This window comes from Phodopus roborovskii, unplaced genomic scaffold, assembly GCF_943737965.1.
Source record: "Phodopus roborovskii unplaced genomic scaffold, PHOROB, whole genome shotgun sequence".
In the NCBI taxonomy this organism is placed as follows: domain Eukaryota; kingdom Metazoa; phylum Chordata; class Mammalia; order Rodentia; family Cricetidae; genus Phodopus; species Phodopus roborovskii.
The window spans coordinates 26,365,812-26,426,759 of record NW_026126540.1 but is presented as its reverse complement, the minus strand read 5'-3'; the positions used below and the strand labels follow the sequence as shown (position 1 = coordinate 26,426,759).

The 60,948-nt window shown below is 45.9% G+C and overlaps 3 protein-coding genes across 16 annotated transcripts in view; 1 reads left to right on the top strand and 2 right to left on the bottom strand.

The window, feature by feature from the left end:
- The first annotated feature begins 8,332 nt into the window (after positions 1–8,332).
- Positions 8,333–16,991, top strand: Znf687 (zinc finger protein 687). 6 transcript variants are annotated; one of them, XM_051199421.1, is made up of 10 exons: positions 8,874–8,967; positions 10,895–11,059; positions 11,593–13,721; positions 13,866–14,044; positions 14,369–14,545; positions 14,636–14,798; positions 14,935–15,264; positions 15,344–15,456; positions 15,651–15,795; positions 15,906–16,991. In XM_051199421.1, exons 3-10 carry the CDS (start codon positions 11,610–11,612, stop codon positions 16,398–16,400), a joined length of 3,714 nt encoding a protein of 1,237 aa, XP_051055378.1. In that variant the 5' UTR covers positions 8,874–8,967; positions 10,895–11,059; positions 11,593–11,609; the 3' UTR covers positions 16,401–16,991. The 6 variants fall into 6 exon arrangements, with proteins under 6 accessions (XP_051055376.1, XP_051055373.1, XP_051055374.1 ...); XM_051199418.1 differs by lacking the exon at positions 10,895–11,059 and adding an exon at positions 10,157–10,252 and having other exon boundaries at positions 8,877–8,967; XM_051199419.1 differs by lacking the exons at positions 8,874–8,967; positions 10,895–11,059 and adding an exon at positions 8,333–8,476.
- A 209-nt stretch (positions 16,992–17,200) lies between these two features.
- On the bottom strand, positions 17,201–49,929 carry Pi4kb (phosphatidylinositol 4-kinase beta). 4 transcript variants are annotated; one of them, XM_051199422.1, is made up of 13 exons: positions 49,780–49,929; positions 40,806–41,742; positions 36,304–36,348; positions 32,241–32,468; positions 31,207–31,434; positions 28,821–28,930; positions 28,072–28,176; positions 27,774–27,897; positions 25,420–25,685; positions 19,382–19,514; positions 19,021–19,141; positions 18,414–18,476; positions 17,201–18,078 (listed from the first exon to the last, which is right to left on the bottom strand). In XM_051199422.1, the coding sequence occupies exons 2-13, from the start codon at positions 41,712–41,714 to the stop codon at positions 17,897–17,899; spliced, it is 2,514 nt and encodes an 837-aa protein (XP_051055379.1). In that variant the 5' UTR covers positions 41,715–41,742; positions 49,780–49,929; the 3' UTR covers positions 17,201–17,896. The 4 variants fall into 4 exon arrangements, with proteins under 4 accessions (XP_051055379.1, XP_051055381.1, XP_051055380.1 ...); XM_051199424.1 differs by lacking the exon at positions 18,414–18,476; XM_051199423.1 differs by lacking the exon at positions 36,304–36,348.
- Positions 49,930–60,067: 10,138 nt separating this feature from the next.
- The window catches only part of Rfx5 (regulatory factor X5), a 7,269-nt gene continuing 6,388 nt past the window's right edge, over positions 60,068–60,948 (bottom strand). For all 6 annotated transcript variants that reach the window (XM_051199430.1, XM_051199428.1, XM_051199426.1 and 3 more), the window contains one exon: positions 60,068–60,948. This exon is cut by the window's right edge and continues 2,145 nt beyond it. The gene's annotated coding sequence lies outside the window, so the exon portion shown is untranslated.

Sequence of the window (60,948 nt, the reverse complement as noted above, 5' to 3'; positions counted from 1 at the left end):
CTCAGTCCTGTCCCTCTGTCAGGTGGTGATCGTTACCAATCCCAGCACTCCCTCCTGTGGGTGTCAACATGGCAGGGGCAGGAGGGCTTAACTAAGAACACAAACCATCACCAGTGTGTTCTTGCTAAGCCGTGGAGCAGATCCTTTACCATATGGAGTGCAAACATCTCCACAGTACAGATAGAAAAGTGCTCCTGTCTGTCCCTTCTGTCCCAGATTACCATCTTTTTCTGAGAGATAGTCTGGCCTCAAATTCTCAGTGTCCTCCTGCTTCAGTCTGTTGCTAGAATTATAGGTACAAGCCACCATGCCCAATGATTTCTTTCCTTCCTTCTTAAATTAAAAACAAAAACAATTAATTAAAATTTAATTACATCATTCCCTCCTTCCTCCAACCTCCCCCATATCTGTTTCAAATTCATGCAACCTGCTGGGTCTGTGTAGTGTTTCTTGTATGCATATTTTTTAGTGCTGACCACTGGTATTGAATAACTATTTTTAGGGGGCTCATTTCATCGCTGGTAACTCTCCATGTAGGGGTGAGGCTCAATGACATTCTGCTAGGCCTGTTGTCCTAGCAACTGGTGGTTTGTTCAGGTCCTGTTTAAGCAGCCATACTGCTGAGATCTCATGGGTGCAACTTTCCTGTCACATCTAGAAGACAGTCTTGTAGTAGCCCTCCTGGTCCCCTGACTTTCCCAGTCCTTCTGCCCTCTTCTGAGATGCTCCCTTAGCTTACATACAGGGTTATGTGGTAGATTTACTTATTTATTCTGGTACTGGTAATTGAACCCGAGGCTTTGGGAATGCCAGGGAAGCACTCACTCTAGTAGCTGAGCTGTGTCCCCAGCCCTTTAATGTGGATGATCCCAATGTTCTTTCGAATGAACAATCCCATCTGCTGGTTTCTCAGCCCTTTGGTTTCCGCTTAGTTCATTCCTCTCCTGAATTTTTCTAGGTTTTCTCTCCTCCAGTGTCTAGATTTTCCTTCATCCTCACTTAGAGGATGACTTTGTTCCTCCTCCTTATGTTTGCACACATGGGGTGAGGTGGGGGAGGTCACGAGCATATAGCTGTGTATTCTTCCTCCTCTTCTTTGTGATGCTTGGTTCCAAACTCTAAGTAAGCACTCTACCACAAACTATACTCCCAACCCTGTTGTCTTAAACCACTGAGACAATCAAAGCAAACTTGATTGCATGTCTGTCTGTAATTTCTGCGTTTATCAGGCAGAGGTGGGGAGGATCACAAGTTCAAGGCCAACTTGGAGTTCATAGAGGCAGGAACCTGTCTCAACCCCCCAACACACACACACACACACACACACACACACACACACACACCACACCAAACACACACACATACCACACCAAACACACACACACACACCACACCAAACACACACACACACACACCACACCAAACACACACACACCACACTACACCAAACACACACACACCACACCACACCAAACACACACACACACCACACCAAACACACACACCACACCACACCAAACACACACACACACACCACACCAAACACACACACACCACACCAAACACACACACCACAACACACCAAACACACACACACACACACACACACACACCCCAAACACACACACACAGCACACACACAGGAACTTGTCTCAACCCCCCCCATACACACACCCACACACCCACACACACAAATGGCAAACTAGGGGCTGGAGTGATGGCTCAGCAGTTACAGGCTGGTCTTTCAGAGTAACTGGGTCCTATACCCAGTACCTGGTGACTCACAACCACCTATAACTCCAGTCCCAGGGAATCTGGTGCCCTTTCCTGGTCTCCAGTGGCATTGCATGCATGTGTAGCACAGACATGCAGTACATGTAGCACATGCAGGAGAAACACCCATATATACAAAATATTAAAACAAGGCCGGGCATTGGTGGCACATGCCTTTAATCCCAGCACTCGGGAGGCAGAGCAGGTGGCTCTCTGTGAATTCGAGGCCAGCCTGGTATACAGAGCTAGTTCCAGGACAGGCTCCAAAGCAATACAGAGAAACCCTGTCTCAAAAAACAAAACAGAAATATATATTTACACACACACACACACACACACACACACACACCACACACACACCACACCACACACACACACTTAAATGGTGGGCTGGAGAGATAGCTCAGAAGTTAAGGACACTGGCTGCTCTTCCATAGGTCCTGAATTCAGGTGGCTCAAAACCATCTGTAATGAGATCTGGTGCCCTCTTCTGGTATGGATGAAAACAAAGTACTCACATACATAAAATAAACAAATAAATAAAAATAAATATTAAAAAAAACCAAAATGAAATGAAAAAAAGTCTTTCTGGTGCAGTTGACAGTGCTTACTGCTTTTTTCTCCAGAGGACCTGTGTTTGGCGTCCATCTCACAGCTGCCTGAAACTCCAGCTCTGGGGATTCTAGCATTTTCTTCTGGCCTCAGGGGGTACTCTTACACACAGTACAGTCTCAGACACTGCAAACAGTCCCATACCTCTAAAAGCTGCTTCTTCATCATTCTGTCTCCTTTGGGTACCTGTGCTCTCCACTGAGATGGTTGCCTAGGCAATGTTCTCATTTGGTGTCTCCCTCCTCCAGTGTGTGTGTGTGTGTGTGTGTGTGTGTGTGTGCTCGCACGCAGCAGAGCACACCCTGTGGGATCACAGGGTTCAGCAGAGCTATCTTGACAGCCTTTTTTCCATTTGTTTTGTTTTGTTTTGAGGCAGGGCTTCACTATGTAGATCAGGCTAGCATGGCCTCACAAATACTGGGATTGAAGGGTTATGCTACCATGTTCCAAATCCCTCTTCCACCCCCCACCCTCAGGGCTGGGCTTTTTATGTGTGCAGCCCTGCCTATCCTGGAACTCACTTTGTAGACTAGGCTGGACTTGAACTCAAAGACTCAGCTGCCTGTCTCCCAAATGCTGGGATCAAAGTTGAGCGCCACCACTGCCTTGCCCCTTCCACTCTATTTTTTTTCCTTTATTTTACATACCGACCTTTCTCCTCCCTCTTCTACCCCCAATCCCCCACCCTCCAGCCATTTGCCCCTCTCCCCATCCACCACTCTTCCTCTGTCTCCATTCAGAAAGGGACAGGCCTCCCATGGCCTTGCACATAGCATGGCACATCAAGATGAGGCAGGACCAAGCTCCTCTCCCATATAAGGGCTGGGCAAGGTAATCCCCTCCTCCATTCTTATGAACTGATACTATGCAAGCTTTTGTCCCTGTTAATGTACCATGTCTGTCCTCATCAAGGCCACTGAAGACTTCTATTTTGTTTTAGCCCATAGGGTCAATTCTCATCCTATTAATGTGAGTGGCGTCTATCAGTGTACCACTCTCCTTCCCTCCTATGGACAGGGACTTTGGTTTTTAAACTTTCAGAATCCTCTTGGTTCCCTCCTTGCTCTTCCTCGGTGTCCTGGAAAGCTTGGAGTTCCCCTGGAGGACCCATGGACTATTCCCTCCTTTCAATCTTCACCTTAGGTCCTCTTCAGTATTGTCTTCATCTTCTGAGACAAGGTCTAATGTAACCCAGGCTGTCCTGGCAACTCATTTCTGATCCTCCTGCAGCCTCCTTCCCTGCACTGGGAAAGTAGGCATCTATTACTATATTTAGCTCCCACTGCTTCTTGTGGTGCAGGAGAATTGAAGTCAGGGCCTTACACATGCTCAGGAGAGCTCCACTGCCGAGCTACATCCCCAGATCAGTCTAGCTGTGTGTGTTTCTTTAAAATTTATTATTAGCTTTGAGTGTTTTGTCTGAATGTATGTATGTGTACTGTGTGTGTGTCTGGTGCATGAGGTCAAAAGAGGGTTCTGGATCCCTTGGAATTGGAATTACACAATTGTGAGCCGCCATGTGGGTGCTGGGAACCAAACCTAGGTCCTCTACAAAAGCAGCAAGTGCTCTTAACCACTGAGCCATCTCTCCAGCTCTTTTTAAACTTAAGAGGCAGGGTCTCACGGGATAGTCCAGGCTAAACTAAACCTTGCGATCTTCCTTCCTCAGCCTTTCCAGTGTGGGGCACAGGTGTGTGACACCACATTCATCTTTTCTTTTTAGTTTTCTCAGGCAGGGTTTCTCTGTGTAGCCCTAGCCATCCTGGAACTCTTTGTAGATCCACCCGCCTCTGCCTCCTGAGTGCTGGTATTAAATGCATGTGCTACCACATCTGGCTAGCAGGAAAGACCCTTTAAACAGCCTTCAGATCCCCCATGACCAGACTCATCCCGCTTATCTGCTGACCCCTCTGCTTCACACTCCCACCTAAGAACCTTCTATATCTCCTTCCTGGAATGTTCTTGACCCAGATAGTTGCAGAGTTAGTTGGCTCTTCTGGGACCATTTAATTGCAATCTTATCAGAAAAGCCTTTACTCATTTATCCAATCCAGAACTACAACCCTCACACACTTCCTGGCTTCTTTCCATGCTTTGAAATTTTGAATTAAAAAATGTCCCTGATTTTAATTTTTAAAAAATACTTTATTGAGACAGGGTTTCTCTGTGTAGCCCTGACCATCCTGGAACTTGCTCTGTAGGCCAGGCTGGCTTTGAACTCAAGAGTTTCTTCTGCCTTTGCTTCTGGGATTAAAGGTGTGTACCACTACTACACAGCTGAAATTTTGTTTTTGCTTTTAAATATACTTTAGAGATGCTTATAGAAAAATTAGGCAAAAAATACAGATAGTGCTGGTATATTCCTTCTTATCATTTCCTCAATTTCCCTTATTATCTTGAATCATTGTGTATTTCTTTCAACTGATCAACCATATTGATGCATTATTATTATAATAAATCATTTATTATAGTATGTTCATTGGTGTTTTACCTGCATGAATGTCTGTGTCAAGGTGTCAGATCCCCTGGAACAGGAGTGGCAGACAATTGTGAGCTGTCATGTGGGTGCAGGGAATTGAACCCTGGTCCTCTGGAAGATTAGCCAGTATTCTTAACTGCTGATCCATTTCTCCTGCCCCATATATCAATGCATTATTATTAACTAGAATTAACTCATTAATTTATATTAAGCTTCACCTGTGGATTTTGACAAATGCAGAATGTCATGTGTCTATCATTGTAGTGTTTTACCTAGAAGTTTGAGTGCTATAAAGTCCCCTGTGCACTATCTGGTCATCTGTCCCTCCACCTAAGCCCATGGCAATCACTGATTTATTGCTGTCCCTGTTGTTTTGCCTTGTCTAGAGCTCATATAGTTTGAACTATACAGTAGGTACCTTCAGATTGGCTCAATTATTAATGACAATATGCATTTAAAGGAAACTCATGAATGTCCACTGCTTTGACACCCACCCCTTCTTCTAACAAATATAATTTCTAATATGATTCTATCTGTTTTACTTATTATTTTAGTGATAGGACCTCACTATGTTGACCAGGCTGGACAGCTGGGTTCAAATGAGCCTGCTTGTCTCAGCCTTTGAAGTAGTTGAGAGCTCAGATTTGTAAGAATGCCCAGGTTATACTAGGGGCTCTATATTTTTCTTTCATTTTATGTTTATGGAGGTTTGTCTGCACCCCTGGGTTTGGAGTTATAGATGGTTGTGAGCTTCCATGAGGATGCTGGGAACTGAACTTGGTCCTCTGTAAAAGCAGCCAGTGCTCTCAACTGCTGAGCTGTCTCTCCAGCTCCAACACACCAGAGACCCTTCTCTACCATGTTCACTGCTTTATCTCTAGTGCCCTCCAGGGACTCTTGTCTGTTGTGTTCACTGTTATAGCTCTAGTGCCCTAAATAGTGTTTAACTCACAAATGGCCCTTATGACATATTAGCTAAATTAAAACATTTTCTCCTATTTCTCTCTTATTTTGGTCACAGGGTCTCATGTAAGTCTCAGGCACTTGAACATTTGATTCCCCACTTGATAGAGGTGTTTTGGAGGTTCAGGAAGTGTGGTCTTACTGATGTCCCTGGGGGTAGGATTTAGGGTTTAAAGACTCATACCATTCCCAGTTCCCTCTCTGCTTCCTGCCTGTGGATCAAGATGTAAGCTCTCAGTTTCTGTTCCTGCCTTCTATGCCTGCCACTTGCTGCTGTCATATGCTAACACTCTGGAACTGTAAGCCCAAACCAACCATGGTGTTTTACCACAGCAACAGAAAGTAACTAATACAGCCTGGGAGTTGCTATGTAGCCTTGAACCCCTGCTCCTCCTACCTCCACCTTCCAGGCATTGGGATTACAAGATTTCTACCACTACACCTAGTTTGAAAAGTATTTCCTAAACACATGACTAATACACCTACTTGAAGAACAAACTTCTAAATCAGAATTCTCTTGATAATGGAATCTGTAATTCAGCGTTTACCTTTCTGGGCTCTTGAAATTTCAGTTCCACTGCTTTTGGCTTTGTGTAAGAGAATTAATTTAGCCTGTCTGTGTTTGTTTCCCTCTCAATAAAATGGACGTAATAGTACTTTCCTCTAGAGTTGGGGTAAGGATTAGATGAGTTGACATAAAATTCTAATTATAATACATGTATGTGAGTAGTAATTACTAAACCTATAGGGAGACCCAGAGGAGAATGTGGGAATGGAATGGAAGGATGGTTGGCTACGTCCAGAAGGGACTTTTTTTCCTGTTGGACTCAAGAGTTTCATGCATTCCAGGTTGGCATCAGACTCCCTAAGTAGGTAACCAAAGCTATCTTTGAATGTGACCCTCCTGCCTCCATCTCCCAAGTGCTGGGATTATAAGCATGAGCCACCATCCCAGGTTTATAAAATACAAGCACTTTGTATTTATAAAACGCCAACTAAGCCACATCCTTAGCTCTCCATTAAAGAACTCTCAATTAGTTATTCAGAGAGGGGAATACTGTGAGCTGTGGCGCCTGCAGAGAAAGATGACAGGTGAGTGGAGGCTGCATTCATCTGCTTGTTATCATTTTATAAATAGTACTTCTGCATTCTAAGCCTTTCATTCTTGCAAAACTAATCTTGGCAGGTGGATATTATAATTTCCATTTTACTCATGAGACAATAGGTTTGGGGATGTAGAACGACTTGCCTATTGCCATCATGTGGAATGTAGCGGTTCCAAGATTTCCATCTAGAAGCTGGAATTCATACTTCGTCGTTGTAGCCTTAATAGTCACAAGGAGATCCAAAGGCACGTAATAGTCTCCTTTTAAAAGCTTTACCAAACTTTGGGCCTGGTGGCGCAGCAGTGTATCCCCAGTTACTAGGCAGGCAGGACAACGTTGGTGAGAAGCCTATCTCCAAAACTGAGAGACGGTATAGATTCAGCGTTAGTGCATTTGCCTAGCATGTGCGACTCTTCAGGTTCATTCCTCGGAATCGCTAAAACAAACAAACAAAAAAATTGACACGTTTCTAAGTCGGTGGGTTGCTTGCTTGGAATGGGTGAAGATGTGGGTTAAAATAATACACAATCTTAAAAAAAAAAAACTCTTGTCGCCTGGAACGGCTGTGTTCGCGGTGGGCGGTGGCGGCGCGTAGCCAGGCTATAGTGTGCGCCAGGTGGCACGCGGGGCTTGCAGATGGATGCTGCGAAAGCGTGCAGATGGGAGAGTGTCAAGGCAATTCATTTCCCCAGCAACTCCACCCTTTTCCCCGCCTCCAGGGGGCGGGGCGGCAAAGCGCGGGAAAGCTCAACCTTAACAGGAACGCCAGCTCGTGCCGGGGGCGGGGAAAAAGAGCTCTCTTAAATGGGCTACAGCTCTGGGCTCCCTCCTTCTCTCGTCTGAGAGGCCTATCAGCATACTACCTTAAGCTCTTTGGCTGTGGCCCAGGCCACGCCAGCACTCCCAACGTCACCTCCCCCACTTCCGGTCCGCAGCGCGTTCTCAGGTCCCAGGTCCCGGGTTCCGGTTTCTTCTACACTCCGAATCCCACGGCCTGTCCGGCTCTCCCGCAGGGAGAGGAGCTGTGCTGTGCTGTGCGTGGTGTCAACGCCCAGAGGCTGACCCACACGAGGACCGCATCCACCCGGATAATAAAGCAATTTGGCCACTGCGAGGATCGCTAGGGAAGGGTCACCCCGATGACGTAATGTTTGGGGGTGGCGCCCCACTTTGTGAACCCTACACCTCATCCTCGCGGTCGCGGCTTAGCCTGAGGAGTCGGCACGAACACTTAAAACACCCAGGTTCCACACGGAGCTGACGAGATTCCCTTCGGCGCGCCGCCACGCAGCTGGAGTTCCTAAGTTTGCACACATGCGGCACAGGGTCCAGCTTCGAGCGACCGGCCAATAGAGAGGGGACCGCCACGCTTCTGGGCTAGTCACCGCTCGCGTCCCGAAGCGGAGACGAAGGCAGGCTTCTTGCTTAAGCGACAGCGGCGGTGGCCAATGGCTGCCGAGCTACGCAGATGGGGCAGGTGGACTCCGGAGCAGCCAATGAGGAGAGGCCTCTCCGCAGGACTCGGGCCCTTCGTCCAATCACGGTGAGAAGACTATGAAGGGCCAGTTCCGAGCTGGGTACGGAGGGCCAACCCCGTGCGGGGCTGGGTGGGGCTCAGAGCTGATGGACAGGGCCATTGGCCAATGGCGAGTATGAAAGCGGGCAGCCCGGTCCAGGAGCGCGGAGGGAGCTGAGGGAGAGGGGAGGCCGAAGCGGAGAGAAGCAGGAAGTAGTGGCGGCCGCGGGGAGGGCGGCGGCGACGGGAGCAGCGGTGGCGGCTGGAACCGGGTGGAGGCCGCGGGGTCTCAGCCCGCACTAGGATCGGAACAAGTAAGCGTGCTCGCTGCAAATACCCGCCCTTGGCTCCGCCCCCCGGGGGGGCGGGTAAATGCCCCTGCCCCTCCCCCACTTGGTCAACTACCCCCTTCTCCGCGCCGCCCCCTGGGGCGGCTGCTTGCCTGACGGGGTCGCAGCCTGCCTCCTCGAGGACCGCTGTGGAAACTCAAGTCTGTTGAAAGCACTGCCCCTAGCCTGGTAACGTGGGAGGGGGGTCCGGGACCCCTAAGTCCTGGCTCTCCTAGACCGAGAGGCAATCGGAGTGCGGCCGGGGGACTGGAGGCTGCGGGATGTCGCGACCTAAAATGGTGTCCGTGCCGGGCGGTGGGGGCGGGGGAGTTGGGCCCAGCCACAGCGGAGTCTACATCCCGACCGGGTGCGGGTCAGCGTCCGGGCCCCTGCAGGACTCAAGCTGGCGCCCCGAGCCCGCTGCGCGCCTTGCAGTCACTCGGGTCTCGAGGGGGTTTCTGAGGGTCGGAGCCCGGGCAGACTGCGCGGTGCGCAGAGGGGAAGGGGACCAGGTTGGAGTTGGGTATGACCTGGTTGCAGAGCTTAGAGTCATTCAGGGACCGCCCCCTCTTGTGTCTCCACTCCCCTCGTGCCACTCCCCACTGCCGGGGAGTCCTGGCCCCCGATGTGCAGCGCCGCAGATCCAACAGGCCTGGCCTGGCCAAGGCCCTGCCCTGAGTTCTTAGCCCATGAAAGTGAAAGAAGCACCTCTCGCCTCAGTTTACCCTCCGGTTCTTTTTTTTTTTTTAAATGTACTTCTCGTCCCCCTACCTGAAACCCCGGGCTTGCTTCCCGCGCCAGTTACTGGCAGATGGCAGGCACTTAATGCAGCCCGCTGCCCAGCTTGGCCGCAACCTAATCGCCCCCGGCCAGGCTCTGGCCCCTTGGCTTTGCTCTACGCAGCAGGCCTTGGGCAAAGGGCAGTGGAGCCCCCACCCTACCCGGGTCTGTTCACCCCCTTCTTGTTAAGCCCCTTCTTTTTGCTTTTGGGGAGCAGAGGGAAAGGGGGTAGGGAGATGGAGCTCCAGAGGCCTGGCAGCCGAGTGGAGGATCTTCATCCGCGCCAAGCCTCTATGCTTGGCCCCTATCTGCTCCAGGTGGCTATCGGATGACCTCCAAGTCACTTGCACGCCCGAGGGAGGTGGTTGGGAGCGGCCAATTCGCAGATGTTTCCTAAGTCCCCATTGGTTTGTACTTCACCGACCCACTCTGCTGGGAGCTTGAATGGGGAAGGTAGCCCAGGTCTCCCGACCTTAGCCAGCCGAATTGAAGAGGGACCTAAGCAATTCATCTGGGCAGAACTACGGGTTTTGTTAAACCCAGAATGTGCAGAATTAAGAGGGTAAAGTGCAAGGAGGACTCCCCTTTCTTCCTCTAGTTGGTACCCTTGCCCCCCACCCCCACCTTGGTCCGTGCAATGCCAGCCGCCACCTGCTGGGACTATCTCCAGTTACAGTCTGAAGGCTGGAAAGAGGTGAGAGAATTGGCCCTGGGAAATGGCTTGCATCCTGGGCAGGGAACATGTAAAGGGGAGCGAATTTGTCCTTTTCCCATTGCTTCTTCCTACAGAAACACTTATGGTTAAGAACTGATGGAGATTAGAGCTTGGGTCTCCACAGTCTCTGAGCTGGCCTTGTTGCTTTAGTGACACATAAGTCTTGTGGGACTTATTCCCTCTCCCCCCCATCCCTTCTGAGCCTGGTTAAGGTTGTGGGAGACTTCCTAGGCTACTGTTGCCCAAGAAGTTGTAGTTTGAGTTAGGAGGTAGACTAAGTAGAAATGACAGTGGGAAGGATGAGCTTTTCCCCATTGTGGCAGCTGTGTGGATCAGCTTTTACCCTGGAGTTTTAACCCTGGGAGAGCAAGGTGGAGAGAGAGGAGGGAAGACACTCTGGGGAAGGCAGGTGAGCAAGCAGCAGGTGTTTGTGCCAGCAGGACTCAGCTGGGGCCCTTGTGGCTATGTCTCTCCCTTTCCTTGCCTCTTTCTATGTCTTATTCTTTATCCCTTGAATCTGTTTGTCCCTGCTGACCATGCTAGAGCTCCAGGTGCCAGGAATGGCTCCAGATCTTTCACACATGACTTTAGATGGCCTCTGACTCTTATCTCTGACCCTAGCTCTAGGTGGCCCAGTGTATATTCCTTCCCAGTGCAACCAGCTTCTCCTTTACCTCACATGTCCTTAATTTGGCCCAGCTGCAATAATAAATTCTATCCTGGATTGGATGTTTCTAGAAGAACTTTGATAAATGAACTACTTTTTCCCTCTTTGAAACAGCAAAAGTAAGGCAATGAAGTAACTTACTTGAAAAGCAGTGATTAATGCTGAAGGTAGAACAGTTTAAATCTTAGCTTTAATCTCTGCTCCTTTGTCTAATGGCCTTTCAGATCTCTGGACCCCCAATTCATATTCCATGGAGAATATGAATCGGTCCATGCTGACACAAATAGTCCCAGACCCTAGAGCATTGTGTCAGTCGCCCTTAATGTTTCTGTTGGTAAACTGGGTCTGTGCCTGATCTGGTTTCATCTGAGATGCTCTCTAAGAACCTTTAACTCTTATTACTCTGTGTTTCTGACAATCTCTTTCTGGTTTTCTCTTCATTTTTAGACTGGCATAACCTGATGTTTTCCCACTAACCTGATTTTAGGGTTTGGCACACTGAATACCTCAAATAACTCTTTAGGATTCACCATTCAATATGGTGGAGATTACCAAGTTGGAGGGGATCAATACAGAATTACTGAGAGGGGAAGGTCCAAGGTCTCTTTCAGATGCCCCAGTTTCTCCTCACTCTTACTGTTTTTTTTGTTAGGTCTGGGACCTGTCGCTATGGGGGACATGAAAACCCCTGATTTTGATGACCTCCTTGCTGCTTTTGATATCCCTGACATTGATGCAAATGAAGCTATTCACTCTGGGCCAGAAGAAAACGAGGGGCCGGGAGGCCAAGGGAAGCCAGAGCCCAGTGTAGGAGGTAATTCTGAAGACAGAGCAGCAACAGCAACTACTGAGGATGACCCTGAGAGTCCAGCTGAAGCGTCTGAACATGGCCTTCCTCAACCACCAGATACTTCCACAGTCAGCGTCATTGTCAAGAACACTGTGTGTCCAGAGCAGTCTGAGACCCTGACTGGAAATTCGGGAGAAGAAGAGACCAAGGCTGGGGGTGTAACTAAGGAAGGACCTGTGGGGTCTTGTCTGATGCAAAATGGATTTGGGGGTCCTGAGTCATCCCTCTCAGAAACCCCCCATTCTCCAGCTCCTGTCAAGGGGGATGCCTGGAAAGAAAAAGCTATGGAAGGCAAAACACCCTTGGACCTCTTTGCTCATTTTGGGTCTGAACCAGGGGACCACCCAGATACCTTACCTCCTGAACCTACTCCTCCTCAGGATGGTGACATGATCCCACCTCCTTTCTCCACTCCCTTTGAGCTGGCCCCAGAAAATGGCTCAACCCTGCTGCCTCCTGGTTCTCTCCTGCCAGAAGGGGCCTTGAAGCAGGAAAACTGCAGCCCCCCCCATTCCCAGGGCCTAACTCAGAGAAGCTCAGGTTCCAGTCCAGAGGCGGCAGGCATTCCCGCCAGTGCCTCACCTACCCAGGTGGCTGGGATGTCCTTCAAGCAGTCTCCAGGTCACCAGAGCCCTCCTGCTTCCCCTGAGAAGGCATCCAGCTGTAAACCTCTGAAGGAAGAAGATGAGGGGACAGTGGACAAGTCTCCCCCAAGGAGTCCCCAGAGCCCCTCTAGTGGAGCTGAGGCTGCAGACGAGGACAGCAATGATTCACCAACCTCCTCCAGCTCTTCTAGGCCCCTCAAGGTGCGGATCAAGACTATTAAAACATCCTGTGGGAATATCACAAGAACTGTAACCAGGGTTCCCTCAGAACCTGATCCCCCCGCCCCTTTACCTGAGGGAGCTTTCCTGGCTGAGGCTAGCTTCCTGAAACTATCTCCTGTAGCTCCAACCCCTGAGGGTCCAAAGGTGGTGAGTGTCCAACTGGGTGATGGTACAAGGCTGAAGGGTACAGTGTTACCTGTGGCTACCATCCAGAATGCTAGCACTGCCATGTTAATGGCAGCTAGTGTTGCCCGCAAGGCTGTGGTTCTACCAGGGGGGAATGCCACCAGCCCTAAGACTGTGACGAAGAGTGTGTTAGGTCTGGTACCCCAAACCCTGCCCAAGGCCGAAGTACGAACAGGGTTAGGTCTTGGGGGACAGAAGGTAAATGGTGCCTCAGTGGTGATGGTACAGCCTTCTAAGTCTGTGACTGGGCCAGGCACAACAGCTGGATCAGTGATCTCTCGGACCCAGTCTAGCCTGGTAGAGGCCTTCAACAAGATCCTCAACAGCAAGAATCTGCTGCCTGCTTATAGACCGAACCTCAGTCCACCAGCTGAGGCTGGGCTGGCCCTGCCTCCAACAGGCTACCGCTGCCTTGAGTGTGGGGATGCCTTCTCTCTGGAGAAGAGCCTGGCACGGCACTATGATCGCAGAAGCATGCGTATAGAAGTCACCTGTAACCACTGTGCCCGTCGCCTGGTCTTCTTCAACAAGTGTAGTCTACTCCTGCATGCCCGTGAGCACAAGGACAAGGGGCTTGTCATGCAATGCTCACATTTGGTCATGAGGCCTGTAGCCCTTGACCAGATGGTGGGGCAGCCAGACATCACCCCCCTGCTGCCTGTGGCTGTCCCACCTGTTCCTGGACCTCTGGCTTTGCCTGTTTTGGGCAAGGGGGAGGGGACTGTGTCCTCTACTATTACTGCAGTTGCCACTGAAGCCCCTGTGCTACCACTCCCAACAGAGCCCCCCGCCCCCCCTTCTGCCTCTGTTTACACATGCTTTCGATGTCTGGAGTGCAAGGAGCAGTGCCGGGACAAGGCTGGCATGGCAGCCCACTTCCAACAGCTGGGCCCTCCTGCGCTTGGGTCTGCCAGCAATGTGAGTTGTCTTTCATTTCTCTTGGGGAAGGGACAACCAGACACTATGGATGTAAAGTCCAGGAAGGTACTGGGAGCTTGCTTAGGCAAAGTAATGGGGTAAGAGCACCCCTCATCAACTTAACCTTGTTTAACCTCCTGACAGGTGTGCCCATCCTGCCCTATGATGCTCCCCAATCGTTGCAGCTTCAGTGCCCACCAGCGCACACATAAGAACCGACCCCCACATGTCTGTCCTGAGTGTGGGGGCAACTTTCTACAAGCCAATTTTCAGACCCATCTTCGAGAGGCCTGTCTGCATTTCTCTCGCCGTGTAGGATACAGGTGCCTCATACTCATCTCCCCATAGAACTTCAGGATCTCTTTGTTAGCAGCAACCTTGTAGATGGCTTCTCAAGGAGAGCCATCATTTTTCTTGTCCCTCTCAGCTCTATTTGTGTTGACACATGTCATACCCTGCCCTCAAGTCATGTACGGTGAGAGCAGTGGAGAGCAGGGCTCCTGGTGGGACTGCAGCTCTGCCTCCTCAGATAGCCTCACTTATGCGCCTTTGCTGATTTCCTGTTGGAAGTCACCTTCTTCTCAAGAGTAAGTGGGGTGCTGGAGATGCCCCTACCTCACTGCGGTACCTCCCACTTCCTTTCCTAGGTGCCCTAGCTGTGCGGTGGTGTTCGGGGGTATAAACTCCATCAAGTCCCACATACAGGCATCACACTGCGAAGTTTTCCACAAGTGCCCCATCTGCCCCATGGCCTTCAAGTCTGCACCCAGCGCCCATGCCCACCTCTACTCCCAGCATCCCAGCTTCCTCACCCAGCAAGCCAAGTGAGACCTGGGGAGGGAGCAAAGGAAGGGGTGGGGTGCAGGGTGGGGCTTTGTGTCCTGTCATGATGCTTACCCTGACCTTCTCCACAGGCTGATCTATAAGTGTGCCATGTGCGACACAGTCTTCACTCACAAACCACTCCTCTCCTCACACTTCGACCAGCACTTGTTACCCCAGCGTGTCAGTGTCTTTAAGTGTCCATCTTGTCCTCTGCTTTTTGCCCAAAAAAGGACCATGCTGGAACATCTCAAGGTACGGGAGGAGGAAAGAGCTAGGGAGTGGGAACTTAGCTGTGTTGACCTGAATAGTCTGGCTGTGGGGAGCAGGGGGAAGTGAGGACTTTGGCAAACCCAGGCTCTCCTCCACTCCTCTTGTCTTGCTCTTATAGAACACTCATCAGTCCGGACGCTTGGGAGAGGAGGCAGTTGGGAAAGGGGCTGGAGGTGCCCTTCTGACCCCCAAGACTGAGCCTGAGGAGCTGGCTGTGTCTCAGGCAGAGGCAGCCCCTGCTACTGAGGAATCTTCCTCATCCTCCGAAGAGGAGCTGCCCAGCTCCCCTGAGCCTCCCCGCCCAACCAAACGACCCCGACGGGACCTGGGAAGCAAAGGCATCAAAGGTGGGGGTGGGGGGCCTGGGGGCTGGACCTGTGGCCTCTGTCATTCCTGGTTTCCTGAGCGCGAAGATTATGTGACTCACATGAAGAAGGAACATGGCAAGGTGAGCTAGGCTTCCTCTGGGAAAGGTAGGCTGGAGTGTTGACCTGTGTGACTGAAACTTCCCACTCCTTGCTCTCTAGTCAGTGAAAAAGTTTCCCTGTCGCCTGTGTGAGCGCTCCTTCTGCTCTGCCCCCAGCCTGAGGCGCCATGTCAGGGTCAACCATGAGGGAATCAAGAGAGTTTACCCATGCAGGTAACCCTGACTCATTCATTCCCTCTTCCTACCTGCTAGATGACCCTTACTCCCAGAGTACCTGTTACCTGCCTCCTGCTTGAGGGATCCAAAAGTTGAAGCCTCCCTCTGCTCTGGCAGCCCTTCCTTCTCTCAGGATCTGTGGGCCTTGGTCTTTTCCTCTGGTGCCACCCTGCCCACTTTACCTCTGTTAGGTATTGCACAGAGGGAAAGCGGACCTTCAGTAGTCGCCTGATCCTGGAGAAGCATGTCCAAGTCCGCCATGGCTTGCCCCTTGGGACCCAGGCCCCTTCTGGCAGAGGAGGCACTCTGGTCCGAGGCTCTGGTGGCAGAGCCCAGGTAAGAAGAAGCCCTCCTTTCGTTATGTCATGGGAGCGAGAAACTAGTGAGTCCCTGGTCTCAGGAAGCCAGGGTGATGGTGAGGCCCAGTTTCTTCCACTTTTCTCCAGGGGCCAGGACGGAAACGCCGCCAGTCTTCTGACTCATGCAGTGAGGAGCCTGACAGCACAACACCACCAGCCAAGTCCCTGAGGGGTGGCCCTGGGTCAGGAGGTCACGGTCCTCTTCGCTATAGGAGCAGTGGCTCAGCGGAACAGAGCATTGTGGCGGGGCTGAGGGTGGATGGTGGCACACAACAATGCCTGGACTGTGGCTTGTGCTTTGCTTCCCCAGGCTCCTTGAGCCGCCACCGGTTCATTAGCCACAAGAAGAGACGGGTGGGGGGTAAAGCCAGTGCTCTGGGGATGGGGGATGGGGAAGAAGAAGCCCCTCCATTACGCTCTGACCCAGAGGGTGGAGAATCACCTTTGCCTGTTTCTGGAGGCCCTCTGACTTGTAAGGTCTGTGGCAAGAGCTGTGATAGCCCTCTGAATCTCAAGACCCATTTCCGCACGCATGGCATGGCATTCATCAGGGCCCGGCAGGGAGGCAGTGGGGACAACTAGGTCCCAGGCCTAGGGTTAGCCAGTTCTCTTCCCTGGATCTCAGTTTCACGGCTGCTGTCACCTCCCTGGGCTGGGAAGTTTAACACTTATTTTGTTCAGTTCTCTTTTTTGCCCCCGAGGGAAAGGCTTCTGAGGATTCTAGTGACTTGTACCCTACTCCCTCTTGGGTTTGGTCCCTGGGTCCTACTTAAGTGGGCTCTCCTTCCTTTCCGAATCCAACACTAACGTTCGTGCTGCACACCCCAGTGACAGGAGCCTGCTAGGCAGGCACAAGGGAGACCTAAGGATGCACAGGGTCTAGCTTCTACCCCTCTGCTAGATTGCTTCCTCTGGGCTGGGTTCTGCCCTAGTATTCCCTCCTCTTAACTCATTGGCACTAACACCCCGCCCCAATCCCTGCAGTGCCTTCCATTTGTCTCCCCCAGATATCTAGGGGTGGGGGGTTGGTGGGGAGGAGTCCTGTCAAATGGGGTCCACGGAGAGGAGAGGACAGGCTCTCAGGAATCTTTTATTCTTGTAGTAATAATACTAACAGTGGGAGAAACGAGGGAGAAAACCAGACCATTAAAACTGCTTGTGGTTTAATCCCCATTCAGGCTTTTCTTTTTATGTGAGTTGGACAATGTGTACTGTTAGGGAGGGGGTGAGTCAGAACTGGGGAAGCCCTTCTCAGGGAAGAGGCAGTATTGACCAAGGCAGATGGAAAAGTAATCTTCATCATGTGTGTTTGGTGCCTTTTGTATGCTGGATTTAGCCTCTTCTTCAACCCACCCCCACAAGCAACTCAGACAAGACACAGATGGCTAACTAAGGACTTTATTTCAAACAAAAATTAAAAATAAAAAAATTGAGAGCTATTTCCCTGGGTGTCAGGAAAGGGTCAGGGTAAGAAATTCCCCATGGCTAGGCCAATACCCTCAATACATTAGAGGGATTGTGGCAATTCCCTTCCTTAGCCCCATGATGGGGAACCTCAGCAAGTGCAGGACCCTATGGCAGAATCCACCTGCCAGGGGGAATGTGCGCTAGGGGTCAGCCCCTGGGAGGGGGTAGAGTTGGGCAGCAGCATGGTCAGACATAGGATTACATCCTAAGTACCAAGAACCCATTACCCCTCCCGTCTTGTTGGGACCCAGAGAGAACAAGACATTTTGTAGAAAGAATCTCTGAGACTCCGGAGGGGAAGAAGGCCCCGTGTTCATGTCCATCCGTTACCTCTCTCTCGTCTGGAGGGCAGTGAGTCCTGGGATCTGTCAGGTGGTAATACTGACACAGCAGGAGGTGGGGAAGCCCCAGCAAGTCTGGACCCCGTGGCTGGCTCTCCTACCCTCTGGCAAGCTCTCATGGTTACCACATGATCCTTTGTATTTCTTGCCTTCCTTTTCCCTTGGGTAGGTGGTTAGGTGGGTAGGGTTTTGTGATTTGGGATTTCTTAGGCAAGGGTCCTCCTAGGGAGGGTGCCTCCGATCCCACCACTTCTAGGTCTGAGAAGGGTGTCACATGATGCCATTGGTGAGGTACTGGAAGCCATCGTAGAGTTTGGTGGTGATAGACCTCATGCTGCCATCCACCATCTGCTCCACCAGCAGCTGGAGCTGCTCCTCAGTCATGCTCATGTGGAACCTCTCTTTGAGGTTGCGAATGGTGCTGGAGCCATGGAAGCAAGGAAGCTGAGAACCTGGGGGGGGAAGCAGTAGCAATTAAGGCTCGTAGTTAGTAGCCAAAGAGAATAGAGCTAGAGGTACATAACGTCCTCCTTCCCTCCCCACCACAGGGTGCTTGTGCAGAGAAAAGCAATCTGGAGGCCTTCAGTCCATCCTCATCCCATACTTGTTAGTTCCTCTGTATGTGGGAGAATGTGGGCAGAACAGGGGAAGGCAAGCCCACAATATCCCCCAGTAAGCCTTGGAGAGGAGTCTTAGAGCCCAGAGGAGAGGCTGGGAAAAAGCTCTGGGAATGGGCCCTGCACTTATCTGGTTGCAGGCCTCTGCCTACGCTAGGTCTGACACTCACAGATGACCTGGGCCACCGTCACCACGGGGCCAGACAGAGATGCTCCTGAGCAACGGCGGCAACCTGTGGGGTATGGGCAAGGATGGGGAGGAGACTAGCAACTTAGGTGGGGAAAATGGATGTTTTGTTTTTTTTTTTTGGGGGGGGAGGGGTTAGAGGGGGCCCAGAGGAATTGTGTGAGGGAGGATCCTGTGCAAATGACCAAGGAAGCAGCAGAGTGAAAGGTAAAAGATGAGAGGCAGGAAGAACTCTGTTGAGCAGGACTGGTTAGTAGGGAAAAGGAAGGTGGCTTGAGGTAGTGGATGAGGCCAGGGCAGTTGGTCAAGTGTGATGGGAGAGAAGTGGGTAGAAGCAGCAGAATTAGTGGAGGAGACTGAGAAATAAGACTGGGAAGAGTAGGAGGCTGAAGATGGGTGTTCTGCTGTTCCTTTACTCTCCCCTCCCACTTCTGCTAGGGTGAAGAAAAGAGTGTTCTAAAGGGGAAATGGAACCCCCCTGAGGAACCCTCCCCAACCTGAGTCTTGATGTGGGATTACCTTCCTAAAGGTTCTAAGTTCTGGGCAACCCAACCTAAGGCAGCCCAAGCCCTGGGCTTCCCCAGCCTCACCTTGCTGCATGATCTCCACAATCTGCACCACCTTGTCCATATGCTTCCGAGCAGCAATCAGCCCTTGCAGCATGAGCATCTTGTAGTAGTTGAACATGTCGCCGTTCAGGCCGCCCATGACCTGGAAGTGAGGAGAGTGCGCACAGTGTGCACAGAGGAATTCTGGTGGGTTCTTTCCCATGGGCCTCCCAGAACTTCCTTAAGGCAATCACGGTAGATTTCACCATTTGCACAAGAAAGCTCTCAAGCTCATCCTGATTTACTGCCATTTCTGTTCTGTTCCTTCCTGATTTGGGGGAGCCCATCACCTCTTCCTGTCAGGAACACAGTGACCCCTAGAGGCACCTCTTTTTTGACTCACATCCACAAATTCAGTGGTCAGCTTAAAGGCTGATGTCTCAAAGCCCAGGTTTCGGGGTGAGCTGGAGAGGATGAAGCCAAAGTCGATGTGGATGATATGACCTTCTGCATCCAGAAGGATGTTCCCATTGTGCCTGAGGAAGGGCAAGAGGAAGAGGCAACAGTAAGTTTGGCTTAGGTGGATCTCAAGCTGCAACACTGGCCTCACCATACCGGACAGGGGAGGCCCCAGCCATGTTTCCTGTTGCTTACAAGTCTGGGTCAATTTCCCAGGACCTAAAACTAGCAACAAAAAGGAAGTCAGAAAACTACAAAGACAGACTGGGGCATGAAATTCAATTATCAGCTTAATTAAAATAGTTCTAAGATTGCTGCAGGGCTGAGGATGTAGCTTGGTTGTAGAGTGCTTGCCTGTCATGCAGGAAGCCCTGGGCTCTTAGCTTTGTTCCCTCACACAACATAAACTGAATGTGAATAATGGCACCAGCACTCGGGAGATGGAGGCTGGAGGATCCTAAATTGAGAGTCATCTTCAATGACAGAGTTTGAGGGCAGATTGCAAATAGATGCTAATTTCCCAAAAACTGTACTTCTAGTACCCAAACTTGAGCTTGACTGTGAACAGTAAACATGGATGTAAAGAAAGGAGCCTGCTGGGTGTTGGTGGCATACGCCTTCAGTCCCAGCACTCGGGAGGCAGAGGCAGGCAGATCTCTGAGTTTGAAGCCAGCCTGGTCTACAGAGTGAGTTCCAGGACAGGCACCAAAGCAATATGGAGAAACCCAGTCTTGAAAACCAAAAAGGAAAAAAAAAAAAAAATAAATAAGGAGTCTGAGTCTCCAGTAGCTAGCTGTCTAAATGGAAGGAGGGGGCTCATTAAGTATCAATTTACCTTTTTTTTTTTTTTTTTTTTTTTGAGATAGGGTCTCACTATGTAACCCCAACTGGTCTGGTACTCATTATGTAGACCAAATTGGCTTCAAACTCACAGAATCACCTGCCTCTGCCTCCTGAGTGCTGGGATTGTTTTAATTTTTAATCATCCCACTGTAGAAACAAAGCCCCATCAGTATAAAACAACAATTAGAAGCAAGCAGACTGAGTGTAATTATTTTGTCACATGGGTGTACATTCATGTACTTGTGTGGAGGCCAGAGGTCAACTTAAGGCATTGTTCCTTTGAAGCCATCTACTTTTTTTTGAAATGAGAGATGGGGGTCTTACTATGTAGCCCTGCCTAGCTGGTCTGTACTCACTTTTCAGAGACCCACCTGCCTCTGTCTCCTGAGCGCTGGGATTCCTAGAGCAGCTTGCCAAGGGAATCCACACATGGCTTTTTAATCTGGGTTCTGTAGACTGAACTCACGTCCTCATGATTTTATACCAGTAACTTTATGGACTGAATTATCTCCCCAGACTCTCCCCAATCCTTTAAAGATATATTATAGTGTAACCTAGGCTGGCCTGGAACTTACTATTGTGGCCCAAGTCAGCTCACACTCACAGCAGTCCTTCTGCCTCAGCCTCCCAAGTGCTAAGATTACATGAAGGAGCCATCATGTCTGGCTGAGAAGAATTTAAGTATACACTTACATAAAAAAACAAACAAACAAAAAAAAAAAAAAAAAAACCCTCAGGAGAGGTATACTACAGGAAGAAGAGTTTAAATGGAGATAAATCCCAGGTCTTTGAGATTCCCACATTAATGACTAGGAAGAACAATTAACATGCTAAGCATGTGAGGCCTGGCCTATTCAGTATAACCAGCTTTTTCACTATCAATAGAAGCTTTGTTAGGCTGAGCACTCCCGCCCCATCTGAGAACCACCTTGTCTGAGTTGGTCAGGCTGGCTGAAAGAGGACTGATGCAGAGAGCAAGACCTACCTGAGTCCTTCCAGTTGTGGAAAAGCACTAACAAATGTAGTAGTGCCCACACAATCTAGAGAGTAAGAGCAAACAAATGATCATCCCCCACCCCCAAAGTCCCAAAGTGACAGGCACTTTCATTCTCTTAACTACCTAGAATAGCTTCTGCCTGGAAAGCTGCCTTAGGACACCTTTTTAAATGGAGGGTTTTGTTTTTAATTGTTCTAATTTACTGTTTTCTTGTTTGTCTTCACAGTGACATTTTGGGGGATAAATTAAAAAAATATATTCACATTTCACTTTTTAAAACTCAGAACATAACAAATTCCACTTACTGAAAATCCATACTATTAAAAATCCCTGAAGTAGACTTAATAAAAGGAGGTAAGTTTCTTGGTTGTACCAGTGCAATGGACATGTTCTTTTTAGTTCCCCCAAGTGGCAGTTTTGTCAAATTTCCCTTCAGACCTTCTACTAAGATATTAATGCAGGGATTTCAGAATGGACATTTTCTATAAATAAAAGGAAGAAGTAAATCTTAACAATGGATCTATCCAAGTAATGATAAATAAAAATTATTTTGCCCCAAAATATTTGGGTCCCATCTTTATTGAGCTACTTTTCTCTGATAAGCAGAGAGAGAGACCCACACAGTGCACAGGTACCAAATGCTGGTTACCCCTTTGTAGCCCCAGCTATGAATGACAAAAACTTTGCATATTTAAACTATGAATATGGAATATGTGACATGAAAAATGAGTCCCTATTCCTTTGCTGTTTTGTTTTTTTATTCAGAGAAAGTCTCATGTACCACAAGCTGGCCTAGAACATGAGGATGGCCTTGTACTTCTGGTCTTCCTTCTGCTATCTGTGTCAGTATGCAAGGTTTTATGGGATGCTAGAGACTGAACTCTGGTCTTGTGCATTCTACCCACTGAGCTACACCTCAGTCTTCCCCACCCCACTCCCTTTTTAAGAAGCAGTGTTGGGGAGAGAGAGGCACTCAACAGTAAAGAACACTGGCTGCTCTTCCAAAGGACCAAGGTTTGATTCTCAGCACCCACATAGCAGCTCACTGCCAACTCCAGTTCTGGCCTTTGTGGATACCAGGCACAAACATGGTGTTCAGACTTACTTGCAAGGTAGGTAAAATATACACATAAAAATGCAATAAAAAGGTAGGTAAAACATACACATAAAAATGCAATAAAAAAAAAATCAGCTCCAGAAGATTCTACTAAAGAAAAATTTGAATGGTTTACTCTTTGTGGGCTTGTTCTGGCAGGCTTGTATTGGTGTTAAAATCTCCTGACTGATGGCACTGTATACGACCTTGTAGCATATTCTGCATGCTATGCCCAATTTGGTATTATTGACACTGTAGTGACAGGCAACAGTTTAGACCAAGATGGTACACTCCTCTATTTCAGACTTGCTTAAAGGAGGATAGTTGTTGGTAAGGATAACCAATTTTACTTTGCCTTATATAACCATGTTGAGTGTGTCTGACTTTTTTTTTTTTTTTTTTGAGGCAGGGTTTCTCTGTGTAGTTTTGGAGGTTGTCCTGGAACTCGCTCTGTAGACCAGGCTGGCCTCGAACTCATCTGCCTGCCTCTGCCTCCCAAGTGCTGGGATTAAAGGCATGTGCCATCGACACCAGCTAAGTGTATGTGATTTTATAACAAATTGGATCCTAGACCTACAGTTGATCAACATCAACAACTTTTTTTCTTTGTGGCCATCATCTTGTGAGATGGTTCCCAGTAGTTTTTTTTTTTTTTTTTTTTTTTTTTTTTATATTCCATATGTAGCTAGGATGATCTTGGACTTCCTGCCTCTACCTCCCAATATTAATGGGGATCAAACCTAGATCATTGTGCATGATAAGCAAAGCACCCTTCAAACTGAGCTGTATTACCAACCCACATCTATTTTTCTTTAAGTTATCAGGACTAGTTCATCAGGGGCTGGAGAGATGATTTATCAGTAAAGAGCACTGGTTGTTCTTCCAGAGGACCCAGGTTCAATTCCCAGCACATAGTGGTTAAAAAACATCTGAAACTATTCCCAAGGGATCTGATGCTGTCTGGGTCTGTTGGGCACACTATGCAGGTGGTGCACATACATACATGCAGATAAAACTCATGTATTTAAAAAAAAAAATGGTAATCAGCTCCTTGCCACACCAAAAGGGACAGACTTTCATCTTTCAAATATTTTCTTTTGGTGGTTTCATTTATTACCTATTTTAATATTTTTACATATCAGTTTCTAAAATAAAATTCCTGAGGTCTAACTAGTGCCAGCTTCCTGTTTTTCATTCATTCAGTCTTGTAGCTGAACTCTGTGTTTCAAAATCCTGAAGCTCAAGGACAGTCTAAAGTTTGCAATCAAGATACTTACAGTTATACTCCCACAGCTCTCACACAGAGAGGGCCCTTGCTTGTGTGGTATGCCTGGCAGGGTAGAATGACCATAGGCTTCCAAAGCTACTACTGAACCGTATCTTCCTCATGAGGGAGCACTCACTTGACAGGGTTTTCACTTGATGTAGTGATGCCATGTAAATATATGGTATACAGTCACTAAATAGATGATGCTAGAGCCTGAGAAGCTGCTCAACTGACTAATGCTAATGGGGTTGTCATGTCACTGGGAGCCCTGGAAGCATAGGCTATCATATTTCTCCTTAAAATCTACCTTTTTAGTGTTATAACGTGTATATGTGTATGTGTACATATGCTACAGCACATGCCAGGGTGTGTGTGGAGGTTAGATGACAACTCTGGAACTGGTTACAGGAACTGAGCAATAGCTTTAATTCACTGAGCCAACTCGCCAGACCCCAGCCACTGTATGTTCAGGGAGAGGTGCAACCAACAGGAGCATTCAGGCCACATACCAAACCACTTGCCTGAGACATGCTTAAGATGACAGGGTATAGGTGGTGCCATTATCAATGCTTCACCTGTGTGAAGTTAGGCTTCAAAAAAATCATGTGATATTGAAAGAAGTTGACAATCTACGTAAACAAAAGGCTTAAAATTTGTGGAAATTGGGGACTGGAGAAATGACCCACTGCTATGTGCCCTGGCTGCAGGTCAGGTACTGATGGCACACACGCCTTTAATCCCAGTGTTCGGGAGGCAGAGGCAAGCGGATCTGAGTATGGGGCCAGCCTGATCTACATAGTGAGTTCTAGGACAGGCTCCAAAGCTACAGAGAAACCCTGTCTTGAAAGACAAAACAAAAAACCAACCAACCAAACAAACAAAAAAAACCCACAAAACACCTTGTCCACTCCTCCAGAGGATGAGTAGTTACTTTTTTTTTTTTTTAGCATACATTGAGGCTTAAAGCTGCCTACAACTCCAGTCCCAGAGGATCCAATGCCCTCTTAAGGCCTCCACTGGCACTAGGCACACATAGACATAAATGCAGGAAAAACATCCATACACATAAAAAACAAACATTTGGGAAATCATGTTGGAGCAAGAAGACTGGGAATTTCAAGTTAATCTCCATGGTATCCCTCATCCATTTCATTTCCTTTCCGTTTTCAGTCACTGACTGACCTTGGTGCCAGGCTCCATTATTTTTTGCTTTCTTGCTAAGGACCCAGTCACACTGACCTTCGCCCATAGCATCACATGGCATCTACAAACCAGAACATATCATTCCTATTGTGCAAAATAAAATTCTTGCTGATTGTGGTTGCACACGCCTTTAATCCCAGCACTTAGGAGGCAGAGGCAGGAAGATCCCTGTGAGTTCGAGGCCAGCTTGGTTTACAGAGTGAGTTCCAGGACAGCCAGGGTCACATAAAAAGACCCTGTCTGTCTCAAAAAACAAAACAAAATCTCCAAACTCTTCATAGTGAAGGACTGATGTGCTACCCATGTTTTGATCCCAATGGAACATCTCATCTTTGTTCCACAGCTTTATTTGTCCTTGTTCTCCTTTATCCTTTTAGCTTTTCTCACTCAGATCCTTATCCTTATGTTCTGTTTCTGTCCTCATTTCCTCCAGCACGCGTCAGACTGCCTCATTGGCTTAAAGTCACACAAACACATCTTTCCTAAAAATAAGTTGTTTTGTCAACTGAGAACTATATGTGAAGGGACACAGAAGACCCTTGTGAAAGAGTAGGATGAAGGGCACAAGTCACTTACCTGTCCTTTACTTGCAATAGGTAGCAGACCAAGCAATAGCCAGCACAACTTTGCACAAAATTGCGCTGGGCACTGAGGAATGCCTCAGTGGTATAACTGCCATGTTCTTGTAGGAAGTAATCGAGCAAGGAGAGCTGTGACTGTTTCTTCACCTGGTGGATGGACACAGCGTTGACTACTGGTTCAATCATGCCACTGTCGGCTGAAATCACAAGAATCTTATATGGCTTGATCCAAAGAGGCACTCGCTCCTGCTCCCAAATGGACTGTGAAGAGACACAAAGGCACTGAGAGTGGCTCATCTTTCTCCAAACTGGAGAACAATAAATTTTTTCCTCCTCAGTCTTTCTCCCTTGGTATCTTGGATTGAAGGACATTAAATAAGTAAGACTCACTGACCTATTAAGAACCAGGAAATTTTATGTCTGAAACAGGGACTCATATAGCCCAGGCTAGCCTGAAATTCCTGATCCCTGTCTCCACTTTACATATTCTAGGATTACAGGTATACACAATCACAAATAACAGAACCAGGAAGTTTGAAAAGGAAGTCCAGGGCCTGGCAAAGGGAGGAAACTACATACAGAGGTAGGAAAAAGGCAGACAGAACAAGAAATCTCACTGTCCCCTCCCGAGTAGGAAGAGTAGGAGCTACTAATGTAAGTTTGAATAATAAAAAGTCAAGGTTTTAGGGGCAGAGAAAGCATTTCTGGAAAATGAAAATCTGGGGCTGGAGAGATGGCTCAGTAGTGAAGGGCACTGGCTGCTCTTTCAGAGGTCCTGAGTTCAATTCCCAGCACCCACATGACAGCTTACACCTGTCTGTAACTCCAGTTCCAGAGTTTCTGACACCCACACACACATGCAGGCAAAACACCAATGGCCATAAAATAAAAGCAAATTATAAGAAGAAAATGAAAATACTAATGGATGTGGTAGCATAAGGCTATATTCCCAGCATGTGGAAGGAAGAGGCAGGAGGACCAGGAGTTTGAGGCCAACATTGTTTATAAGCGAAAGTTAGAGGTCAATAGGATCCTGTCTCAAAAACAAAACAAAACAGAATGCAAGTACTTAAGCCATGTGTCACATACTATAAGCCTAGTATTTGGGAAGCTGAGGTAGGAGGTAGTGCCGTATGGCACAAGGCACAGGGACAGCATTGACACTGGCTGAGAGTATAGAGGGTACAAGGCAAGTAACAGTTGCTCAAGGTGGTGAGAGCCTTTCTAAAAATGAAAACAAAACCAAGAAAAAGTTCAAGCCACGTCTACCCCTCAAAAAACCTACAAACAAGCCAGGCAGTGGTGGTACACACCTTTAATCCCAGTACTCGGGAACCAGAGGCAGGCTGATCTCTGAGTTTGAGCCCAGCCTGGTCTACAGATCAAGCAAGTTCCAGGACAGCCAAGGCTACACATGTAAACCCTGTCTCGAAAAACCAAACCAAACAAACCAAAAAAAATAAAAATAACCAAAACCAAATCAACCAAACAAAAATACAAACAAATACTATAAAGCATTGGACTGAACAGGTGAAGCCTCTTGCAGGTCACTACACTAACCCACGGAGACCAGGCAATCAATATCTCGACACAACACAGTATAGCCAGGCACAGTAGTTCAGATCTGTAATCTGAGGCATGAGGATAACAAGTTCCAGCTAAACCTGAACTACAGAATGAGACCCTGTCTCAAAAAGACAAAGCGAGAGCTATAAAGATCACGCAGGGGTTAGGAGCACTTCCTGCTCTTGCATAGGATTTGGATTCAGCTGCCAGCACTCAACTATAACTCCAGGTCCAGGGGAACTGATACCCTGTTCTGTCCTCCATGGACACTGTACACATACATGCACGGAAGATACCCAGACACATAAATAAAAATGAATAAATCTTAAAAAAGAAAACCAACCGCCCCCCCCAAAAAAAAAACCCTAAATACTTCAGCACAGGGTAAATCCATCTATCTTAGAACATTTGGGAAGTTCTGATTTAAAGGACACACCCAAAGCCGGGTAGTGCACACATATAATCCTAGCACTTGGGAGGTGAGGACACAAGGATCAGGAGTGCAAGACTACCTTTGGCTGTAACAGTTTAAGGCTGGACCCTGTGTGAAATCACACTCCTCAAACATTCAGCAGTCAGGATAGGGCAGATGTAGTTCCACAAAGCACCAACAGAGTCCGCCATAGAGCTGTTCATCATGTAGCTGTTTAACCTTTCCATTCAAACCTACGAAGCAGCAGGGGCCCCGCAGAGATTCCTGAGAAAGCCTGTGTGGTCCCTTGAGAGCACTGAGTCTTTCCTTTTATTGCCCTTTTCCCTTTGTGCTTTGTTTCCTTTCCTCACCTGCAGTTGCTTCAACACCTGGAAAGCCAGCAGCTCCTGCCGAAGGTCATCTCCACACTTGACAATGACTGACAGGAGTCGCCAATTGGGAAGATGGCCATAGGGGGAGCCCTCTCTGATCCTCCTGTGAAGAAAGAAGTCACAGGGTGATGCCCCCCTGCAGGGTAAGGACTCAGACAGTGAAAGTCTGATGGAATGTTTGGAGGTGGAAGGGCATTGGAGAGGATGAAGTGAGCACCTCAAGATGCCTTGGAGCTCTGAGAGGAGAACAGGGACCACCCTCCTCCACCCTCCTCACCGCACTTTCTCCTGCCAGGGCTCCTTGAGGGCGACTGCAGAAGGGTCTTCAGGGTCTCGTTTGAAGGCTGTGGGCGTGTGAGCCAGCTGTTCTGAAAGGCGCCGTCTAGCAGGAAGAAAATGTTGGAAGAGTTATCTCAGAGCTGCAATGCCTTTGCCCCTGTTCCTAGATTCTGGGCACACAGATGAGAACCTTGGTGCTAGGAAAGCCAGAAAAAGAAGCATAATCAATGGCACTAATTTGCTAACCTGGTAGTTTGTGATCATGCAAAGAACCTGGCTTTCCTCATTCTTCTAACCCAATATTGATTTGGAATGGGTATGACTCCAGAATCTGCATGTCCAACAAGGTCTCCTCTCTCCCCTCAAAGTAAAGGACACAATTCTGAGCTCTCACTTTTGATGATTGGTTTTGGGTTTGTTCATGGTGCTGGGAACTGAACCCAGGGCCTTGCACATGCTAGTCAAGTATACCTTTGAGAAACGATGCTCAGATGCCCTCTGAGGCACTTTCTTCTTTTTGGAACTTTCTTAAAATGTCATTTCTTTTTGTAGTAGCTCAAGCAATGCCTCTTGCCTATTGCATCTTCACTGCCTTATGTATGGTGGCCCCAGGACAAGGACAGAGTAATGAGATAAAGGAGAAAGACACAAGGCTGACAGCTGGTGATTAGGCACAAGAACGGGATAAAGAGACAGGCAGAGTCTAGAAAAGAGATGAAAACGAGGGATGATGTGATCTGGCCATACCGGATGTCCCCTGCTGCAATGAACACAGGCTCCTTGCTCTCCTGGCTGGTGATGCTGTCCACCGAGAACTGGGAGATGTTGTCACAGCTGTTGGTGTGCACTTCAGGGAGCTGGGGAGAGCAGGTCAGAGGTACTAAACTCAGGTCTCCCTCTTTCCTCCTGCTCACTTGCCACTACCTGTGGCATGCTGGCCTACCACTCCATTCCAGACTGTTCCCAAAGCCACCATGGTTCCACACCATTATGACTTTGAGTTATGGGTCCCACAGTGGTATTATCAAAGTGTGAACTACTCCATCAGAATTCATGGAGATTCGTAGAAAATGCAGATTCTCAGATCTCACCATCAGTCTAAATTGGAACTGCTGGAAATGAAATCTAGAAGCTAGATTTTAGCAAACTTTCCAGAGTACCCCCATACCCTAAAGTTTATACACCACTGACCTCATACTATTCTCCCCCAGACTATATTTCTTTGACTATATCTTTAATTTTTTGTTTTGATTTTTTTCAAGGCAGGATTTCTCTGTGTATAACCCTGGATATCCTGGAATTTGCTCTGTAGACAAAGCTGGCTTGGAACTCAGACTGCCTGTCTCTGCCTCCCAAGTGCTGAGATTAAAGGTGTGCACCATTAACACCTGGCCTTTCCTTCCTTCCTTCCTTCCTTCCTTCCTTCCTTCCTTCCTTCCTTCCTTCCTTCCTTTCTTTCTTTTTTCTTTTTTTTGAGACAGGGACTCATGACTCATGTATCTCAGCCTGGCCTCAAGCTTACTATGTAGCTGAGAATGGCTTTAACTTCCTGCTCTCCCTGCTTCCATTTCAGTGCTGGGACTATAGGTGAACTGCCACATCCGGCTACATTTCTTCACTTTAAACCCTTACTCTAACTTCCTCACTTGTTACTGTAACATTCTGCCAGGCCTGCAGTGGACTCCTGCCCTTCCTTGTAGCACAGCGACCTCAGCTCCATCTAATGCATACTGACTTGTGCATCTTCAATTTTCTTCTTAAATGGCTATGAATAGCCTCAACCTGACTGCACAAAGGATAGAGAGCCTTCTTTTTCACCAAATGCTGCTACATAAAATCCTGCCTTGCTTGCCTTCCTATAACCCTAGAATAAAGCTTGAGGTTTTTTCCCCATAGCTAACAGGACTGAATGAGTGCATGGATTGTCAGATCATGCCAACCTCTCCAGCCTCATTTGTCACCGCTTCTCACCTCATACTATACATTCAATGCATAAAAGTTTCTTTCTGTTCCTATCACAGGCCACGTTCCATTTTCTCTTTCAGTGTTTGGACACATTTCTCTGCCTAAATGTTCTTTGTTCTGTAAATTCCAGGCCTTGGCTGAAAGATTACTTCTTCCAGGAAATCTTTTGACTCCCATCCCATCCCAAGTCTGGAGTAAATACCAACTTTGGGTACTTCTATAATGTCTCATGTTCCAGCTATCTGGTTTGATTCACTGTTAGGTCATAAATTCCTTGCAGGTACGAGACAAGTCTTGTTCACCAAAATACAGTACTCAGGTGTGGCACACAGAAAGTCCTCTCCAAAATCTCTATATAGCCGAGGCTGGTCTTGAACCCCAAATCCTGCTTCAAGCTTTCAGGTCCTGGGATTATAGCTGTGAGTCACTACACAGACATTACTATTTCTTTTTTATGATATTTATTTTATGTATATGAGTGCTTGCCTGTATATACACCACACACATACAGTGTCAGAAGAGGGCAGCAAGTCTCTCTAAACCTGGAGTTACAGACAGGTGCTGAACCCAATTCTCCATAAAGGCAGCCAGTGCTCTTACTATGAGCCATATCTACAGCCTATATACATACATACATACATACATACATACATAAACACACACACACACAGACACACACACACACACACACAAATAAAATTTATCTTTGGTTTTTCAAGTCAGGGTTTCTCTGTTTAACATCCCTACCTGGAACTCACTCTGTAGACTAGGCTGGCCTTGAACTCACAGAGATCTGCCTGCCTCTGCCTCCTGAGTGCTGGGATTAAAGGTGTGTGCCACCACTGCCCAGCTCCCTTTTTATGTTTGAATGTATGTCTTGTCAGTCTCTGCTGTCCTAAATGAACTTTATATATAGCAGGTGTTCCAAAAATATTTTATTACATTTCCTCCTCCCTAGTCTAGATATTCCTCCTTAAGTTCCATCTGAATTCCTGCTGCCTGTTCCAACCAGCTGTTCAGAGCTTTTCCTTCTCATAACCCTCACTACCTACAACATTCATCTGGATGCTTGCTGCCTCTGCTAATAGGTGTGTGATTCCAAATGCATTACAAACTCCTAGAGAACAGGTGCTGTGCCCCCAGTTCAGTCTCCTTGGTGTTCCCTCACCTCCACCTGTAGCTCGCCTATATCATCCACCGACCAGGCTTCATCATCATTGTCATAATTGGGCACCGTGCTGAAGCTGCCAGCCCGCTGCTCATGAGTGATACCACATTCAGGCAGGTTCTCTACGGACCGTGTGCTCCGAATTCGGTTCTCAGGAATCCGGGCAGGAACACTAGTTGTGTCGAAGTTTTCACATTCAAGAACTTCCACGTAGATCAGGTAGGGAGCCTGGGTGGGTGGGTGGGGGAAGACAGCATTTGCTACTACCTCCCTTCTGAGTTCCACTGACACAGTTCTTCTTGTTCCAACCCTCAACAGCAAGCAGTCCCTTATGATTGTGAGCAATGTGCACAAGTAGGAACTTGTGCTATCATCTGCATAAAACACTTGGGGGAAGCGGGCAAAGGCTTTCAAGCTTATCATCAGGGCTTCAAATACACATGTGCAATTGGGGAAAACTATTCCAGCTATTAACAACAGTTGATGGTCTGTGGGCTTAGACACAAACTGGATAAAGCGAGATTTGTCCTAAGGAGAATCGTAATTTCCAATACTTCCTGACAGGAAAACCTGAACCATGAAGACCACCATTCCTATAAACACAAACAGCTTCTTTCCTCTAGTAGGAACTGGGCAAATTTCTTTCCTTTCTGCCCACTTCCATCAAAAAAAAAAAAAAAGTCTTTAAAAATGTCCCTTTACTCACATGGTAGTTGTACCTAGATAGCCTGTCAGTCAGGGGAAGGCTACAAGAGCTACTCAAAGGAGGATAAGGAGTGGGTGGAAAGCCACTCTCCTTAAGTATGTAAACTGAAATTATTAGGCTCCTTTGGCCCATAAATTAAGTAAAACCCAAGAAATCAGGCATGAGGCTTCTCAGGTTCTAAGCATTATAAGAGCAATGAGGAGGCAGAGTAAGGGTTAACACATGCCATAAACTAGAAAGTCTCTAGCACGCTGGTAGGGAACAGAGCCTGAGTAATCATGGGAATGCAGTTAGATGAGTAGAAGGGACTGGGCCAGAGCCCACTTACCTTGTCCTTGGAATTGAGGACAACAGCTTGTGTGTGAGGCACACGGACCACGTGGTGGTCAAAGCCAGCAGTAGGCAGCCAGACTCTGGCAGGGAGTTTATGGTTGAGCAGGGAGAGCTCTGAGATCAGCCTTTGTGTTTTCTGTTCCTTAGTGGGGAGCGTGGCCAGCCGTTTGCCAATTGCCATCAAGGACTTGATGAATTCTCGTTCAGGGGCCAGCCGGACAGGCTACAGAGGGTTGGGATGAAACAAAAGATGGTAAAGAAGACATTGAAAAAAATGGCCTATCCCTCTTCTTTGCTACTGGCCAGGGCCCCATTATTTAAGAGACTACCTTTGGCCATGGTAGGAATTTCCACCCTACTTCTCTCAGCTTGAACTGGGAAGAACCAATAGATCCCTTCTCTGAAGCTGCTTCCTGTGGACTCAAGATGGCCTGAACTCAGCTCAGGAGGATACAACGCCTTTTTTCTTTTCTTTTCTTGGACTTGAGTTCCTCAAAGACTGCCCCAAGCCCTTAGTACAGGCAAGGGGACCAGATCTAGAAAGGCCACCCAAGACCTCAGACATTAGAGCTCACAATTGAGGTACTTATCTCAAGAATAGGGTTATCCCTTCTCTCATCTGGGCCCTCAGGCTGGCTCTGTGCCAAAGGGCTCTGCCTGGCCCCACAAGTCTAGGGGGAAGGGGCCTGAATTAGTATTTCCCCTTTCAAAAAAAAGAAGATGCTCTTCATCCCCAAACTTCTGTTGTTCTCATGGCATACAGCTGCCTCACATTCTCATATGGGCTAAGTACACAAGCAGGGGATAAGAAGAGAGTGAGCAAATTATATTAATGAGGACATAACCATGGGAAAGAAGAGGCAGGTGGAGGGCAGTGCACATAGACGGATGGAGAGGCAATAGCTCCTTTTAGCCTTTGGTGGCCCTTCTGAAGGCCTGTCTCTAGCAAGTCCTCCCTGGGTCCTCTTCCTCTGCCTTCTAGAAAATGGGCTCCCCATTTTAGTTCCCTGTGGTAAGCTTGGTTCCTCATGCCAGGTAAATTTTAGCAGTTCCCAGAAAGGGCAACGTAGGACGGGGAGAAAGACGCACTCAGACATGATGAAGAGCTCTACTAGTCTAAGCCTATCTACCACAGGGACCCTGTATCAAGACAGCCACAAAGCTGGGCAGAGAGGTGGACATCTCTAATCCTAGCACCTTAAAAAGCAAGGCAAGGAAGAAAACAAGTTGGAGGCCAGCTTGGGCTATAGCAAAGAACCTAACTCAAGCAAAACCTCCAAATGATGGGCATATAGACTCACATTCTAGCATTTGGGAGGCTTAGGCAGGAGGATTGCCACAAATTCCAGGCAGCCTGGGTCAGTGAATACTAGGTCAGCCAGGACTATAAACCAAGACCCTGAAAAACAAAGATATTTACTACACATCTCCTCAGCTATATAAAACAATTTCTCTTATTCTTTCTGCCCTTTTTTTTTTTTTTTTTTTTTTTTTTTTTTTGGAATAGTATTTCATTTTCCAGGCTAACCCCCCACCACCTTTTGGGAGGGGGTTGAAACAGGGTTTCTCTGTGTAATAGTTCTGGCTGTCCTGGAACTCTGTAGACCAGGCTGGCCTCAAACTCACAGAGATCCGCCTGCCTCTGCCTCTCAAGTACTGGGACTAAAGGTGTGTGCTATCACTTCCCTCCCTTTCTAATTGTTTTTTTTAATTTTGAGACGGGGTCTTGCTATGTAGCCTTGTCTGGCCTGGATCTCACTAAATAGACCAGGCTGGCCTTGCGCTCACAGAAATCCTCCTGCTTCTACCTTCTCGTGCTGGGATTAAAGATGTGTGCCACTATACCAAGCCTACTTATTTTTCTGATTGAGAATTTCTACCCTTCCTGCTCATACCACAAGAAAGGAAGGAAGAAAAAAAAAAAAAAAAAAAAGAGAAAGAACAACTTCTTTTGTTTCTTTTTTGGATTAAGAACAAAATTTATTCAAGTCTTCTTTTGCTAATGAAAAAATTGTTTTAAGAATTTCATACATGAATATACTATATTTATATCATTTCTACCCTTCTCATGTCCCTCCTACTCCCTTTTGAATTCATAATCTCTTCTATAATAAAAATTATTTTTTGAAAGTAGATTTATTCAGAGACTGGACACTGGGAGCAGAAAGACCCATTTTCTTTCCACCTTTTCTGTAATAGTGTTACAATATTATAAAAAAAGATGAAAGTACTGGGCATGGAAATTATTTTTGTTTGAGACAGGGTCTAACTGTGTAGCTCTAGCTAGCCTAGACCTTTGCTATGTAGACCAAGCTAGCCTCAAACTCACAGAGATCTGTCTGCCTTTGCCCCCACCCCCAAGTGCTGGGATTAAAGGCAGATATCACCACACCTGGCTAATTTTTTAAGAAATTATTTTATATGCATGGATGTTCTGTCTATATGACTGTGTAGCATATGTGTGCCTTGCCCATGGAGGCCAGAAGAGGGCGTCAGTCCTCAGAGACTGGACTTACAGTGGTTGTGAGCCATCATGTGGTGCTGGGAATCAAAACCAAGCTCTCTGGAAGAGCAAGCAGCGCTCTGAACCATTGAGCCATCTCCCCAGCCTTTTACTATTGTTTGTACGTCTTTTACTAAGTCCAATTAATGCTAATAAAAGTCGTTATGGCTGACCATTTAGGATTGGCAGACTGTCATGGAGTTCATTCCTAGAGAAAACAGATTCTATCTCCCCAGTAGCTACTGACCACTGTAGCACTTCATCTTGGGGTTTTCCCTGTCCAGAAGCTTTTCTTGAGAACTGGTCAATACCGTGTTCAAATGCACATGTGGGAGGGAGTCAGGTGCAAAGGAACCACACAGCCTCTACTTCATGATGGGAGGAGGAGCACTGGCTTTTAGAGCCCTGCACAGCAGCAAGGAAGGGAAGTTTTAGGGACAGGGTTGAAGGAAAAAAAGAAAATGGAATTGAACTTCAAGGACCCCTAGAAATATCCTGGGGGCCTAACACAGCAAAAAAAGGATGAGGCCCTGGGTTCCACCCCAGAAAGAGAGGGTGTGTGGGTGGGTGGGGGAAATTGAGATCTGAAGACTCATGCCTCCATCCTGATCCCTGAATCCATCCACTCAGGTGGCAAAGGGTCACTGTCCAAAGGACCCTCCACCCAACCAATTCAGTCGTCTCATGTCAGAAAAGGCAGAACTTTTTTCCATCTTCCAACCAGCCTTTCAGTTGTTACCTAATCACACTGGATATGACCCCAGGCCTTCAAAAACGAGGCTCTGCCACATGGGAGGAGAAGGGATCATGATTAAAAGGAGATCAGCACAGAAAATAGAAAACAGAGTGGGTAAACAAAGAAAAAAAAATGTTAAAAAAAATTTTTTTTTTTTTTTTTTTTTTAATTATCCAAACTCCCAGAGGGTCCAGCATTTCCTCTCACGTCTTTGCCCTGTAGCACCAGAGGGTCATGGGTTAGTCCAGAGGGAGTAAGAAAGAATAGGGATGAAGGGACATCCTGGGCAGTGGGCTAGGGAAAGGGAGAACTCAGACCTGGAAGAAATGAAGTTAAAAAGGAAAATCAGTTGTGGGAAGGTAACACTTTCCCTCAGGCTAGTTCCTGTTTGGTTTTGGAGTTGGCTCAGCCTAACATTTAGAAAACTGAATAAATATTTGATGGGCTGATGGCAGAAGTCATGGGGAAAAGGGTTCTTGGTGGGAGAAATGGGATCCTGGAGGTTTCTGCCAAGCAGTCCTTGGCTCTAATCCAGGAATAAATTCTACCTGTCCCAGCTGTTTGCTCCAGAGATCTAAGAGCAGTATAACATTCCAGCTGTTGTATTTGAGTAAGAATCAGCTGAGCCTGTCTGGGCCAGGGCTCAGGGCATTGGCAGCAAAGCTCAGAGGGAGTGCATCCAGGTCTGGGAAGCCTGGTAAGGAGATGCTAATCTCCTGGAATTAAAGGGGCCTTCATTAGTCATAGAAGACATGGGACGGAGAGGAAATGCGGCCACGTGGGGAGCCTGCCACCCAGTCCCAGCCTGGCCCCACTTACGGAACTGAATGAATTATCAATACTCTCGGTGCTGGAGGAGAGCTCCTGGGAAAGGGCCAGAGGGCAAGGGGTAAAAGGGGTGGGGTTGGGGAAGGGAAAGAGACAAAGGCAAAGAATTTAGCTCCAACTTGGATCATAACTGCTTCTCTTGTGCAGCTATATCTTTCTGCTTTAGTGAAAGATGTTTAGCCCAGAAATGCCACTTGCCCAGAGTCTAGACATCTGTGGGATGCTGGAAACTAGCTCAAACTCTGAGATTCAGAGCTGAAGGCCAAGGCACCTTGTTTTCTATTTTATCTCCTAGCCTGAACAAACCTTCCTTTTAGATCAAAACTCTAGAGCTGGATCCCTAGTACAATGACTGCTGGCCAAGGTTCATTTCTTTCATATCACCCACTCACATGCTTTCAGCAAACCCCTTCTCCACAGGGACAACCACTAACTGCATGGCCCCTGTACTAGAAAGTCTATGCTCCTTGGCAATCTCAGGTGTACATATCTCCTCTTAGTCAGCCTCATGATCACCCTAGGAAGCCTAATCCCAACCTTGAAACTGTGTGACAAAGGGCATCCCAGACCCATGAACCTGAAACCCGTGACCTGGATGGATGTTCACATAAACATCAGTCTCATACACATCAAACCTCTGGCTTCCTGTCAGGCTACTGCACATGACACTGAATACATTATATTTTTGGACTGATGTTGGACAACTAGGTCCTAGCTAAATCCATCCAAGAAAGCTAATTAGCAGGGCAGTAGCAGTCTTGATACCAGCCCAAAGTCTAGATCCCAATAAAAAAAACTTCACCCCAGCTAAGTACAGTGACACACACCTGTAATCTCAGTACTTGGGAGACTGAGGCAGAAGGATCAAGAAAGAGTTCAAGGCTGGCCCAGGCTACACACTGAGAGTTTTTCTTAGGAAACAAACAAAAAATTTAAAAAATAAACTTCACCCTTCTCTTTTTTTCAGCCGATATCTGGGAACAAATGAGGGGCAGTTCACTCAGTACTTGTAGAGTCGTACTCATGCACCAGGCCATCCTGGGTTCTGTCCACCACAGTCTAGCAGGGCTGGTAGCAGGCACAGAATGTGTGCACAAAGCAGGAGGGGAGGGAATAGACTAAGAGGCAGTCTTAGCGTTTCCAGAGCAAGAAGGCAGTGGGCACCGCACTTCTCTACAGTCAGCATTTCACACAGCTGCTTAATTCAGTTCTATGGCTGAAGTTCTCCTAGATAGAGGTGCTACGTTTATGAAACTGGGCAGGAGAGCATTTACAGGGTGTAGCCACACTTGGAAACACCTCACTAAGAGCACAACTCTTCTACTTTGGGTAGAAGTAGGAGGAAGGGTTGAGGCAGCCAGCGAGGATGGCAGAATGTGTTATAACCTAAGGTTCAATTTCTACACCTAAGCTAGTTGGGGAAGAGCAACAGGCAGGAGATTGGCTCTAGCTGATGCTCTCCCAGACAGGACCCAGTGAACCCATTAATGTCCATGGCAGGCAGGAGAATATGATGATCTGTTCCTCTCCTCCTACTCTCTAGGTCTGAGTCATTTGTACTGAGTCAGCTTCAGGGAGTAAAGCTGAAGCCAAGAGCTGACATCACACCCTTATCAGGCTGGAAGGGCCTCCAGTGTGAATTCTCTGTACAAAGGTTACACTCCTGAAAAGACAAAGCTATCTATTTGGAATGACATTATGTAGGGAGGATGGACCTGGGGAGTGGTACCTAAACCACTCTCTGATACTTGTTCCCCACACCCCCATGCCAAAATATTTATCATTTGGCTACAAATAGGAAGGAAAACTGACTGGCAAGAATTGCTTTGAAGGTTGGGCTTGGGCGTGTGTATATCAGATGTGAGAAATCAATGCTAGAACCCTCTGTGGGAAGCATGAAGGACTCCTCATAAAAAAAATGGAAACTTCTGAGATTTGGCCAGTGAAGAAGAGCTTTGTAGGAAGGCTCCAGGCACAAGTAGCTCTGGGCCTCTTCTCTGAGGCCCTACCTCACTTCCCTGGAGTATCTCCATAGTGGAAGGAGCATGGGATTAACCAGAACCCAAAAGAAAACTGAGCCTGGGAGCAGAGTGTGTCAGGCCCCACCCAGAAACTCTCCTTTAGAAGATCTTGCTTGGGCTCTAGAAAAATTTGTGGTTTATTTTAATAAGATATGTATATACTTAATGCTTCTGGAAAGACCTTTTCAAGAAAAGACACACACTGACTAGCTCCTCATATTGGAGCTTTGGTATTAAACTTTATCAGTTCCTAGTCTAAGAACAGCATTTTATTCTCCAACTTCTGTTGCCTTGGGATAGAACTTTGCACATTATAAAAGCAACTAGTTTTTTAGTCAATTAGTGTTTCATGACAAGGGAGGAAGAAAAGGAAGACCAATTCCCTTGGTACCTCAAGCACAAAAGCTTTGATAGACACATCCTCAAAATGTCAAAAGGACTGGCTGAAACTCCATGTCTAGAAACCTAGTGGTATTTATGTTTGTGTACTCTGTTTCTCTTTCAAGCTCACATGTTTCCCAAGGAGCCTCAGTTAATTCAAGTGTCTCACTCTACCAGCATCAGATAACCCAGGGGGGCCTGGGGGAGTGCTATCATCTTCCTTCCCTGGATCTAGTTACCCATGATGAGCCAGGTGGGGAAGAATGGTAACTGGAAAACCCACCCTAGAGATTTAAACACTCATAGAATACCTGCCTCTCAGAGCCATCCATAATCCTGCAGCAGAAGTTAGATGCATAGAAGAGGGACCCCAGACCAGCACAGGATAAGAGAAACCCTAAGGCCTCTGCTTTTCTGGTCCTAAGATGCAGACTAAAAAATAGATACAGGGAAACGTCAAGCCAGACAAGAGGCACCAATGAATTCCCTCCCAGATGTGCACACTCACTCCAACCAGATCTGATCTTAGATGAGGAATCTCTCTCAGATAAGCTCAAGCCCTTCAGGACCTCAGTTCCACCAAATTCTGGAGGGTTCTTCTTGCTTTGCAATGCCCTCTTCTTAGACCCTGGACTCTGCTTCGAAGCTCAAATAGAAACAAAGACAGTCCACTCTAGTTCCCACAATAGCTTGGGCTTTGGCAATACATGGATGTGGAAGTATAGACTGTCACATCCTGGGGCTCTTCTTCCCCACTGACTTTCTTACAGCTGGGATCTGGGGAACTAGATGCTGAGGAACAGCCAAGGCAGCTCAGCTGAGTGACTATGAACATGAACTATGGGCTGGGTTCTTGGCCTAACAGTCACTAGTTGAGTGACCTTAGTAAAGTTATTTAACTTCTCTAATCCCGATTTCTCACTGGTAAAATAACACCAGTTAGCGTTGTGAGAATTCCACATACATTATCTAGCATGCTGTCTACCATATCAATGGTCAATCAACATTGGCATATTTAGCTTTAGTATTATTAAAATATCATAATAAAATACATTTCCAGGGAGAGCAGGCTCTGAATTTCCCTTGCCTATTGCTTTTCCTTTCTCTAACCACTCTGACTTTCCTCTATTTGAAAGAAACTTTACTGTAACAAAAATGTGGGTGGTTTGCACTCTATAGAGCCAGATGCCAGGACCTTGGGCATATGCATTCCAACAGTGTAAATTCTTCATTTTTTTTTTTTTTTAATCCCTTCTTTTTTAGGCTCGGCTAGCAACTAGGACGGGAGCTTGCCAACAGTGAATCAGAGATGAAGACTGGAGTACCACTAGTCTGGCTGGGAAACCAGGCCACTGAACTTGGTTACCCACTGGGCACCTTTCCCCACTATCTGTCCAGATGTATAGTAGATGGTGGCACTAAGCTACTGAGTCTCTTCCTGCTCATTATCAACATCAGATAGCCTGATGCTGCCAAGTTTCCTTTTCTCAGCCCCAGCTCCTCGACCAGGTATTAGACTTACTCTGTCAAGGCTATTTCTCTCTTCCCTTTTTGTTTACCTCAAATGAAGGCAGTATATTCTGTTGAGACTCCACTGGTAGAGAATAAATTTTACCCTATGTTAACAAAAAAGTAGGATCTTTGGGGAGTGAGGGAAAGGAATTACGAGGAACGGCCAGGAGACGCATCTTTTCTCTTCCAGCACAGAAAGAGCACAGCCCCTGTTCCTTCCCTGTGGTGGCTGCTGTGATCTCAGCTAGGCCAGGTCTCAAGCAGTTCTTAGTATGTGGTTGATGGAATGACAACACAGTTTAATGAAAGCCAACTCTCGGACAAAGTTAAGACTATAAGCCCTGCCATTAGCTAGATGACCTGTGGCAAGTCACTTTATCCTTCTAGTCTCCGTATTTTTCCTCTGTAAAATGAGGCCACAGGAATACATGGATTCTAAGGTCTTTTTCCATTCTAACATTCCATGCTTCAGTGAAATGAAACAGAAGGGAGGACAGAAAGTAGAGCAACCCCATGTAAGACATCCTATCTCCATGCAACCCTCAGACACCTTGCCCATCTATCCCTCTCCCAATTTACCTCATCCTCATTCTCCACTTTAGGGTTGCTGGCTGTTCGTTTCAGGTTGCTGCTGAGACTTATGCTGGCTGTAGCATCTGATTTAGAGCGCTGGTGAGTCCTTTTGGAGGGAGACAGCCCTGTGTCAGGGGCTGGGCTCAAAGATGGCAGCTCCCTCTTTCGGTGAGCTGGTTTCAGCTCATCTGAGAGGATTAGCTTCCGTAACTTGGTCCCTCGGGAGTGTCGTTGAGTGGAAATGTGCATGTCTGAAGAGTAGGCCCCAAGCAACAGGGCACACTGGAGGGAAAAGTTGATACTCTGGCGACATCGGTGGACTATGTAGGGTTTAATGGCATCGCCCACATCCTCATCCATATGAATATACATGTTTAGCAACTGGGGCAAATAGAAGTCCACATCCTCATTGCGAAAGCAGAAGAGGCGGTTGCCAATGTAGGCTTGCACTCCAGGCTCCTTGGAGTTATACAAGTATGAAATGGCCATAGAGATATCAAATAGTTTTGACTCAAACAGTCTCAGGAGCCAAGACTGTTTGGCTGAGTTGTTCTGTCTTCGTCTTCTTGCTCCTTTGGCTGTGCCAGAGGCCACAGTGGCCCCCATCTCATCTTCTTCCTCCTTGATCTGGGCAGGTGGATCATCTAGGCAACGGATCTCATTGTCCACACCATCCCCATTAACCAACTCCAGCGGGGTGCCTTTGCTAGAGATGGCTACACCTCCATGCAAAAGCTTGACTTTCTCCAGCACCTCCTGGCAGGCCTTCTGGGCCACCTCAGGGTCAATCACTGATAGTTCTCCGACCCCCTCTGTGATGACGCTTAGCAGGGTGCCTCCGTTATTCCCTGATGGGCTAGGAGTAGGGTCAGAAGTTGGTTTCAGGGTGGCAGGCTCCACTACCATGTCTCCCATGGCTACTGCCAGACTTGGAGCTTCCAAGCTAGAGGAGGGAGGGAGACAAGAACAGAAAGGGACACACACATATACTGGTTAGTGGTGTCACATGCAGGTCTTCCTGAAGCCTGCCCAAGCACCTCCTCCTCCTGTCTTCCTGCACTACTTCAATATCAGAGAAATCATCTCAACAGAAATTTGCCCTTACTACCTCTACTGCATTCTCTTCATTCCTTCTGTACTTATTCAAACTAGCCTTGGTTCTTAGTTTGTATGTGCAAAATGCTGTTTTACATATGATATGGTTATACAGTCTTACAAATTTTTTAGTAATACTGGGGAGCAACTGGGGTCTTATTCCCGTTAACTCTAAGTACTTTTTTCTAGTTCTTCCTGTATCACCTTCAAATGCCTGTGGAGATACTTTTCCTATTTAAACTATTCTCTCCATATTCATAACATAAGTTCTTTGCCTCTCTCTATTTAGTATCAAAGCTGATATTGTCTTCTGAGATAATCTTACACTATAGCCCAGGCTGGCCTTAAACTTGTATCAATCCTCCTGCCTCAGCCTTCCAAATGCTGGAATTCTAGGCTCTAGTTGCCACTCCTGACTGGTTATGGAAACTCTTCCTTTCAGACACATGGTACCTAGGAAATAAGAGCCAGTAATACTATCCTAGGCTTCACTTAATGGAGAACACCTCTCAAATAGCCATCATCAACCTTGTAGAAGCTGCGCCATTTTTCTGTGTCTGGCTTCCTGACAGCATATCCTTACTCTATGTTTATAAGCCGTAAAAACTTAAATACACCATGTATCTTCTGTTTCAGTTTCTTCAACTGCAAATTGAGAAAAAAAAATAATTACTTCACATTGCTGCTGAATAGAAGAAAAACATAAACTTTTATGGATAAAAAGATTTAACAGCTCCTGGCACAAGGTAGTATAAGATAATGCTAGCTGAATTCTAACCCTGAAAAAAGTTACTAAACAGTGTGTGAATACATACTGTTATTTTATAGGGGATGTAAACTGCATCAGTCATTTGGGACTCTTTAAACATTTATGACACCTTTCCCTCTTTTACCACCTTCCCCGCTATTATGTACAAACTCTAGGATCTGGAAGGCTGTAAGAAGACAAAAAGAAATCAGGATTCATGGGTCTATAACTTCTAAAAAAAAAAAAAACAAGGATACACAGGAATTGAAACTCAGATCACTCTGGATGGACTTGTTAGAAAACAATGCTCATGAGAGCCACTGCCTCCAAGAGCAGAAGGGATTTCAGGGTGATACAGATCAGGATAGTAAGTCTATAATATTTTGTCAGATGATTCTGGCTTCAGAATCTGGAGATAGCCATCAGTAGACTCAGAGGCCTCTTCCCAAATAAAGAGAGCATCTAATGCACACTCTAGCTTGGCATGATCCCAGCACTCAGGAGGCAAAGGCAGGAGGATATCTGTGAGTTGGAGGCCAGCATGGTCTACAGAGCAAGTTCCAGGATAGCCAGAGCTACACAAGAGAAACTCTGTCTCCAAACAAACAATAACAACACAAAAGAAAAGTAATTTTTAAGTGTTTTAGAACATTATTCTTTGTTCTAGTGAGGCTGGGATATCCCTACCTTGGGTGAGTAGAAAAGGGGTCCCTGGTATATGTTTTTCTGGTCATTGTGAAAAACCTTTATTTCTTTTTCCCCAGACAGGGGTTTTATGAATTTTAGGCTGGTCTTGAACTCAAGTGCTAGGGTTAGAGACCACTATGGATAGAACCCAGGGCTTCATACATGTTAGGCATGCAGTCTACCACCTAAGCTACATCTCCAGCTGCAGAAGCCCTGAGTTCCTACCACCTTCCTTCCACTGATGCCTTTACCTCTGAATTGTTATGTGGCAAGGTTACTTTCATTTGCCCAGTATCGCACAGTCCAGTTCTCTGCCTCCCAGCAGTTACTACCAAAGCTTTGCAGAAAGACTCTCAGATACCAACAAAAAGGGATACTGTAGTTCATCTTTCTCTCAACTCTGTCACACAAGAAAAGTATCCCGGGACTTCCTGATGAAGTCTGGGCTTGGTATCGGTGAGAAGGTGGCAGCCTTTCTTTTACCCTGCTCTCTCCCAGAGTCAGACTGTCTCTGAGCAGTAGAACCAGCATGGCTGCATATGTGGATCTGTCTCTAATCGCAACTGTGTCCTGCACAGGAATAATAATACTGCAGCTTTGATCACTCCCTGCCACACCTCTGTAGGGCACTCTCATGACTGGGACCTTACCTTTTAGGTCTTCTAGCCTCCACCAACCCTGTCCAACTAACTCTTTTTCTCAGTATCCGTATGCCTGGCTCATCATTTTCTTTCCTATTCCAGAGACTTCTAAACCACAGAGCTCCTAAAAGTCTGTTTTTCAAAACCTTAAAGGGGATCTGGTATGGGGTGCAGAACTGTAATCCATGAGAGTCAGAGGTAGGAGGATCAAGAACACAATGTCATCCTCAGTTATATATAGCAAGTTCAAAGCCCAGATTACATGGGATACTCTAAAAACAAAGCAAAAAAATTTAAAGGGTAATGAGAGGATAAACTTAGAAGCAGAGTGTTTGTTTAATGTGTGCAAAACCCTGTGTTTGATCCCAGGCACCATTAAAACAAACAACTGCTGGGCTATTTAATCCCAGCACTCAAGAGGCAAGTGAGTTCAATGCCAGCCTGGTCTACAAAGCCAGTTCCAGGACAGCCAGAGTTGTTACACAGAGAAACCCTGTCTCGAAGGAAGGAAGGAAGGAAGGAAGGAAGGAAGAAAGGAAGGAAGAAAAGAAAGAGAACAAGTTGTTGGTCAGCATTTAATGAACAACCTGAAATTGTCTTCTGGCCTTCACATGTATGTACACTCACACAAATAAGCATATATGGGCAGAGATGCATATACATGAGTAGCAGAAATATGTTATTCTCCAAAATGTAATTCAAGTATGGTTTTCCACATTCATTTCTTCATCTATAAATGCAATGAAAATAAACCTTGGAGCATTAACTATTCTGAAGAAAGGAAAAGGATTAAGATGCAGTAAGAAAAAAAGAAGGAAAAACAAGTTTTGCATTTATCACTCTTCCTCCTGCAAGCCCTATCATCCACACAGCTGAGGATCTATGCCACACTGGGAGTCTAAACTCTCTGTAAGATAGATTTTAGGGAGAAAGAAGAGGCCTCCTTGTCTGAGCCTAGAAGCCTGGCCACTAGGAAAAGAGGAAGAGGCTGGGGAAAGATCAGAGCTTAAGGTGTTGACAACTGTGCCCCATGGAACAGGGCAAGATGGGCATGATGAATAATCTTAAATCAACTTCACAAGTTTTAGACTCACCATGGAAACAAGCCTCTGTGTGCATGTCTATAAGGCACTTTCTAGATGAGGGTAATTGAGGTGGGAAGATCCAAAATATTGGAGGTTCCATTCCATGGGGTAGAGCCCCAAACTGGATCAAAAGGAGACAGTAAGCTAAGTATGACCATTCATGGCTTTCTCTGTCCTTACTGCAGACACAAAGTAACCAGCAGTCTCACTCCTGACACCAGGCTCTACCCACTGTGATGGATAGTAACCTCAAACTGTAAGCCAAAACAAACTCTCCTACAAGTTGCTTTTGTCAGGCACTTTGTGAGGCAGGCAATAAGAAAAATGACTAATACTGTAGAGAAAGTCTAAGTATCAGGGTGGATCCAGATATGATGGTACAGAGCAGCTTCTGAAGCAGCAGAGAAGGTGACCACATATGTGCTTTGTAGGCTGTAACAGTTATGTCTACAGAGGATTCTAGAGAGAACATTATCTCTTAATCAGGCTGTGTTCAACAGAGCTCCTCAAAAGCTCGGAGGGCAACTTTCACAGAAGTTAATGAAAAAGGTCTCCATGAAAAGACCTACTGGACTGGCCTTTTAAGGAAGATGGTACCAAGTCTGGTGGTGGTGATGGTGGTGGTGGTGATGGACGCCTTTAATCCCAGCACTTGGGAGGCAGAGGCAGGCAGATCTCTATGAGTTCGAAACCAGCCTGGTCTACAAGAGGGAGTTCCAGGACAGATTCCAAAGCTACACAGAGAAACCCTGTCTCAAAGAACAAAACAGAAAGAGCGAGAAAGAGAGAGACAGACAGACAGAGGCACCAAGTCCCAAATCAGTCCCTTACCCAATTACCATTTTTACTTCTTCAAATCTCTTACCACGCATGATAAATGTGAACTGCTTCACACCGGGAATCTGATGCTTTAACATACTCGGAATTTCCACAGAATGACTTGTTATGTTTTGTTTTTTTGAGACAGGGTTTCTCTGTGTATAGCTCTGGCTGTCCTGGAATTCACTTTGTAGACCAGGCTGGCATCGAACTCATCTGCCTACCTCTGCCTCCTGAGTGCTGGGAGTAAAGATGAGCACCACCATCACCTGGCACATACAATGAATGATGTTTTAGAACTCATCTTGTCTACGGCTTCTTCCAAGCATGCGAGCCAGCTCAATTTGTTTCTTTTAAGATCTTCTGAGATGGGTCACAGAAGAGGAAAAGAAGATAAAGAGTCAATATCTTACTGAATGAGGTACAGTTAAAGTTCATGGAAAAAGAGGGTTTAACTAACATGAGCAAGACTCTGGGTTTCAATCCCCAGCAAACCCAATCCAAGTTAATGGAAAAAGAAATGCTCAGATGGAAACAAAAATAATGTCATAATTACCCAAACAAGTATAAATCCTTTACAATCAAACCTCTATAGTTTAAGAAACAAGCATTTAAGTGCTATGGTAATAGTTTTGAATAGAACTTTATACTGAAATAATTAAAGAGGCTAGCTTGGATTTGAGGGAGTATTGAGTACAGATGAAGAGAAAGGGACTGTTAGTTTTGATCATAAATTTTTACAATCCTATTGAATATTACCAAATATATGTACACCTTTAACAGCAATTTTAAAAATAGGCTGCTCTTCAAAAGGGGCCCTGTCTCATCCTAGCCTGCTTGCTCTGCTGTTAAGAAGTTCCTTGCTGGGGCTGGAAAGATGGCTCAGTAGTTACTATCTGCTCTTGCAGAACACCTGGATTCGATTCCCAGCACCCACAGGGTGGCTCACAATGATCTTTAAGCCCAGTTCCAAAGGAACAAATATCCTCTTCTGGCCTTTGCAGACAAGGCACATATGTGGCCCATGGACACACAAGCAGACAAAACATCCATAAAATAAAATTTTTCTTAAAAAAATTCCTCTCCATGTCTTAAGGTCTGTTATAAAACTTTAAGGACTCAGCTCATCTTTCCCCTTTGACCTTAATGGTAAAGGAAAAATCATTTCTACATTTTTTTCCTGTAGACACTCTGGATTGAGCAGTCTAGCAGGCTCAAGCCCCACCAGGAACCAAGTATGCTTGCCCAAGGTCTTAAAGGAAGGTGGCATCAGGGAAGAGGGCATTCTCAACTACAGCCTTGGGGGGAGGGCAGTGGTCTCACAATAGTTAGGTCAATATTGATCAAGCTGAGTACTCTGTGCAAGGCAAGGAGCAGGTATAAGCAGATTCCAGCCAGACAGCCCAAGCCTGCTCCTGGAGCCCCTGATGAGACTGATGGGAAAGGAAGCAACCTGTATTGCTCACCTTTCTCTCAACCAGTCCTCCTTGTTTAAGTCCCAAATGTGCTTAGACTAGGCACTCTTTTGTCCCATGCTGATTATTGAAAGGATCCTCCCAAACCCCTTTTCCCAAACCAAAGCAACTCTTAGTTTGCTACATTAGTGTTCAGCAAACGTGTTCTTATGCATGGGACCAGATCTAAGGAGGGACAGTCTTCCATAAATGGGAATCATTACTAGATTGTACTTTAAGTAAATTCAAGATAGCAAGTGGGCCAACATAGGGCGTTGATGGTGCACGTCTTTAATCCCAGCACTCGGGAGGCAGAGGCAGTCAGATCTCTGTGAGTTCAAGGCCAGCCTGGTCTACAGAGTGAGTTCCAGGACAGCCTCCAAAGCTACAGAGAAACCCTGTCTCGGAAAAAAAAAAAAAAAAAAAAAGTGGGCCGACATGGTCTAACCATTTTCTTTTCTTTCTTTCTTTCTTTTTTTTTTTTTTTGGGGGGGGTGCAGTTTGAGACAGGGTTTCTCTGTGTAACAGATCTGGTTACCCTGGAACTCCATTTGTAGACCAGGCTGGCCTAGAACTCAGATCCGAATTTGAGTTCAAATGCCTCCTGAGTGCTAAGATTAAAGGCATGTGTAGTGTATAACTATTTTCAAACTTGAACAGTCCTAGTTGGAAGAGGAATGGAGTGGCTGTGCTGTCTTCATTATTTCAGGCTGAAAGAAATGTGGAAGACAGAGCAGCATCTACTTAGCTGCTAAGTCCAGCATGCTCCTATCTTCCAAGGACTCTTTTACAAACACATCTTCTGACCACAGAGTTTGCAGTTATGGATCAGGTACAGAAGGAAAGGTGCAGGTGGCCAATGACAATGTGGTGAAGAAAAAAGGCAGGATGAAAAGTAGCAGGCCAGGAGCTTGTGTTTCAAACTGACTTTATACTCAGTTAGAGACCAGAGAGACTGCAATATCAAAATAAAGGGAAATTCTCAAGCAGTAAATACCTTTTGCCTGAGAACCTGCAGTGTTTTATAAATTAAAAAGTATAATTTTTCTCCCAACAAACATTCTGCTACTAGCCTATTATTGCATTGGTGCTTACAGAATGAATCATTTTTCTCAAAAGAGAATTTTCAAGTTCAAGTGAGGAAGTTACATGTTGAACCAAGGGTCCTGAATATGCCAGCCCTTTACACCATTTTATGTTCCTTTTCCCAGACACACACAACTTCACCTCCTTAGGCCAAGTGCTTATGAAACTAACTAACACTATTCCACTAAACCTCAGCCAATAAAATAATGATTTGGTCTAGATAGGAGTAGTAGATACTATCCTGTGACCTAACCAGGTCCCAAAATAAATAATCTGAAGCACAATTTCTCACAACCTCATTCAGCTTCCACACAGGCCTGCTCAACTCTCCTAGTGGTTGTTCCTTACACAGTCAATGAAGTGAAATGTAATTGATAGGGACTTCTTTAAAAGTTGCTCCATCCTTCAGAAACACATCTGTACACAAAAGCCCCGTGACAGCTGAGGCTCCCCTCCTCCCAGCGTTTCTTCTTAGTTCAAGGTTTAGCTGATCTGAAGTAAGTGATGTGTGTAGATAAAGAGTGTGCTACAGACCACAGGGAAAACGGAACCCAGGGAGACCAAGACCGGCAAAATCCTGGGAAGAGGTTTTTTTTGTGTGTGTCAAAAGTTAGAAATCCCTAATTGGAAGGGGTGATCACCTCAACTCTCTCTCCTACTGGAACTATTCTCCGGAGGCCTTGGGATTGAGAAGGAGGAAAGGGAAGCCAAAGACAGCTCCAGGTATCATCTGGCACCCCAGAGCACTAAGGACAAAGTAGATGGGATCTTGGACACGATGACAACGGTCTGCGATCCTTAAGAAGGGAATAGTAAATTCTTGGAAGCCAGGAGCTGGGGGAATGGGTTACAGTGAGGTAATGGCATCGGAAGCACAAGTGAGGGATACAATCTCTAGTTGAGGGAAATGGGAACTCTGGGCTGAGCTTGCACAGACTACGAGGAGTGGGGCAAAATAGGAAAAGGGATGAAGGCGGACTCCATGGGAAAGATCTGGGCACAGACACGCAAACGGCGAGGAAGGGCAAACAAGGATGGACATTGTAGAAGGGGTCTAGTGTGGAAAAGGTTCACGGCTTAGAGAAATAGTTAAGGGACGGTGGCAACAGGGGTAAGAAGCGTGTGTGGTGGGGGGGGAGGTGGAATCCACGGGGCAGAGGGAGGGGCTAAACATAAGAGGAAGCCAGAAAGCAGAGACGACGACCCCGGGCCCGAGAGTTCAGAGTGAAGGACCTCAGGGTGCAGCTCCCACTAGCAGGGCAGTTTTGTAGTCGAACCTAGGTCGCGGTAGGCTGTGCGGGACAGGGTGGCAGAAGGACCCTCCCCCCCCAGGCAAAGGCGACTCATGGGGGAGGAGCCGCTTACCTCCGGGGGACCCTCGCGGAGAGAGCGCAGGCGGTCGGGGCCGGACTGCCGACACCGCCGCCTCAGCAGCAGCGGCCGCTCCCGGGTTCCATTGGCCGCCTGGCGCTTCCCTGACAGCGGCCGCGGCGGCTGCACCAGGCCCCGGCTGCGGGGCTGCCCGCGGCGCCGCCTGAAGGGGCCTTTACGCTGCCTCAAGTTGGAGCGGACCTCACAAACAGGACCCGAAATAACAATTCTTCCGCGGGTTTCGCTGTAAGAGTCTCCTGCGCCCGAGCCCTTCTTCCCGGGATTGGCCTTCCTGCTTCCCGGACTGTCAGGACACTACCGATGCCATAGTAATCTGAGTCGGGTGAGCTGCCCGAGTCACGCCTGTTCAGAAATAAAAAGGGGGCGGGGAAGAGCTATTTGGAAGCTAGGGAAGGGGCGGGGGAGCAGGGAGGAGCTTCTCAGTGGAAGGAGGGCCCAGCGTTTGAGGGCGTACCTAAGAGTCAGGCTTTGCTAAGGAAGCCGACAGGGAAGTGCTGTGGGCTGGATAAGTGGCGCGGTGTGTGGATGTACTGATATTTTATGTACTTCCACAAGGATACCAACATGCAAATTATATGTAAATGATTCGTTTGTATAAGCCACTGAGTTACTGTAATTGCCATCAGTGGCTTTTCCTCCTGTCCCACAGGATATCCCTTCGTAAATCAGCCGGTGGGACCCATACTGGAAGGCCAGAAAACAGATGAGAAGGGACCAGAGAAAAGGACAATCGCCCTCACTTTCCTTTTCCTACTCATCTTTAAGGACGATGCCAAAAGTATGCCCCTGTAGCTTCAGGAATGGCGCAGTCCAACCGCCTCAATCTTTCACCGTTAGCAGCAACACTTGGGCCAAGGTTCTGCTTCCGAGGTCACCCCCAGCTTGAGCAGCCTTTGGCCTCCAGCGTCCAGTCGTCCTGTCTCCTAGACCTCAAACAGAGGCTGGACAAGCCAGGTTAGGAGAGGTGAGTGAAATAACAAAAGCTTAGAGGACATATTACTTTTTCCAAACCAAACAAAACCAAGGCCTTTAGACAGGCCTCTCTGGTGTTGGTTTTGTGTTATTTGTTCGTTACTATTATTCCTCAGAACCACTGCCCCAACGCAGTCTTATTCCTGAGACTTTTCCTAGTATCTAAGGCACCTAGTAGGAGTAAGGATCGTGATATTCTACTGGAAGCTGTTTGAATCTAGATTTTGGATGTCATCTTCACTATACTTACGAGCTGATTTGAGATCATTCAGTTTCCTTCTTTCTTTCCTTTTCCTCTCTACCACCTCCTATCTTTTCTCCCTTTTTTGAGACAGTATATTATTTTTTCCCAGGCTGCTGTTATATTCTTTAGCTCAGGCCACTGGCCTTTGGAGTAACTAGTAATATATCCATATGCCCCCTACCCCATGCTAGACTAAACCTCAGCTTCTGTATAATAATGACAATATTATTATAACAATATAGTAACAATAATGTCTGATGTAATATCATTTTTCAAGGTTTGGGGAGGTTGGGAAATATCAAGAAAGTACTATAATACTACATGTCTGTTGTTAGAACATTAATAAAAGTGATGAATGTCCCTGCTTCAGAATTCATTTGGGAGGCAGATAAAGAGCTATAGCTTGAGGAGGCTGAAGAGATTGCTCAATGGTTTAGAGCAATTGTTACCCTTGCAGAGCCCCCGGCTTCAATTCTCAGCACCCCAGGGTTGTTCACAACCATCCATAACTCCACTTCCAAGGGGTTCAATGCCCTCCTCTGACCTCTGTGGGCACCAGATACATACATATCTGTATGTATGTATGCATAAGTATACATATGTATGTATGCATACATACATACAGATAAAATTAGAGCGATAGCTTGAAATGCCTGCTGAAAACCTGCAGCAGGTACAAAAGTAGAACAAATGGAGTTGTTACTTGCTGTAGACACAGGGCAAAACCTTGTTAAACTGACACAGAAGGCCTGGCTGCACAGTGTATGGTGAGTGAATGGAAGGCCTCTTATGAATACTGCAAGGCAGAACTTGGTGAAATACTAGATAGTATCCAGTGGGATAAGAAAGGAAGAGCATTCTAAGAGTAAATACACACTGAAGAGTAGGAATGGGAATTGTCAAATCACAAGGACAGGACAAACATGAACTAGGCTAACAGGGAAGCGCAGTAATGGAAGATAAGCAGGGCAGAGCAGGGCACCAGGGACAGCTTAGACCTGACACTTGGGTGGTTAGTCACCATTCCACTTGTCAGGACCCACACCATCAGCTGCATCAAGATGTGATGAGCCTATGCTAGCCTAGAGTTTAAATGTTACATATTCCTTAAAGACTGGGCTTCCATGGAACCACAATACCAGTCTTTATTTTATTTGGTTTTTGGAGACAGGTTCTCTCTACATAGCCCTGGCTGTCCTGGAACTCACTATGTAGACCAAGCTGGCCTCAAACTCGAAATCTGCCTGCCTCTGCCTCCTAAGTGTTTGGATTAAAGATATGTGCCAGCATGCTGTGCTAAAATTCTTCTCCTCCTCCTTCTCCTCTTCCTCTTCTTCTTTTCTGAGACAGTTTTTCTGTAGCTTTGGAAGCTGTCCTGGAACTAGCTCTGTAGACAAGGTTGGACTCAAACTCACAGAAATCTGCCTGTTTCTGCCTCTGCCTCCCAAGCGCTGGGATTAAAGGTGTGTGCCGCCAATGCTCAGCCATTAAAGGCTAGGCTCACAACCAAACACATAAAATTATTCCTTAAATATTATAAAAAGAGGTATGACAGGCTGGCTATATTAAAACAAACAATACAAAATGAGGTATGAAAGGCCTTTTTGCTTTTTTATCTTTTTTTTTTTTTTTTTTTTTTTTTTTTTTGAGACAGGGTTTCTCTTGTGTTGTCCTGGCTGTCCTAGAACTCATTCTGTAGACCAGCCTTGACGCAAACTCATGGAGATCTGCCTGCCTCTGTACCACCACCACCCTGCCCCATTGATGACATTCTTATGAACACACAGAGACACAAATATATGTACATACTCATATACAATTTATCTTTGCTTGTGTTCTCCCATACCTGCCCCTTCCTTTCCACATGTTTGCTTTTGAGACAAGGGCTCATGTAAATGGGATTAGCCTAAACTTCCCAGTTTCCTTCCTTTGCCTTCTTAGGACTGAAAGTAGAGTCACATGCCACTGCAGCCAGCTTGAACCTGTCTATCATTTGTTTTTGAGGAACTTAGGTAGCCCATAATAAGCATATATCGATCCTCCTTCCTCAACCTCCTGGGATTTTTCCATTGATAGAAAAACAAGACTTGAGGAATAGAATATCTCTGTTCAAACTGAGGATTTTATTTCAAAGGTAGCAACTTTTTTGAGCTGGTGACTGGCTCAGGGCATAAGGTGCTTGCTACCAACTCTGACTGCCTGAGTGTGAGTACTTGACTTACATGGTGGTGGAAGGGGGGGTGCTGAGTTCTGGACTCCTTGGAGTTGTCCTCTGACCTCCGTGTGTGCTACAGAAAGTGTATGTCATGTTTTCTGGTTTTCTGTTTAGTTATACAGGCTCAGATGTCTTTTTTTTTTTTTTTTTTTTTTTTTTTTTGCATTTATAGCTTTGTCTTTTCTGCTTTTATCTATTTTCTCTCTGCTCATACATTCCAGCCTTGTTTCTACCTATATTTTGCCACTTTTACTTATTTATGCAGAATTGGAGATTGAATTTAGAGCCTCTTGAATGCTAAGCAAGTGCTCTACCACTGGGCTGTATTCTCAGCCCTGCTCCCCTTTTGAGCTAGGTTCTCAATAAGCTGCCCAGGCAGGCATTGAACCTGCAACCCTGTTTCAGCCTCCCAAGTAGCTAGGATTACAGGCCTAATTTTTAGTCAGTCCTTAGTTTCCTCAGGTCTGAGCTCCTATAGCAGTGCTTCTCAGCCTTTCTAAAGTCACGACCCCAGCCATACTTATTTTTGTTACTACTTCAATACTATAATTTTGCCACTGTTATAAATTGTAATGTAAATATTTTTGGAGACAGAGTTTTGTCTAAGGGGTCATAACACACAGGCTAAGAACTACTGTCCTACAGGAAGGGAAGAATTTGCCTTTGCAAATAGGAACAGTTTATATTTGTTGATACAGCATCAGATTGATTTTAGAAGCAGACATGAGAATCAGTAGTGCATAATAGAAAATTATGAAATTGTAAAACAATGTGAAGTATCTCATAGATGTTTTATTTGGGAAACTATATTTTTCAAAAGCGAATTTAAAATATTTTAAATCCATAGGTTTGACTAAATTAATTTTTCTACATTCATATTTTTCTTTACTTTTAAAGCCTTAGTCTTATTTTGTTTTGTTTGGGGAAAAATAAACAAGATTTCAGCTGGATCTGGTGCCTTCCCAGCAGAGGCAAGCAGATCTTGGTGAGTTCAAGGCCAACCTGGTCTATATAATGAGTTCTAGGATAGGAACCTAGAACCTGTCGAGACTCTGTCTCGGCAAAACAGGGTCTCACTGTTTATGTAACCTAGCCTGGCCTCAAAGCTGAGACCGTCCTATCCCTGCCTCCTGAGTGCTGGAATCACAGCCAGGCTGCTTAGCTTCCCACAGTCTCTAAGTGTCAATCATAAGACCATGAAAAGCATAGTACATTATATTCAAATCTCATTTTCAAATAGCAAACCCATGAGAAGTGTGTCCAACACTGAAGTATGACATTTGCAGTAGTCTCTAAATCCTTCACCACTGAACTCTTTGTGCGCATGTGTGTGTGCATGTGTTTGCTGTTATACAAGTGTGTGTGTGCACGTACAAGCTTGTAGAGGCTAGAAGATGACTTGGTATTCCCTCAGGTGCCATCCACTTTGGCTTATGTTATATTTTTCACTGTCCTGGCTGGCCAGCTAGCCCCAGGGATCCTCTTGTCTTTGCCTCCCCATTGTTGGGGGAGGCACCACTGCACCTAGGTGTTCTACCTGCATATATGCCTGAATGCCAGAAGAGGGCACCATATCTCTTTAAGATGTTGTGTGGTTGCTGGGAACTGAACTCTTACTCTGAGCCATCTCTCTCTAGCACTTAATCTGGCTTTTTAAATGTGGATTCTAGAGCTGGAGAGATAGATCAGTGGTTAAGAGCACTCAATGCTCTTGTAAAGGACCCAGGTTCAATTCCCACTATCCATAGAGTGCCTCACAACTGCATGTAACTCTAGTCCAGGGGGATCTGATCCCCTGACACCTGCACACACATGGTATATACATAAATACATACAGGCAAAACACACATAACATTTAAAACAACTTTTTAAAAAGCCAATGCATTTTATTCTGTGATCACTGAAAAGTAAATGAGCATTATTTAATATAAAATAAGAGTTTCATGAACTAATACCTAACAGTTTGCAGCACTCTCATACTTTGGGATTTATTTTATTTCCCTTTTAGAAACAATGTTTTGCATTCTTCTAAATATATTTCATAGTTCACTAATGGGTTGTAATGTAAAACTGAAAAAACTAGACAGTAAATATTCAAAATCATATGGTGGCTCAGCAGTTAAGAGAACAGGCTATTCTTTGGAAGGATTTGGGTTCAGTTCCCAGAACCTGCATGACAGCTCACAAGTCTCTGTAACCCCAGATCCAGGGGATTCAGGCAACAGATAGACACAACATCCATGTTCACGAAACAAAGCAATAACATAAAAAAACAAAAACAAAAACAAAACAAAAAAAAACAAAAAGCAAAAAACCAAGACAAAACAAAAACAAAAACACCACCATATGCCATGCCAAGGCTCTTATGGCAGACCAGAGTTCAGTTCCTATCACTGACTTCGGGTGTCAGGTAGCTTAAAAGCATAGTGGCATCCTCCTTCAGTCCCAGCACTTGGGAGGTGGGGGCAGGCAGATCTTTGTGAATTTGAGGCTAGCCTGCTCTACAGAGCTAGTTCAGTGGCAGAAGTCCACCTTGGGTTTGTTTCTTGATCCCTTTCCATCTTACTTATGAAGGTGGTCTCTTAACTGAATCAGGTGCTCATCGATCCAGCTAGTCTGGCTGGCCAGTGAGCTTCAGGGGCTCTCTTATCTCTGCCCAATGCCCCAGCAGTGAAGTTAGAGGTGTGCTACACTGCCTGGCTTTTAGGTAGATGCTGGGGATCTAAACACAGGTCTTTGTGCTTGTACCGTTGAAGGAACTATGTTCCAGCCCCCAAGTTACATCTGAAAATAGGATAGACAAAGCTATTTTTAATAATCCACACAAATTAGGCTAGTAAGGTGGTTCAGCAGGTAAAGACACTTGCCAACAAGTCTAATGACCTAATTCATACATCTCTTGTGGTTTCATTCACCATGTTATTCTGCCATGCCACACACCTGGGATGCTCGTCTTCACCTCTTCACCTTTGTAGACTTGACTAACTCATGCTTGCTTGCCCTTTCCATGCTGCCTCCCCAGATTTCTCAGCCCCACTGTGTCCCATCCTGTCCCTGCCTTGTGAATTAGAATCATCACACTGTGTCCTGCTGACCTCCTCTAGGAAGTCTTCTCTGACCCCCCATCTGCTCTACATGTGCTCCTTGAGCTTTGGGGGCTCTCTGTGTTTACCATTCAGAAAACAACTGTGCTGTTGACATAATTACCTATCAGTCTTTCCAACTAGAATGTCTGAAGACAGTCTAAATAGATCAGGGTTGTGAGTGCCCAGCACTTCAAGAAACAAGGGGAAATTGCAGAATCACATTCGTAGACATATACATGATAGCATAGATAAAATCAAGAGCTCTCTCATCAAAAGGAAATGAGATTAGTTACCACATAATTTTAGCATGTTGTCCAGTTCATTAGAAAGCAAGGGAAAACACTAAACGAAAAAAAAAATATAAGACATTATACCGAAAGCTACATAAAATATGAGCAACATGCGGGAGAACCAGACACCCAAATTACCATTGTGAACTGATGTGGGATAATGCTCTTGTACACAATAAAGATTTGTTACTCCTATTGACTTAATAAAATGCTGATTGGCCAGTAGCCAGGCAGGAAGTATAGGTGGAACTAGCAGACTAGGAGAATTCTGGGAAGAGGAAGGCAGAGACAGAATCACAGACACAGGGGAAGCAAGATGAGAAGCGAGATGAGAATGCCATACTGAGAAAAGACACCAAGTCATGTTGCTAAACATAGATAAGAGTTATAGGATAATTTAAGTTGTTAAGAGCTAGTTAGTAATAAGCCTGAGCTAGGCCAAACAATTTATAATTAATATAAGCCTCTGTGTGTTTATTTGGGACTGAAGGGCTGCAGGATGGGGCAGGACAGAAATTTCTGTCTATGGTGAAGTTAAAGCCATCAGTCTATAGTTAAAGACTGGGACTACTAGTAGCCTGGACTCCCCCTCACTTGAACCCTGAGCCTCCCACGTCATGGGCTTCCATAACACAGAGCTGTAGCCTGTTGATTCTGGGTTCCTAAAAGGGCCAGCTTGTGTCTAGGTTGGTGCATGCCTTGGCTCCTGGGAAAACACAATGGAGTATTATTTCTAATTTAGGCCTTTAGGATTCTTGTATATTGGCAAAATATGCATTCAGAACCCTAAATAAATGCATAAATGAGCTATCATAGACAAGGATGTATCACAGATTTAAATACCCAAGTAAGTAAGGAAACGTAAAAATCTCAAGAAATTTCTAAGAATTGATACCAAAGACTCTCTCTCTCTCTCTGTGTGTACATGTATAGGTTTGTGAGGAAGAGGTTGTGTTTTTAAAAGTATGTATCAAATTATTCTCTTAAATTCTTTTAAAAATTATTTTAAATTATGTGTGTGCATGTGCAGGTACCTAAAGGGCCTAGAGGCGTTGGATCCTCTGGAGCTGGAATTTAGGCAAGTTGTGAACCACCAATGTGGGTGCTGGGAACTGAACTTACTCCTGAACCATCCCTCTGTCCCCTCACCCTGCACCGTCCCCCAACTCTTGCTTTGTGTATTTGAGACAGGTTCTCATATATCTCTGGCTGGCCTAAAATTCACCATGTAGCCTTAAACTTCTGGTCTTTCTGTTTCTACATTCTAAGCATGGGATTACAGGCCTGGACCCATACCTGGCTTTGTTTCCTTAGTTTTCTGAAATGGTCTCACACTTGGCAGTCCAGGCTAGCCTGGAACTTATGATATAGCCCACAGGCTGTTTTCAAGTTTGTAATTCTCCTGCCTCAGCTTCCTCAGTTCTGGAATTACAGGTATGAAGGCACAATACTCTGCTTCAGTGACATATTATTTGAACATTAAAGTTGCAAATCAGTATCAAAAAAACTTAAAAAATGTAAATTGTGGGAGCCCATCCCACATAGAGAGATACTTTTTCAGCCTAGACACATGGGGAAGGGCCTAGGCCCCATCTCAAATAATATGACAGAATTTGAAGACTCCCCATGGATGGCCTCACCCTCCCTGAGGAGCAGAAAGGGGATGGACTGGGGGTTGGGGGGGTGATAGGGGAGAATGGGACAGTGAGGGAACTGGGATTGACATGTAAAACAACCTTGTTTCAAATTTAAATAAAAAAAAAAAAAGGAAAAAAAAGACAATGCTGTGTAACTGGTATAAATAATAAAATAATAGTAAAATTGAAAAAAGTAAATTGTTGGGTATTTGGAAACAAACTTTTTTAAATAACTCATAAAGCATGAGGGTTATAGCTAGTGGTAGGGCATTCACAAAGTCCTGGGTTTGATTACCCCACCACAGACACCACAAGCCAAGTCATAAAGGGAGGCGTGGAGATGGGGAAGTGGGGGAAGTGGTTGTTCATGTGTGAGAACTGGAGTAATCAAAGCTTGGTGGGCATGACTGCCTACCTGAACCCCAGCATGTAGGAGGCAGAATCAGGGATTCCTAGACTAGCTCAAAACAGGGAATGCTGGGTTCAACTGATACTTTTCATATGTATGTATGTATGTATGTATGTATGTATGTATGTGAGAGCCATTAAGACATCTAATTTCAAGCTCAGCCCTCTACATATGTGTGTATACATGTAATACACATACATGCACAAAGTCATAAAAGTAATTTAAATATTTTAAAAAATATGTAACATAGAAAACCTCATGGGTTGTGGAAAAATAGTTGTAAAATATGTGACATATATCTATAATCCTAGCACTTTGGAAGTTGAGGCAGGAGTATCACAAGTTAGGTGCTAGTCTAGGTTACAGACTTCTATGTCATTCTGAGATATATACCATCCCCAGACCTTGTCTGAAAACAAAACAAAGCCTGAATATGTGCCCCAGTGCTCTGAGTGCCAGCCTACCTGTGACCCTCAGCCTTAGCTAAGGGTGGAGGTTCATAACATAGAAGAAAGCTTGAAGGCAGGCTTGCTGGGTCACAATTTTAGCACCCAGGAAGCTGATGATGGAAGACTGTCTTGAGTTCTCTCAAAAAACCTGTAGCTATAACCAGCTGTCTAAATTAAGATATTATAAAAGGGGCAGGGTATATAGTACATTTGGTAGTGTTTGCCTATTATGCATGAAGCCCCAAGTTCCAGCCCAACACTACAAAAGTATGGCACGGTGGCACATGTCTGTAATCCTAGCACTTGGAAAGTGGAGACAGATGAATAAAAAGTTCAAGGCTATTTTCAGCTACATAGTGATTTAGAGGCAGCCTGGGCTACTAAAAACAAGCAAAAATATAAATGTGTCTTTAAAAAGAAGAGGATACTAACTATATGGAAACAAAATCAAACCTTAAAAAAGTAGCAAACACTATGGATAATTAATGAAATGGAAAACAAATGAGAGGATCAACAAAGCCCACAGTAACTAACATCTGAAAATTTACAACTAAAATTTCTGATACAATTGATCAGGGGGTGGGAGACACAAGTAAATAGCAGAAATGAAAGGAAAATAGAATACATTAACTTCATATTTGAAAAGAACAACGAGCTGGGCATAGTGGTGCTTGCCTTCAATCCCAGCACTCTGGGCTATATAGTGAGATTCTGTTCCAAAATAAAAAGAAATGACATGAAATGCACACTAAACTGGAAAAATGACTCAGGAGCCCAAATAGTTTATACTAAATAGCTGGAGCCAGTAGTTGAAATGATGTCTACAAAGAGCTGGCCACAGTGGTGCACATCTTTAATCACAGCAGTTTGGAAGCAGAGCCAGGCAAAGCTACATACTAAGCTCTACCTTGAAAAGATAAAACAAAACAATATGCCCACAAAGAAACAGAAGGCTCAGATGGCTTTATAGGTGAGTTTTATCAAACATTCAAGAACAGTTCATTTCAATATGATGTAAACTCTTCCATAAAGTAAGACAAGAGGCAACAGTCCCCAACTCAGTACACAGACCAAAAGGATAGTCTAGGACCATCTTAGTAACCTCTTCAGGAATCTTACTAAAAACAAAGGCACTCATATACAAGAATGTTTATAGCAGCATTGTGTATAATAACAAAAACCTGGAAACAGCCCAATGTTATTCAATAGGTGAATGACTGGTTAAGTTGTGTTCTATGTGCTTCCTACAGTATTATACAGACGAAAATGAATGAACCATAGCTATTACAACACAGATGACTCTTAGAAACAATGGTAAGTGCAAAAAAGCAAACTTCAAGGGAATAACAGAGTACAACATTTCTGTAAAGCTAAAATACAAGCAAAATGAAATAATACATTCTTAAAGAATATATACACACATGGCCAATATACATAAACAAGTGATTAATGAGCATAAAATTTAAGACAGTGGTTACCTCTAAGCAGAGGTAGGGAAGGGGGCATAAACCTAATAATATTTTTAATGTATAAGTTAAATGACGGGTCATAGGTACTCATTATATTTCATAATTTATAGTACATATTTCTTTATAGATATCAAATATTATAATTTTTAAAAAATCTGCTCTTGTGGAAATAAATGGAGAAATGGGTGATATCTCCCTGAAAGAAAATCTGTATTTCTTGGGGGAATAAAACCATGACTCCCTGACAAGAAGCTATCCTGTGGAGAGGACAGAGTAGGAGGTCCTTAGTTAATATGGGTTGGTTTCTTGCTGTCCCCAAGGATATATCTGGAGTGTCTGGATCCTTCCTGCTGGTGCTCCCTGACTTGCAG

Coding starts and splice junctions, on each gene's coding strand:
- Znf687 (XM_051199419.1), top strand. CDS start 11,610: ATGGGGGACATGAAAACCCCTGATTTTGATGACCTCCTTGCTGCTTTT. Junction 14,799..14,934: donor CCATGCTGGAACATCTCAAG/GTACGGGAGGAG, acceptor TTGCTCTTATAG/AACACTCATCAGTCCGGACG. Junction 15,265..15,343: donor TGAAGAAGGAACATGGCAAG/GTGAGCTAGGCT, acceptor CTTGCTCTCTAG/TCAGTGAAAAAGTTTCCCTG.
- Pi4kb (XM_051199422.1), bottom strand. CDS start 41,714: ATGGGAGACATGGTAGTGGAGCCTGCCACCCTGAAACCAACTTCTGAC. Junction 36,349..40,805: donor AAGTGGAGAATGAGGATGAG/GTAAATTGGGAG, acceptor GCCCTTTCCCAG/GAGCTCTCCTCCAGCACCGA. Junction 31,435..32,240: donor TCCTCAATTCCAAGGACAAG/GTAAGTGGGCTC, acceptor CCACCCACCCAG/GCTCCCTACCTGATCTACGT.